This window comes from Rutilus rutilus, assembly GCF_951802725.1.
Source record: "Rutilus rutilus genome assembly, chromosome: 13".
NCBI lineage: Eukaryota > Metazoa > Chordata > Actinopteri > Cypriniformes > Leuciscidae > Rutilus > Rutilus rutilus.
In genome coordinates, this window is record NC_140218.1 from 24663093 (window position 1) to 24735181 (window position 72089).

Sequence of the window (72089 nt, forward strand, 5' to 3'; positions counted from 1 at the left end):
CAAATAAATGCTTTACGGTTGAACTTTTTATTAAGCAAAAATGTATCATTCCACAAAAACTGTTTTCAACATTGATAATAAGAAATGTTTCTTGAGCAACAAAGCAGCTGTTTATAATAATTTCTTTAGAGTGACACTGAAAACTGGAGCAATTGCTGCTGAAAATAGAACATTTCACAATAATACCGGTTTTGATTTTTTACAGTATTTTTGGTCATATTATATATTGAACATGCCATAGGCATACTATAAAACCAGATTAATTGTTTATTTTAGGTCAATGCTGCCAGATGTAGTGGATGACTTCAAAGTCAAGAACCCATCTTGCCAGGATCTAGAACCACTATTCTACTCCTGTTATGTTTTCTTTAACAAATTTGGTGGAGGCATGTCTGTTGGAATCTCAACTTTGGTACTACAGTAAGAGCTTCCTTCAATCAGATTGTGTTTTGTTTGCCAACAATGCTAACAAATGTTATTTTTAAACATCTCATGTGCACAAAGTTTTTATTTGAACCCCCAAAAACCCTCTGTGACCGATTTCACAATACTTCGTTAACATTCATCCTTAACTCTGCAGCTTCGCAGGATACAAGCCTGGTGCTTGTAAACATAATCCAGAGGTGGTATACTCGCTGCGGATACTCTTCGCACCTGTGCCCATCTGCCTGTTGCTCATCAGCTTGGTGATTTTTTTCTTCTATCCCATCAATGAAAAGCGACGGCAGGAAATCCAGATAGCTTTAAAGAAAGCAGGGTATGTGTTTCTGTTTGTATAACATTGAGAGGTTTATTTTTCGAGAATAACTGGCTGGGTTGAGGGGTTGAAGTGTAACATTAATTCTTTCTACGTACTAATAAAATAATGACAGATAAGCAGTGTTCTTAGTGAACTATTGACATTTTTTTGTTGCCACATCTTTCTGCTATACGGAAGCAACTTCTTTCGAACTTACAAAAGGTTCATTTTATTTTAGTCTTTGCATTCATTTCAACACCACTATGTTAAGTAACATATTCAGTGATGTCTTCATGTTCTCACACTGTGTTCCAGTTTTGCATTAGGTTGTAATAACTGTTTTCTTGACATGTACAGGACAGAGACCAGCATGACAGGAGAAGAAGAACTGAGCCTATGAAGTAATCACTGATGTCACAGAAGGATTCCACTACTTTTGTAACATTTAGAGGTTGTGGAACTGTTAATAATGAACATGTTTTGTTTTCCATCTCAGTGGAAAGGCTTTGTATTGTGCATGGTGAATATTTCTCAATCCTGTTCTGGAGGGACTGTACTGTTTAGGAATCTCACAAATCTTACACACTCGAGATGAATAAAGGAGACATTTAAAGTGTGTAGTGAGTGTGGTTTCAAGACCAGTTGCATAAACAGTCACTGTTAAGACTGTGTCTTAAGAACAAGTCAGGCCAACTAGTAGGCTACACTCTAAAAAACACTGGATCAAAATAACACAACTACTGGTTTGCATGATAATTCCTTTATTTTTGATCATATTTTACAGTATAGCATATTTTATATAGTTTTGAATACACATTGCATACATTTAAGCTCGTTTAACAAATATTAGAAGTAAAACCGACCAGTCTCTGTTGTCCCGTTTCCACCGTAATGGCGCTGGATCTTGCGCCGGAGCCTGTATCATGTTTAGCGGGGGAACTTCTAACTTCAGACCGCTTCAATCGTTGCCGAAATATGCTATGACTGACTCCATAACCTGTCCATAAACAATCAGTGCACAGTTCTGAGAACATATTTTTACTTTCTAAGTATTTATATTCTGGATCCTGTATGTTGCTTTGCATAACATGAAACGATATACAGAACAACAATGAATGTATAAATAAAAAAAATGTACACAAACCTGTATTTCACCGAAGACATGCATCAATTTGGCTGAGCTGCATTGCTCTCTCCTGAAGACAGTCCCAAAAAGCCAGCGATAAATAACTCAACCCCTGGGTTGTTATGTCTGACCCAGGATCTGGGTTAAACAAAACTACCCAAACATTGGGTTGTTATGTCTGACCCAGGAGCTGGGTAACACAAAACTACTCAAACACTGAAAAAATAACCCAAAAAATAGATCCGATCAAGGGGTAACCAGTCTTTCTTTTTGGATTCAAATTAGACCAATTTACTGTTTTATGTTACTGACATAAAAAAAACCCTATGACCAGTGTTAAAGTAAAAAATTACGTGAGTAACTTGCACACTTCAAAAAATGCTGGGTTGTTTCTGTAAACAACTTGTTGGGTTGATTATGCCGGGTCAAAATTCTGGGTTGTTTGGGGTACTATAAACACATTCTTGGGTTGCTCATGCTTGGTCAAATGAGTTGTTAGGGGGTCATTCACAAATAAACAGCTGGTTGGGTAATTTTGACCCAGCAACTGGTCTATTAGTTTTTCCTTCTTTGCGGAACTTTCTGGATTCTTCACTTCTGACTCGAGGAGCACGCCACTTTAATATGAAATATTTACCTATATTTTTAATAAGTTGTGATAGCAGCAAGCTCATTTTAGAGTTAAAATGAATAACTTGTTTGTTTGTTTGTTTTTTTTTTTTTTTTTTTTTTTTACTATTAAATATAATTTTTATTTTTTTCACAGTGGCCTCTTTGGTTTATTGTATTACAGAGACAATAATTATTTTACATTTGTTTTATTTTATAACAAATATTTATTACTGTAGAGGCAAAAACAAATAACTAACAAAACAGCATCAGGTATAAGAGACATCAATGATTCAAATTGTCCTTAAAATATATTTATTCTTGCAAGAATGTTCCCAGTCCATCCACAGTCCAGCTGCAGGCGGAGTGAGACCCAGAGCAGAGGTTGGCCAGCATTTTTATAGTGTTATCTCTTGTCACCCACCACAACACAAGGAACAAAAGGGACCCCCCTTGACCCCCCTCTCCAGCACGGGAATTCTCTCACCTCTGAAGTCACACACACACACCCTGCAGCTGTACTAACATCATAAAAGAAACTCAAAATACAGACAAATGAATGTATGGCATTCATTTGTTAAATCATTGAAAATAAAATATAGAGAAAAGATCAATTTTTCCATAACAATATTCCACCTCTTTATCATTCTCTGATAAACCTAACCATACATAAAAATTCAGCCTTGTTTTCTAATTTTAATTAAACCCATTACGCTATTAAATCTTCAGAATAGAATCAATTCAAGTCTTTACATAAGACTAGAATTAATTCAAGTTTCTTACATCACAGTTATACCCTTCATGTCTGATTTTCGTATATCTGATATCTCTTAAGCAACTGTCATCATACGAACATGGTCATCAATTGGTCAGGTCAGGTCGTGGTGTGCACACTTCGTCAACATCAGTCGAATAACAATCTCCCCTTTTTACAATACATAACTGTTAAGGGCTCTCTGGATAATCTGATATTTACTTAGCCTACGTGTTTGTTGCTGTCAAATCTATAACTTTTTCTCAACACATGACTGACGGCTATCTACGACTTCACAATTCTAATTTACACATCAATACTTAAACCTGTCCAGAAAGTAATTCAAATCTACTGCACATCATAAATGACCAAAATAATAATTAACAGACAGAGCTCGATGATCAATCAACTTAAAGCTCGTCCTGTGTTCTGTGTTGTCTTCTCATCAGATTGACTCACAAACCTCAGCTTACTTTCAAATTTGTCATTTGCCCTAACCCATCTATAATGCTAAAACACTCTTTCCAGAGGTTAATGACTCATTTATACACACTATTCAGACAGAACAGTTGTCCTAAACTAACACATACAAAACATGAATTAACACTCACACTCATCCCTGACTATGAGCTGCTCATATTTCTTATTCATATCTTTTCTCTAAAAATATTTAAATTTTAAATTACATTTTAACCTTACAATTTCCTGTATCTTTTATCTAATGTTTTTATGGCCACTTAACCAGTTTCAAAGCATGTCTGGTCATTATTCATCTGATTTTAGAAAAGTCAGCTGGATTGTTTTGCTGCATAATTATTACTTTGCTTCAGCTTTCTTTGGCTGACTGATAACAGAAAGACAGGCAGAGTACCATCCCTTCCTCCACTCAGGCAGTCTCTTTCTCCTTCACTGTAAGCAAATAATCTTTTCAACAGCCTCCTAGGACTGTAACTAAAATAATCATAGTCATAGTCAACCCTTAATAGTTCACAAATGTCAAAATACAAATGTTTAACTCAAATTAGAACCATTACAACAATCTAAAATACATTATGCTATGATCTTTTCTAAGGTTATCTTTAGTTTAAATACTCAATTTACCTAACCTTTGTTTTCCAGAAAATTCTCTTGACTCATCACAAGTTGTTCTCATCTTTAGCCACCACCATTTCTAACGACCTTCAGGAGTTAAAACTAGTTCAATATCAAATATTTTTCCTTGCCCATAAGGCAAACCAACATCATGTTCCTTGTATAAATTAATACGTTTTGTTACTGTCTCCATAACAAATAATGACAATCACCTCACGGTCTCAGCTGGCTCTTGAAAGCTCATTTCCATTAGCTCTTTATCTGTAAACTCCATCAGGGTGTTGTCCCCTGGCAGATACTTGTCACAATGGAAGACAAGCCATACAATTAAATGCGGTTTTCTGTCGAGTGGTATAGAGGAACTTACATTTCTGGGTCAGACGGCCGTAACTTCTTACTGTAACGACGCTGGCAGGAATGAAGCTGAGAGTGAATCCAATTGCAAGCACTTTAATAAATAAACAAACAGGTAATCCAGGGTACACAACAGAACACTCAGAACAGGAATCAGGAACTCAGGACGGGAACAAAGAGACAACAGCAACCATTACAAGATGAAGAACTCACAAGGACTGAACTAAAACACAGGGCTTAAATACAAGGGAACACAAGCTAACAAGATAACAAGGGGGCGTGGTTAAACTGAAACACCTGGGAAGACTAATCAACATAACGGGGAACAGCTGAACGTGGGACAAAACACATGGCAGGATCACATGACAAGCAGGGAATACATGACAGACAAGAACAAGGAACCAGACACAACCCCACACCGTGACATTACCCCCTCCCTACGGAGCGGCTACCAGACGCTCCATAAAACCAGGGCGGGACGGGAGGGACAGACCAGGGCGGGACAGACCAGGGCGGGACGGGAGGGACAGACCAGGGCGGGAATGTCAGTCCATCTAACAGCCAGGGTGGAGACTTTCCCTCGGACAGCCAGGGCGGAACGGACAGTCCATCGGGCGGCCAGGGCGGAGCGGACAGTCCATCGGGCGGCCAGGGCGGAGCGGACAGTCCATCGGGCGGCCAGGGCGGAGCGGACGACCCCTCGGGAGGCCACGGCGGAGACGACCCCTCGGGAGGCCACGGCGGAGACGTCCCCGCGGGAGGCCACGGCGGAGACGACCCCGCGGGAGGCCACGGCGGAGACGACCCCTCGGGCGGCCACGGCGGAGACGACCCCTCGGGCGGCCACAGCTCAGGAACAGGAACCGACTCTGGAACAGACACCACCGGCTCAGGCACTGGAACTGGCACCACCGGCTCAGGAACAGACGCCACCGGTTCAGACACTGGAACTGGTACCACTGGAACTGGCACTGGAACAGACGCCACCGGCTCAGGAACAGACGCCACCGGCTCAGGCTCAGGAACAGACACAGGCTCGACGGCGGCCAGCTTGTCAGGGGACACAGGCTCGGCAGGCGTGACGTGAACAGGCTCGGCGGCGGCCTTCTTGTCCGAAGACACAGGCTCGGCAGGCGTGATGTGAACAGGCTCGGCGGAGGCCATCTTGTCCGAAGACACAGGCTCGGCAGGCGTGACCTGAACAGGCTCGGCGGCGGCCATCTTGTCCGAAGACCCAGGCTCGGCAGGCGTGACGTGAACAGGCTCGGCGGCAGCGGCCATCTTGTCCGAAGACATAGGCTCGTGAACAGTCTCTGGCTGGGCAGACGTGACGTGAACATGCTCGGCGTCGGCCATCTTGTCTGAAGACACAGGCTCGGCAAACGTGACGTGAACAGTCTCTGTGGCGGCCATCTTGTCCGAAGACACAGGCTCGGCAGACGTGACGTGAACAGGCTCGGCGTCGGCCATCTTGTCTGAAGACACAGGCTCGGCAGACGTGACGGATTGCTGGGGTGGTGCAGGCAGTGCGAGCAGCTCAGGCGGGGCCAGTAGAGCATGACACCTGGGCGGCGCAGGCAGAGCAAGACGTCTGGGCGGTGCAGGCAGAGCAAGACGCCTGGGCGGCGCGGGCAGAGCAAACCGCCTGGGCGGCGCGGGCAGAGCAAGACGCCTGGGCAGTGCGTCAGGAACGGCAGTCACCTCCGGGATGGTCTCCGTGTTAGGAGCCACCGGACTCGGGACCACCGGAACAGTTACGGAGGGAGCCTTTCTCCTCCTCCTGTGTTTCGGGACCACCGGAACTGGGACCACCAGAACTGGGACCACCGGACTCGGGACCACCGGAACTGGGACCACTGGAAACGGGTCCACCGGAAACGAGACCACCGGACTCGGGACCACCGAAACAGGAGCCACCGGAACTGGCATGGAGGAAGTCTTCCTTCTCCTCCTCCGTTTCGGGGCCACCGGAACTGGCTCTGTGCTGGATGGAACCCGTGGCGAATAGGGCGCTGGGCTGGACGTCACCAACCCAGGGTCAAAGAGGGGCCAGAGTGGAGAGTAGTGTCGGGACTCCTCTCGACCACCTCCTCTACTGCGGCCTCCACGGGTCCCGCGAAATATGACCAGCCGGGTCCCCTCAAAAGATTGTCCTCTCTCCCGCTCGGAAGAGACACTGGCAAACATGCTGCTGGATTCAGTGATGGTGAGTTCTTCTGTAACGACGCTGGCAGGAATGAAGCTGAGAGTGAATCCAATTGCAAGCACTTTAATAAATAAACAAACAGGTAATCCAGGGTACACAACAGAACACTCAGAACAGGAATCAGGAACTCAGGACGGGAACAAAGAGACAACAGCAACCATTACAAGATGAAGAACTCACAAGGACTGAACTAAAACACAGGGCTTAAATACAAGGGAACACAAGCTAACAAGATAACAAGGGGGCGTGGTTAAACTGAAACACCTGGGAAGACTAATCAACATAATGGGGAACAGCTGAACGTGGGACAAAACACATGGCAGGATCACATGACAAGCAGGGAATACATGACAGACAAGAACAAGGAACCAGACACAACCCCACACCGTGACACTTACAGCTCTCCCCTCTCAATGATTTGTTGATGCTGCTGGCCTCACAGTCACCGCTCAACTCTAATACCTTTCTCACATAAAAAAAAAAAACACCACACTGTGCTTTACACAGGCTCAGACAACAGCTTTCAGCTGACATTGAATGAGAGAGAGACTCTTAAGGCATTCAGGACTGGTACACTGCATTTCTCATAAACTTTTAACTTCAGACTTTATCTACCATCTTTTTTAACTGTAGCCAAATCTTAAGGCATCTTTTCCATAAATTACATGTATTGTAATTTAGACATTACAAATATCCACTCAGAATGAGTTTCTGTTGCACTGAAACTGTGGCAGTTTCAGTCACAGCACATGCCAGATTCAGATAAGCAAACCTGTTTTGGCCAAATCACATTCTTATCTTTTAAAATCAACATTAACAAGCCTTTGTTTAAATCAAATGCCTTTTACACATTTTACATTTAGCAACCGTTAATCCTGTAACACTGCTTCTGTTTATTTTATCTTAAAGAAATAATAAGAATTATTCTAGTTCTTAATAACGTTTAAAATTTCATTTCAATTTTAGTTGTCAGGTTTTCAATTGCCATAATTTAATACCTGACTTCAATGGTTTCTCTAGGAGTTTATCAATCTGCTTCTATGATTCAACTTTTGAGGCTGCGCTCCCTGCTTGTGATACATTTTTTGATTATCATTATAAATCATTCATTAGATTTGTCTCTCTATATCATCTAAAACCTTATCAAAGCGTTTCATTCAAAACACAATCATCCTTTTAGTGACCGGTACTTTTAAAATATTTTGCAACTCATTTAGTCTTATCCGTAATTTTTTATAGTTCTTTTCTTTCAAAAGGAATTCATTACACTCAATCTTCTTACAACTTTCAAAAGTTCCATTTATCAACTTTATTTCTCCCTCATTTACTTTTACAGTCATGGCATTTACAGTCACTGAATGACCCCGCTGACCGCAATAAACACTCTCTGTTATTCTGCCTACAGTCTTATCACTCTGATCTTTCTAACATCTCCACCCTACTTTACACCCCTGAAACAGTGTTTTCTATTTAGGAAATGCAAACAGAGCCATTGATAAGCAGTTCTCTGTATTTTCTTTTACAGTCCCAGTTGCAAATTCAATTACTATAGCCAAATCATAATCTTCATCATATTAACATTAATCTACTTTCTAACCCATATTAACACAGACTTTTCTTTAAATTTGTGTCATTTTGGCACTTTCTTTGTTTGGAGCCAGTTAAGTTATTGTTTATCTTTCCAATCACAATCAAACTTTTACAAAACATCATCTGCAAATCTCTTCAGAGCATGAGCAGAACTGCTTACAGCATTTGCTCTCTTTTATCTCGGGACTGTTCAGTTACTCTTCATACAGTATTAAAACTTTACCGTGTCATTCATTTCATCAACACTGGTTTTAAAGCTTATTCTTCTATCAAATGGTTAGTTTGCAGATTCAACTTAAATCACAAGATTGTATTATGATTATTCAGTCCCACTTATTCTACTGTTTCACAGAAACCACAAGATTCCCTAAATCTTGTTCTCAGTCTCTAAATTACACACAGCTATCCTAGATGCTTGCACCTTCAACTCTTGTTACAAAAATATGGCAATCTATTCTTAAATACCCTTGTTTTCATAACATTAATACAATAAAGCACATTCACATCATTATTATTGGCAGAACATTAATTTTCATAAGCGACACGGAAAATCTAAATATTCTAAACGGGTTTCACAAAGTTTCTGATTAACTTTAGTCACACGTGTCTAGGGAAATTATCTCCAACCCATAATTTCCTTTATAAAACAATATATTTCCTTAAATGGCTTAATATCAACAAAATATCCAATCTTTGGACATTTTCTAATTTGATATTATCATCAACAACACTGATTACAAAACAAGTATACATTTAACATCCAGAAGCTGGTTTGAACAAGCAAGCGCTGTTGCTGTACTCCCAGCATAGCTGGACCCTTTAGGTTCAAAAGACAATCGTTTTACTTAATGAAACATTCCTTATCTTTATATCATGTTAATCCCTGTTAATCATAGGGGAGCGCGGGGCACAAAGTAACGCTTTTTGACTTTCTCAGTTTGTGTAAATCTACTTATGGTTCAGAGTATTTTTTTTCCCCCACATTAATTTCCCACATGTCTAGTACAATTATGTGTTTTTGTTTTATTAATACAGTATATACTTTTTTCTTGATATACCCCGAAAGAATGGAAGTGAAATGTGACAACATGCCCCATAGGTGGGGTACATTGTAACATGTGAGGGGCACATTGTAACACAACATATGACAGCTTAAAATGTTATCTGATCTAATAAAAAAAATATACAAAACAAACTAAAATATTTTCTAAATAAAATACAATTAAAAAACTTTTTCATACAAAATAATGGCAATTTTTAATAATTAAATATAAACTAATTTTTGAGTTTTGACTACGAACGCATGAAAACACAGCTATACAACATAGTTCAAAACAAATAAATAATTAGTAATTTCTGAACATTGACTCTCAGTCTTTATTCACCCTTTTCTCACGTTTTCTCAAAAAAAAAAAAAAAGTATAGAATATAATGGCATATTTCTAATAGGGGCACATTGTAACGCAGTGTTACAACATGCCCCGCCTGCACAACTGGGATTCAAACCCTGCTAGTGTCTTCTGCTCGTTAGTGAAGCATTAAATAACTGTCTCAACTGTTAAATAACATCTTGGAGATTAAAATAATATCATTTTTGTCTTATTTTAAATAAACACAAAAAATAGAGATGAAAAATTAACTTAAGTAAGAAATTTACTTTTGCTATGGTTTAATAAATGTCTATGGATATCTTCAAAAAAAAAAATAATTTTGGCGGAATTTTTTTTTCTATATAGTGTTGATATGGCAACTAGTAAATACACAAAATTTCGTCAACCTAGCATGTGCGGAAGTATTTAAAACAAGCGTGTTACAACTAACCCCGTGTTACGTTGTGCCCCGCGCTCCCCTACTCAATGCCTTATTTTATCTAAAACTCACTTCATACCATTTCAACTTAATTTGACTTAACAGGCGTTCATAAATAGTTCCATGAACTCTATCGTTTTACACTCATGAACAAAACTACAACAACCCTTTGTTTAACAATTTTCCGTTTCCCAATTTCTTGCATGCATTTCTGGCTGTAATTTTTCCCCATTTTACAGAAAAACTGGTGTAGCCTATAAAATTTTGTTCAAGCTTGCTTTGAGATGACCCCATATTGGCTGAATCTCCTTTCTGGATTTAACTCTTTCGACACGTGTCTTGCTGATCTGTCAAACGTCTTCGACAGGTCCGATTTTCTTTTACCCAAAATCGGGCGGGTTTTAGCAAATATGCTGTGCTTCCTGTAATTACGTTCTACTCAAAAATCTTCCTATGAGCACTCCCTAGCGCTAGATTAGATTTTGAGCAAAACTAATTAATCAGCAACTGTGATTATCTGAATCACCAGTGGCACTCTCATCTACCAACGAGCTGGGTTTGGTGGAAACCGGTCTGAATCTGTCAGATCAGTTTTTCCCTCAAAAAACTTCCTCTGCTCGTATACCAAAAGCAAACTCAGCCAACATGGTTCACGTTCACTCACAATTATCAAATTTACACCCAACAAAAAATAAAATAATTTAACTGTCTCTTACCCGAGATGCTTTTACTGCCTCCGAGTTCTTTCTGAATCCAGTGGGTTCCTCCTGGCCCTGATAGCAGTTTTGGCTCTTCTCTCTCAATTCGGCGAGGTAAGACTAACGCCTTTTGTGCTTTAGGGTGATCAGTCCGTCAATCCGCTTTCTCAGGGCCAGAAGAAACCTCATGGTTCGCACTTCTGACACCAATTTGTTGAGGCAAAAACAAATAACTAACAAAACAGCATCAGGCATAAGAGACATCAATGATTCAAATTGTCCTTAAAATATATTTATTCTTGCAAGAATGTTCCCAGTCCATCCACAGTCCAGCTGCAGGCGGAGTGAGACTCAGAGCAGGGGTTGGCCAGCTTCTTTATAGTGTTCTTTTCAAAGCTATCTCCTGTCACCCACCCCAAACACAAGGAACAAAAGGGACCCCCTTTGACCCGGGAATCCTCTCACCTCTGAAGTCCCACACACACACACCCTGCAGCTGTATCAACATCACAAAACTCAAAATACAGCAAAAGAACGCATGGCATTCTTTTGTTAAATCATTGAAAATAAAATACAAAGAAAAGATTAATTTTTCCACAACACTGGGTCAAATAAATGTCCCAGAAATCTGGGTTAAATGTTAAAACCCAACACTTGGGTCATTTTTTAACCCTGCAGTACTAGTCTAAGCAGTTTGCATCCGACCACATGATTGAGAAACATTAGTAGGCTAGACTTAAAGCCACAGTGTGTAATTTCTGCTCCGTATCCAGACAAACCATAGACAGTATATAAACGAGACAGACAGATAGTCCCGCCTCAAACCCAGACCACTGGTGAAGCCAATGTTGCTGCAAAGTGTTTACACTCTTCAGAGAATTCAACCAATGAATGGCTTGCTGATAACTGTCTATTCATTTTAAGTTGAGAGAGTATAATAACATTGAAAAGATACACACAGCTTGTCGTGTATGTATGTACTTGTATCAATATTTTTGCTTAGAAATAGTAATGATGATAATGATGTAAAAGTGTATAAGTAAACAGCCATGTGTAAATATGCCCACAGTCATCTTTTTGTCGTCTTGCCTTGCAGAAAACTGTTCAGCGCCCTCTTGTGGCCAATACTTATTAGGCCTTAAAGTCACCATGAAATCAAAGTTGACAGGTCTTGTTTTTATGGAATATTGCAGTATTTAATCAAATGTATTTATCCGTGCACATTATTATTATTTTTAAGTCATGTGCCCTCATAGTGTTTAATTAAAATAATTTCTCCTCCCATTGTCTCTGAAGATGTGTGTTTCTGTTAAGACAGAACAAACTGTCACTCACATAAGATCACACTAATAGCAAACCACAATCACCTAATCAATTCCCCATGGACAAAATCAAGTGTGCCCTACATTTTTTCTTCTCCGAGAAGCTGTTTCACTTGTGCATACATCACAATAGGGAATAAAAGACTATCTCAACTTCCTTTTCTTGCCAACTTTAAAGTAACAGTTCATTAAAAAAATGAAAATTCTGTCATAATTTACTCACTCAAAACCACTATGACTTTCTCTCTTCTATGGACACAAAAGAAGATATTCTGAAGAGTGTTGGTACAGTTTTGGTGCCCATTGAGTTCCATTGTATCCATTCCATTGGCAAAATACGTTCTTCTAAGTTCCACAGAAGAAAAATAAACAATTTTGGAACGACATGGATGTGAATTAATAGTGACAGAATGTTTAGTTGAATTATATCCCATTAAGATCAACATGTGTTGGGTGACTGTCAGGTTGTTCATGCAGGGGACGTGGGAGGTGTATATGTGCTACTCCAGTCACCCACATTACACTGAGTGTTGAGAACATGTTATATAAAAGGTAGCCTACATTACAATGAGCTGGAGGAGGTGAAAATCTGCAATAACTCCCTATGTTTTCATCTGTATGTTTTCTATCTATCTATCTATCTATCTATCTATCTATCTATCTATCTATCTATCTATCTATCTATCTATCTATCTATCTATCTATCTATCTATCTATCTATCTATCTATCTATCTATCTATCTATCTATCTATCTATCTATCTATCTATCGATATTTAGATCTATCTATCTATCTATCTATCTATCTATCTATCTATCTATCTATCTATCTATAATTTAAGAAAAGGTTTAAGTTGAAATGGGATCAGAACAAAATAAAATATTTAGGCATTACAATTCTCAGAGAACTTGATAAATTGTATTCATGTAACTATAAAGTTCTGGAAAACTCCTTAAGGCAGGATCTTACGCATTGGAAAATCCTGCCACTTACAATATTTGAAAAAATAGGAATTATAAAAAGGAATGTATTGCCATGCTTTTTTTTTTTTTTAGAACCTTCCTTTTTTATCTAACAAGCTCATGCTTTAAGGAGTGGGAAAGAATGCTATAAAGTTTATATGGGATGAAAAGAAACCAAGGGTAAAACTCACATTTTTACAACAAAATAGGGAACAGGGTGGGTTGGGTCTACCAAATTTGAGCCTTTATTACCATGCAGCCCAAGTCAAAAGCATTTTAGTTTTGATGAATAATAAAATGAATCCAAAAATGGAAATCTATTGAGAACAAATTGATAGACTCACCCACCTCTCTAATTTTCTCAGGGCAAACTGCAGAAAGGGTCAAACATTTGAATCACTCTATTTACTATACATGGAAGAGCTGGAAAAAATTAAATCAATAAAATCAATTGATACGGTTTGCCTGAGGGAAATTAGTCAGGACCCAGACTTCACTCCAAATCGTATGGATGAGACTTTCAGGATATGGGAAACTAAAGGACTTACAAGATTCCATAAAAGGTTCAAAGACCATGCAGTTGATACATTCGAAAATCTATCTAAGGATTATAACATTTTTTTTAGATACCTCCAAGTAAGGCGCTATATAATAACAAATATGCAGTCTTTTCAAGACCTCAGTCCTATCGTGGAGCATACAGTGCTATGCATAAGTTTAGACACCCATGCTAAAGTTGACTAAAAAGAGGAATAAAAAATCATCTTTTGGAAATTGAACTTAATGCCTTAATTTAAAAAAATTGGAAAAATCCAACCTTTAAGGACACCGATTTTCTTTGTGAATGAATAATGTATCGTAAATAAATAAATGTTCTTCCTAAAAATACAGTGTGCATAAGTCTGGACACCCCTATGTTAAATTCCCATAGAGGCAGGCAGATTTTTATTTTCAAAGGCCAGTTACTTCATGGATCCAGGATACTATGCATCCTGATAAAGTTCCCTTGGCCTTTGGAATTAAAATAGCCCCACATCATCACATAGCCTTCACCATACCTAGAGATTGGGATGGAGTACTTTCCATAAGATCATCTCTCAATGCAAATCAAACCAGCTATTAGGCTAACTGAAATACAACCATGCCAATCTCTAGGTATGGTGAAGGCTATGTGATGATGTGGGGCTATTTTAATTCCAAAGGCCAATGGAACTTTATCAGGATGCATAGTATCCTGGATCCATGAAGTAACTGGCCTTTAAAAATAAAAATCTGCCTGCCTCTATGGGAATTTACAGTTTTTCTCAGTCGCTTTGGTGCATTTCTCACATCACTTTTTACATTTGCACAACATTTAGTGCAGTTCTCAAAACAATTAGTACAAACTACAAAACCTAGTTGATAACCTGCAAAAGCGTGTCACTTGCTCAAAATGGATAGCTCATTCCTCAAAAGCAAGTATTCCTGTCAATGAAAGTGTCAGTGTCATCAAGATGAAAAGTCCTGACACCATTGTTTATGAACAATATAGTAAAATGGCTTTGTCATGTTTTCATTATGACGGTTTACTCTGTAAATGTTTTCCAATGCAAAAAAGTCAGATCTTGGTGACACTACCTGAACATGCTCAAGACAGCACTATATACTATTTGCACAGCCATTTGAAAAATACAGTAAAGTTACACATTACTGTATTTAGTGAGGTAACTAAGTACAAGACACTGAATATGTTTCACATTTTTACTGCATATGCTCTTTGCAATTCTAATTTGTTCACAGCATTGTGCAAAAGAAAAAATACACCCTTATTTACAACAAACATAAACTCCCTTTGGGTAGAGCTGTGCACAACTGTAAACAATATTGCAGTACATACTGGAACTGAACATACAACATACATAGTACTGTAATCATTCATGCACATCCAGACGTTCCTCATCAGTGAAAGCTGAGATTCACCCTGAGAGAAATTGTTCAATTTAGGAGACATTTAAAAAAAAAAAAAAAAAAAGTGTAAAATTTGCTTGACAGATTTTGACAACTAGTTCAACATTGTTGTATGTAATGACTCAAGCAATGAAATGAGGACTATTAGTTTTATATTGAGTGACTATTCAGCATTCACATGTATAGTTCATTTTGACTGACATGACATAAGCAAATGATAATGTTATAAAACAGCAGAGAGTTGTATGAAAGCAATTGTTGCATGTCCAAAAGCATTTGCAATTTGTTGGAAGGAATGAGAAACTGCTACTATGATGTGCACAAATGACTAAATGTTGTGGAGGTTGAACTAACTGTTGTGCAAATGTAAATAGTGATGTGAGAAATGCACCAAAGCGACTGAGAAAAACTGTAACATAGGGGTGTCCAGACTTATGCACCCTGTATTTTAAGGAAGAACATTTATTTATTTACGATACAATATTCATTCACAAAGAAAATTGGTGTCCTTAAAGGTTGGATTTTTCCTAATTTTTTAAATTAAGGTATTAAGTTCAATTTCCAAAAGATGATTTTTTATTCCTCTTTTTAGTCAACTTTAGCATGGGTGTCTAAACTTATGCATAGCACTGTATCTTGAAAGTCTATGAAAAGTCGGGCTTTAAAAATGTAACGGGACAAATTAATAATATTTTAAATAATAACAATGATAACAAAATTAATACTATTTTAAACTCTTGGGAGAAAGACATTGTAACAGTGACTGAAGCGGAGTGGAGTCAGGCATGTAAAACATTTTTCTGTTATGTAAAGTCCCCCTATTGGCAGGAATATGCCTGGAAACTATTGGTTAGATTTTTTAGAACACCACTGAAAATCTATCTATCTATCTATCTATCTATCTATCTATCTATCTATCTATCTATCTATCTATCTATCTATCTATCTATCTATCTATCTATCTAAATTGAACTATCTAGCCTGTGTGTCTTGAATCTATCCATCCTAACAATCTTTGCATGCTAACATCAAAGTTGATAATAAGAATAATATAAATAATAGGCTTTAAAACACCATTATTTGCTTTTGGATATTACTATTTGTCCTCCAATACAATAGTTATATTTTTCACTCGTAGCAAAGGGGACGGACCACATCAGTCATCATGTTGTAGTGCGATGCCATTGGACCCACTCCCCTCTTTTGAGTTTCCAGCAGACTCACAGCACAACGCGTCTTCTCGTAGCAGTCACGTGACCGACAGCATCCCCCAGTCCCAATCTCTCTCTCTCTCTCTCTCTCTCTCTCTCTCTCTCTCTCCCTCCCTCCCTCCCCGCAAACAGCTGTGAGTAGAAACAGTGTGCGGGAGGGCTCTTCAGAAACACACACACACACGACCAGGACAAAATGGGAGTGGAGATCGAGACCATAACCCCCGGCGATGGTAAATTACCCCAGTGCAGCCTCTATCATATAAAGTAGCATACTATTCGTCACGCTGCATGCGTTTAACAGCTTTGTATAATTCATCTGTCTCTTGCTCCCTGTTCCTCCTCGCGCTGCAATCACAGGGAGGACTTTTCCCAAAAAAGGACAGACATGTGTGGTGCATTATGTTGGTGAGTTGAATTTCAGATTTTCTTTTGGTCGGTGTACAGTATGGATGTTGTAATCTTGCCCTGTTTGCACGTTGTGTGTTTATATTGATATTTGTAGCTTTATGGTTAAATTATCAATGGCTTTATTTAAAAAAAGGTATAAACATATGAAAAGTCGAAATGCCTTAAAGATATAGTTAAAATTGAGCAACAAACGAGGAAGAAAATCAAGCCAATATGCATCATTAGTTGTGTATTGTTTTGCACACACTAGCAATTGTCCACATGATCCTCATTTGAGACTGAACAGATTTAGTCTTTGTTGGACCGCGTCGGATCAGATTAGCACTGTCTGGAGTGAGTCGACCCCTGGGGATGTTGTGATTGTCTTTTAATTGTTTATACTAATTTAAGAAATCGCTGTCTGTCAAGTAGATTATTTGATGATTAGGCTATATGATCATGACCCTTACTTGATTTTTAATTATTGTGGTGCATTTTCTCCATAAATTATTATTTTTTTTAAATAAAACTGTTTTATTTTTACTTAGAGTAGGCTATTTACTTATATTTACTTAGTAAAAAACAAAACAAAAAATAGTCTATGATTTCTCAGTTTTTTATTTTTTGTTAAAGGTATAGCGGAGGATTTTTTACTTCCGAGTGGATCACCTATACTATTGGTCCTCCTAATTGTCAATCATTCTGGTGAATCAATCAAACTTATTCAAAAAGTGGAGAGGGCGGGTCTAATCTAAAATTCGGAAAGATCCTCCTCTATACCTTTAATTTACACGAGTAAAAAATGGTAAAATAAAAATGGAGGGAAATTGTCAAAAATAATAAAAAATATGTAGAACTAAAAATATTAATAATAATAATGAGGAAATTAGGCTCATGAATGCACTAAAGCACTTAAAACAAATTTCCATCTTGTGGTTCATCTTCCATCTCATTATTTATTTATTACATGGGAAGAAGAATAGATAGTCACAGATATTTTGTCTGTGAGCTTGATTTATGCTTATTAGACATAGCAACAGGTCATTAGGCCAAGAACCATTGTTGTTAAAGAGCATTATAACAGTTGCTGTGTACAGTATCTTGTGGTATATATATACACAGCAGTCTTATGTCTGTGGATATGTCACTCCACTCCATGTTATTGTTTCATATCCTGATCATTTACTGCTATTAGATATGGGTTAGAGGGACGGAAAATCCCCCTGACAGAACAGAACAATAATAAAGTCGCCCATTTATCTGGTGCTCTAACCTCATTTCCTGTTTTTCATGGCCTCGTCCTTTTCCTCTCAAATCTTCAGGCTCTCTTACAGATGGACGAAAGTTTGACTCTTCCCGTGACCGTGAAAAGCCATTTAAGTTCAAGATTGGTAAACAGGAAGTGATTCGTGGCTGGGAGGAAGGTATTGTGCAGGTGTGTGATGGTGTTTTACTCGCTCAGAAAAATCATAGGTAACACTTTTTGATTTAAAGAAGTTTAAATTATATCTTAATAAAGAACTACCAAATCCAGTCTGTCTATGATTGATATAAAAAAAAAGAAAAAAAAAAAGGATAATTCATGCCTATATTTTTGTGACTTTTAGATGAGTGTGGGCCAACGCGCAAAGCTGACCTGTTCACCTGATTTTGCCTACGGTAATAAAGGCCATCCTGGGATTATTCCCCCAAATGCCACCCTCATCTTCGATGTTGAGCTTCTCAGTTTGGAGTGATTTAATGCTATTCACTGCCTTTTGTTAATTTTTCATTACTTTATAAATGTTTCAAGTGTCAAAAGTTTAGGGTTACACTTTATATTGTTACACTGTAATTATACATTTAAGTACTGTGTAATATTAAGAAACTACATAGGGTTAGGATTAGGGTTTGGTTTAGGGGTAGTTGCATGTAATTATGCATCATTTAGTTATTACTAACTACATATAACATATGTAACAATTACACTGTAAAATAAAGTGTTACCAAGTTTAGTCTTAACATTACTTAATTAAATCAGTTTTATCCATTCTTCTCAGAACCATCTTATCTTATTCAGCATCCCACTCTTACAGTTTTAGGCATATTATATAAAGATCTGTGCTTAATTTGATCTAAATCCACATTTCACCTTTTGCTTTGGTCACATTACATCAGAACTAATTCTTAAACTCTTTTAATTTCAGTCCAGAATTCTTCCTGTGTAACTGATATATAACCTAATCACCATAAACCTTGCAATGTCCTTAATCTTGAACTTGAATGTTAAATTGGCGACCAACGCAAACAGATGTTGACGGGGTAACACACACTGATCCGACAAAACCCAAAAGCATCTATTGCAGTTGGTCGCCGTCTGCCGATGCAGTGTGAATTGGCCTTTAGACTTGGTTTCTCTTGTGACTTTTTCTCACACTGTGATTGTTGTTGGCTTGAGACCAAGTACAAATGTGACTGTAGAAAAATTTGTAACCAGAATCTGCAACTTTTCTCTGAATCGTAATCCCCCCTCCCCCAAGAAAACCATAAATTTGCCTTAAAGATGTTATGTTTGAGATAAAAAAAAATCTGAATATTTGTTGCATTGTTACTTTTTACATTGAATAAATTAATAAATTACAATTAATATTTTTTTACATTTAAAAAATACAGAAAGTAATTTAAATTATTTAAAATATTTAAACACTTTATTTCGATAGTCCACTTTAGACATGCACTAACTATATGTAACTTTGCAACTACATGTCAACTAACTCTCATTAGAGTATTAGTAGACTGTAATAGACTGTTAGGGTTAGGGTTGCAAAGTTACTCATAATTAGTCGAATGTCTGTTGGGGAGCATCAAAATAATGTGTTAGCAGATATTAAAGGGAGAGTTCACCCCAAAATGAAAATTTTGTCATTACTTACCCTCAAGCTGTTTCAAACCTGTATGAATTTCTTTCTTCTGCTGGACACAAAAGAAGATATTTTAAAGAATGTTGGTAACCAGACAGTTGTCGGCACCCATTGACTTCCATAGTATGGAAAAAAACTAATACTATGTAAGTCAATGGGTGCCGTCGTACAGAAAACGTACAAAACTCGTACAGATTTGTAACAAAATTTTCATTTTGGGGTGAACTATCCCTTTAAACAGACAGTCTGCTAATAGTCTAATGACTTGACATGCAGATGCAAAGATACTTATAGTTAGTAGAATGTCTAAATTGGACTATCAAAATAAAATGTTACCTAATTTTCAGTCAGTTTTGAATTGTTAGCTTTGAACAGGTGGACTTTACACAGGCTCACTGGTTTTGATTAGTACAAAGAATCAAATTCTTGAACAATCCTTGTGCCTCCTTGTGTGTTTCACACCTTCCAGAATTTCACTGGTTTTGTATAGTGATCAGAAGTGTTCACAGTGATCAACTGATCAAGTGCTGTCATATCTTGTAATCACACTTTACAGTAGACCAGGCTGATTAATATAAAATCACGAAGTATGATAGTACTGCTATGTCTGTCAGTTTGGTGCGCAACATTTTTTTTTCATAGCCTAGTTGTTTTTTTCCCCTTTGCTGTATGTTATTAACATGCAGCTATCTGGAAATGTTTTTGATGTGTTTACTTTGTTCTGTGTATGATGAGGTTGTGTAGTTGAGTAGCTGGCACATTTTGCAGCGTTGCAATGGATGCATGCCATATTTAGTGCTTAAAGATTTTGTGATCATGTTTCACAGCTTGCTAACACATTTAAAAGATGGGCACTTTGTGTTCCCATTGAGCTGGAACAATATTTGTTCTCAAAGATGGACAATGTCTGAAAAGCACATTGCGACCTACTCTACCATATTTTCATCACACTACTTGCCATTACATTTTGATGCTAAATTATTTGCAGCCATCTTTTGTTGTTAATGTAGACCGTGATGCCTTTAGACAATTGATATTGGATGCAGATACGGTGACAGTACTTTTTGTATAGACATGAAAATAATTTTTAATTCAAATGAAATCTGCAGACGCATAAATACTTGAGTCGATGCTGTTTATTTCTGTGATTGCAAGTCAAGCGTCAGATATATGGCTTTAATATTTCTGTAATGCTCTGTATATTTATGTATTGTCATACAGACAAAAAACCCCAATAAAATAATTAAAATGTGCCAAGTGCTTTTACATGTTTTGGAAAATGTTGCTTGCTTCTGTTATTTCACATTAGCACATTCACTGTTTTTATGACTATGTATGCAAATCCTATTTGTGTTCAGAAGACTGGCACTCATAATAAATGTAAGATGAAGAGCAGGAGACTTTTACCTTAAACATTCTTACAGAGGTACTATGACTGCATTGCTTTACAACAATGAGATTCAACGGGTCAATGAATTGACAGCACTTTGAATTGTTCAGCACTTTATTCTTTATACATAATGAACCAAGATAGACAGAATCAGCCAAAACATATTTGAATGATTATATTCTATATAGTTAATGAACTATGTGGTAGAACTGTTCATTTTTGTATTCCACCACTACCATCAAGAATATCGATATCTCTGATCAGTACAATCATTTTACAGTGTTAACAATAACTGGAGTAACTGTTACCATGCTAGTTTTTGGCAGTCAGAGTGTGGCTGAGCTAAAGTTAATAAGTAATAAAAGAATAAATAGAAGTTGTAGCCCAGCCTCTCAAGATCAATGAGAAGCGAACAACGTCATGAAACAAAATGAAGTCTACAGCAGGAAGTAAACTGAGCTACAAAGCCTAAACTGTACGCACACACATATCACCTCCCGTCTAATGTTGTTCACTTCTGCTCCAACCTAAAGAGGAAAAGGGTCCCATCTACTGTGCTCAGCTTGTTTACATTCCTTCTCATTACATTTACCCCATTTCTTCAGAAGTCACTCTTTTGAAAGCCGAAAGGTAAGACGCGACACTCTCTAATCTGAATATTGTTGTTCAAATTATTTTTAGAGTGATTTATTCAGTCAGTCAGTCAGGTACGTGGTAACGTTACTCACTGGCTAACCGAAGCTAAACTTAACCAGGCTGCCGCTAACATACACGAAGAACAAAGACGTGCTAGTGTTCACTTTACCGTGTTCGTCATTCCGTTTATGTTTTTGTTTTTAAGGTTATTTTTTGTGTAACACATTACCTAGCCATTATTTTAAAGAGAAAGAAATCGAACTTTATTCGTGTAATTAGCATGATTGTGTGAGTTGCTAACGGAGACTAGCTCGAGAGCTAAACAACAAAAACAGTCTATCAGTTCGACTGCTTATATTTTGAGTTAATTGTGCTTACTTTATGGTGACAGGGAGTATAAAACCTTAGTTTATATTAAAAAAACAGTTGACAGGTGCTTTTATCGCCTTTGTTTACAGTTTTTGGGTAATTTAGAGGAGAAAATATGTATAAAGTCTTTATCAGATAAACTGTTAGATTTTATATAGTTAAGAGAGAGAGAGAGAGGGGGGAAGAAAAAGCAAATGTATAACTGAACTCTCTTTAAATGCACGTTTAGCCAGTTAATTAGGCTATACATTGATATGACGATGTCGATTTGATCTGATGTTTGCCACGTAACATTAAAGCAAAATTTCCAGGTGACGCATGTTGCGTATTAGCTAACGTTAAATGTTAATAACTTAAGCATGTGCCGCTGACATATGAAACCTAGTCATTTCTTGAGAAACAAGTTTTACTTTCGATTATACCATGGGTTCAGTCAATAATGGAAATAACTGAATTATTGATGACTGAATAGGGAAAACAAACAGAGTGATGCTGACAGACAAGCCTTTAAAGGCTTGTAACCTAGTTTTCCTTTTCTTTTTTTTCTTTTTTTTTTTGGATGAAGGGACTTTCCCACATAATGACATCAGTTCACTGGAATTATTTAATCATTGTCGTTTATGACGCTAGGTTATTAGGCTGTAGTAGTCATAATAAAATATCATATTTAGTTAATGACAGCGGCGTTATATTTCCCCATATTCTGTGGATTGGATATTGTAACATGAATCCTTTGCTGGTCTCAGTCAATAGAGTTGCAGACTGTTGCCATGGGAGATCCGTTTATTATGCTCAGCACTCATTCAGTCTGCCTGAAAATGAGCTTTGCCCATTTCTCCCCCATACCAAAGGCCCCTCATCCACTCAACCGGACAGTTATCTACTGGCTTTGCCCCTAACTTAAGTTTGCTCTGGTGATTTTTCTGTAATAAATTGCGTGGAAAGTAGTCCACGTTTAGTCAAAGATGTCATCTAAACCAGATTCAAGCAGTGTGAAATCATTCTATTGCTTCTGCATTATCTTGCATTAGTGACGCTTTCCACAATAAGATACATGGTTATTAATATATATTTAAATTTAGTTGTATATTTATTTGCATTTTATTTGTGTATTGTTTTTTGTAGCTGAAACTTAAAAGTAATTTGTGCTCATTTGAATTTTATTTGAATTTTGGAATCATAGTTTCTGTTTCCCTGTTGTTTTATATTTATGTGTATATTATTTTAACTGTTAACAAATGTTTGAGTTTTTGTTAAAGACGGAATGAAATGATAATTCATCTAGGCCTATTTTCTAACCTATTTTATTGTGAATGATTCATCTGTGCACGTTTAATTATTATAAGTATTTTTAATTAAACTATCATTGATCTTCCAGTGACATATCCCAGAGACCTCCATTCATTTTCTCCACATAAAACTCACCCGTTTCTTACAATCGACTGCAAGCTCACATTCAGATTCTACTCTATCCATTCACTTTCCTCTCTTTTTGATAAATCCTTTCGCTAGGGTACACTGTAATATGGAAGAAAAGATCTGCCGCTACTTCCGTTTCTTTGTGACCTGAATGAAAATACTGATAACAGGTGTTGACCTCAGATGACTTAAAGCCTCAATGATGAGATTCCCAGCTGTCCTTTATGCCTGCTTGATTTATGACACACTTTGTGCTCTCAGTTGATTCACTTGATTTCTGGCGAGAAGCTGATCTAGATCGAGCTTCAAACAATAGAGGCACACATGTCTGCGAGAAGACTGCTCACTGTCTCCATGAGTCCACTTTTTAGAGACATCTCTACTTTAGTGGAGTGCTCTTGACAGGAAATAATGGCCCTTTAGTACCACAGAGACATTTTTATGCGATGAGAGACTGTGTTTGTGTGGTAGGAGCCTGTCTGATATATTTTAGTGCCTGTTTCTGACATGTTGGTTGCTGTTGAATCGTCAGAGCAGATATTTCAGTGCATGTTTGCTTTCACATATCACGGTCTGTGTATGGTGGGAAGAGGGCGTATGTGTTGGTTTGCATGAGCTGTTCTGTGTGGACTTGTGTGGGAGTTTATTCATGAGTGTGTGGGTGAGTTTTTTTTTTTTTTTTTGTTACTTTTTTGTGGTCATGTCTGTCTGTGAACGTTTCTCAGATTTGTACAAAATGTCAGCGTGTAGGAGCATGTGCTTTAGCTTTAGTCTTGAATCTGACATTACGGGATAAGCAACTCCAGTCTCTTTAATCTGGTTGTAAACCTGTAAGTTCCTACAGGCAGTGCTCCAGTCGGACTGTTTATAACTAAATACCTCCCGTTTCCTATTTCAGTTTGTTCATATAATGAGCTATTTATTAGCTAACTATTTCCATTAGTATGTGGGATGTCTCTTTAGGGAAGTGAGGCAATGGGCAATTTCTCCCATTTCCCAACATGTAACCATGCCTACCTTCTTTTTGCTGTTACTTAATGTTTCTTGCTAGAAATTACTATTTTAGATTAGCTTTGTTTGTCCAATGCCTATATAACCATATGATCCACAGTAGGGTGTTGCTGTAGGCTCTTGTTGAGCATTTTGCTTCCTGCTGTCGTGACGTGTACAGTAACCTGATGATCTACAGACAGTTGTATTGTTGACTGAAATACACAATACGTCATGTGATCACTGTCATATGATTATGACTAATGTCAGCGCCAATCAATCACATGCTTCTTGGCCTTTCCTCCAGTAACTTGTAAATCACTCCCTCATATCTTCAATTCATGGTCTTCCTTTCTTTCTTATTGTAGTTTTATTTCTTTCCCTTCTTTCTCTTTTTTTTCCTCCCCCTTCCCCTTCCCAGTAATGGATTTGTTCCCAGTAAAGCACTTAACTTCTCATTGATCTTCCACTATAAGATGAAGAGCGCAGTCAGGCAGTGTTTAATTCTGTTAGTGCTTTGGCTCTGTAGTGATGATTTCTGGTGGGATGTTCAGGTCCTTCATTTTTTTTAATCATGAACTTTAGTCCTCATTAAACTGCTTTTTATTCTATCTTGCAATTAAATTTTGTAAGTCAACCATTTGATACAAAGTCACATTGTAAAGTTCCAGAGTGTTCAGTTTATAATGAATAGTTCTGAAATGTATGTTTGTGTTATGCGTGTATGGTAGTGATGTGTTATTGGATGTTTGTAGTTACAATTGTTGAAATTGTTGCTACTGTCCTCAACCAAAAAATCTCAAGGATTGAAGTATGCCCACATTTCTGTAATGGCTTGAGTCTGTCTACTCTGGAAGTGTCAAAGCTGCATGTCACCTCAGAATGTTCACTAACAGTTTTAGAATCTTTAGTAGACTTCAGCAATGCTAAAATGGGCGAATAACTATTTATCCAATTTTATTTTTGACTGAAATCTATTTTATAATTTACATAATATTATTTTTCCATCATCATTATCAAATATATAAAATATAATAAAAATGTAACATATTACAATTATTAATAATATATAAAAATAAAACATAAAATAAAAATGAGTATTATAAAGTTATAAAGTACAAATTTAAATTATTATAATATTAATAGCCTAATTAATTATAGTTAATAAACCCGAGACAAAAATGTCAAAAACTAGGTTTGATGTAACAGTCTGACTTTGAAGTTATTTAAATGTGTAATTTTATTGCTATTTTATCTGTTATTCATGGCATTTGTATTATATTGTAATATGTAAGCATTCATCCAATTAAATAACTCGTGATTATTGATGTTGCTAGCATCATACTCTTCTGTTTGAGTTATTGGAGCAAGACTGTCTAAGTCAAATCAAATCGTTTTATTTGTGCATATGGACTGAGTGTTGTGCTTATGGACTTGTGCCTCTTCCTCTTGTGAAGTGAAATTTGCTCCTATGTCTGAAAGTACAGCTAGAGTTATTGTAGGAGTTATTATAATTTCTGGTGGTTTATCGACATGGTTTATCGGATGACTGTGCAGAAGACACAGATGGTCTCAGAGGTGGATCATTTCACAACGTGTAAGCAACACCACCACTGAGCTAATGCCTGGAGAGCTGTGACACATGTGTGTGTGTGGTGGGGGGGTGTTTGATTTTTTTAGAGAATGTGAAGGTGTCAGTCAGGATGGAGAATCCTGATGAATTCACTGTGTTTTTGTTCCTGATTAAAGCAGCAGTCGTTGTCTGTATGCTCCTAATACACTCCCTGATCTATCCCATCTAATTAGTATAGGTTTCAATTCCCGCTGGAGTCATGTGGTGTCTAGTCAGCTGAAAAATGAACTCAGGCAATATGGCTCTATATGAGCTCACTGAAAGCATTGTTTCTTGTGTTTCATATGCACGCTGTCTTATTTCCCCCATTTTCATGCTGGTACAATTGTGTTTTTTTCTAGGATGTCATTGTACCCATCCCTAGAGGACCTTAAAGTGGACAAGGTCATTAGGGTAAGCAGTGTTATTTTAGTATTATTTAAATACTATTATATTATCTATTAATATTTTTTTTGAATGACCTTTTATTTTCAATTTCTATCAAATGTTTTTCAAAATTGAACTTATTTCAGTTGGTTTGCCAACCCAATATATCTCATCTATTTTATTTTATTTTATTTCAGCTTTATAATTTAAAAACAAATGCTTTTTAAAGGGTTGGTAGCTGTCCCCATGATTAAGGCACTTTAAAAGATCTAGGATTGAAGTATAATTAAATGTTCACATGTGGTCTGCTCCTCTAGGCCCAATCCCAGTTTGCTGATGCCACTTCCAGTACCCCAGCCATCACTCAGGGGGTCTACCAGCCACAGCCTGCCATTCAGGGGATGCCAAGCTCCAGTGAGTCCGGGCTCTGTCTGTCTGTCTTCTTATGCTGTCTATCTTGCTTCCCTCTCCCTTATCATACCATTCTCTCTTTCATTTCTGGAGTGCTGAGTGAGAGCTGTTTTTATGGAGATGAAAGGCATGCTAATGTTTTGGGCGATTGTCAAGCAGGAAATGAAGACATGCCTTAGGGGATCTGGGAGCAATTCAACAATAGTGATAGCCTTTCCTATTTCCTTTTTTTTTTTAAATCTCAGTGTAAAACAAGTGCTCAAGTTGAACCCCTTTTATCCAGGCAGCGCTGCCTTCCACCTATATGTTCTCATTAGCCGTGTTTCCACTGTCGGGCCAAAAGCGAGCATGTTATTGCATGCCAGTCACTTCCGGGGCTTGATCGGGCCTCGTCGGGGCTTCATCAGTGCCAACGGCCAGGGTTTTTTTTGCCCGCCGAATACCTTGCTCCAAAGCGGGCCAACTGGGGCTTGAGGAGTGTTCATGAACAAAGGCAGAAAGGGTCAACACCACGGCTCATTTCCCATGTTATTATATCAGGCTGCCTAACTTAAACATTTAAGACATTTTTAACAATTTTCAGCTCATAACTCACTTTCAGACACCAGCGAGTGTTTCAAATAACTTCCTTGCTATCCGGTGGCGATTCTGATCACCATATGAGGCAGAAATATACAGTATTTCTATGGGATGCTAAAGGCTTCTTATGCTAACCATTGCAATAATAAATACATAAATATGTTTATGGAAAATACCAGAGACTGCTTGAAGAACGTAGACAAATCATATATGATTATAATCGTGTATTTGTTTGGTTTCATGGTTTCATGGTATGTTCTCTTTTTATGTGAAATGGTAAATACCAGATTGATTCAGCATGATTGATGTGCACTCCTGACATAAAGAAATAATTACATAACTTAAATATCTGTCACTGTAAAAATTTTTTTATTGTAAAACATTGTTAAATATCAATGCTGGCATCTTAAGTCTTTAAGTAAAGACCAAACATTCGCTTCTGTCATGCTCATATTGCGATCTAGCTAGTTTTCAGTCAGCTGGTGGGTTGTGTGATGTTGTTCTATGGAGGTTTTAGAGTAGCGGTGCGGGGCTACTGGTCCGACCGTGGAAACACAACTTGATTTTGGCCTCGGTGCTTGAGGTCCGAGGCTACTGGCCCCACCCTGCATGTTGTTAGCCCTGGTGGCTATTGCGTCCCTGTTTGAGGCCTCTCGGGACACTGCCAGGATATTACACAACAAGAATGTTAAAGAAGAGTTTTTAAGGTGGCCATATTTTTTTTTAGAATGTGCTTGACGACCTCCTGTTCTGTAGTTGTAGATTTTTATTTTATATGTAAAAATATATCCAAGTTATGCATATATAATGTGATATATGTATATTGATAGAATCCTGAAAAAGTAACACTGTATCTATTAAAGGAACACTCCACCGTTTTTTCATATTAAAGGGATAGTTCACAAATGAAAAAAAAAGTTCATAAATTCTGTCATCATTTACTCACCCTCAAGTTGTTCCAAACCTGTATGAGTTTCTTTGTTCTGCTGAACACAAAGGAAGATATTTGGAAGAATGTTTGTAATCAACAGATCTCGGTCCCCATTGACTACCATAGTATATTTTTTTCCTACTATGGAAGTCAATGGGGACCGAGATCTGTTGATTACAAACATTCTTCCAAATATCTTCCTTTGTGTTCAGCTGAACAAAGAAACTCATACAGGTTTGGAACAACTTGAGGGTGAGTAAATGATGACAGAATTTTCATTTTTGGGTGAACTATCCCTTTAAACTATGTTATTCCCTTAACTAAGACGAGTTGATACATACCTCTCTCGTCTCAGTGCGTGCACTCAATCGCTCTGGCGCGCGGCGACACTTTGATAGCACTTAGCTTAGCCCAGTTCATTCATTAGGGACCAAACAGAGATGAAGTTAGAAGCGACCAAACACCTCCACGTTTTCCCTATTTAAATACAGTTACACGAGTAGTTACACGACCAAGTATGGTGACACAAAATAAAACGTGGCGCTTATCTAAGCGGGTAAAAAGGAGAACTATAATGTATGGCGGAATAGCACTTTGGGAGCACTTCGACTCGGCGCAGTAAAAAGTCACGCCTGAAAAATCCTCTCCCCCTCTCCCTCTCACTTCTGTCATTAGAACCAACGTGACTTTTTACTGCGCTGAGTCGAAGTGCTCCCGACTGCCTATCTATCTATGCTGTTCATTTGAACTTTCTAAACATGTTTATTTTTAAAGTGTAGATGTTTTGTGTATATCTGGACCTGATCACACAGTGTAGAAATCTAGAGTCTGACTGGTGTGCTAGTGTGTGTTTGTGTAAACCTCACAGGCAGACATTTTCCTATCTGAGCGCTGGGGAAAGTAGGAGAAAGAGAAACAAGCATTGTAGCCATGATTCAACTCAGGAAATAATTACTGGTTGGAAACATTCATGGCCAGAATCTGAAACCAGCGACTGTAGGATGACTGACACTTGAACTCTGTTTTTCACAATTCTCTGTTATTCTATGTTCTGCTTTTTTCACTTGCTTTATGCTGCAATATATAAAGCAATCTCAGAATTTTTAAAACTACAGAAAAAAATCTACAGGTTCATGGCTAATCATCACTACGCTACTATGTTAGCTATTAGCTCTGTATCATATAGAGAGAATTCAAAACTTCAATATGAAATGCTTTCTTTCTCTCCATCCAGCTCTGTATCCAAATCTAGAGGAGCTGGGAGATTATATGGGCCTCAGTCTGAACAGTGATGAGGTCCAGAGAAACCTCGCGCTGGTCCCGGTGGCTGACAGTGTAAGTATGTGCATGTTTCTGTTGCTTTAACATGGCATAAATGTGTTAAGCACAAATGACAAAACAGTAGCACAAAAGTTGATTGTCTCTGAGACGAGTACACATTTGCTTTTAGAGTTCAGTGTGGGTTTCTCTTCCCTGTTCTGAGGATTGCCACTCAACAAGAAATATTTGTTGTATGCAAACAATGACATTTCAGAGTCTCAAATGCTTTCCTAGCAGTGCAAGCTAAACCACTCTTTCCTGTACTTTCATCCCTGCCACTGTTGCCTTGTACAATATTTTCTCTGTTAAAGCAGCCAAGGTAATTGTGTAAGCTTTGAAAAAGGCGGCAGTTATGTATGCGTGTTAGCTTTTGTGCTTTTTTCCTTTCTTTTTCTGTGAATAGCGCAAACTGGCCACAGGGTGTCTTAGCATAACCCATAATTCTTTTCAGCATCATTCCTGGAAGCAGAGCTCAGGAATGACTCATGCACCATAAGGCCTGTGTTGGAGTGTTGCTAATGTAGGCTGCTTTCTAAAGGCATCTTAATTATACTCACTGTTCTGTTCAAGTACTAAACATTAGACCAGCATCTCCCAATCTTTTTTTGTACCATCACAACCCCATCAATAAGGCTCAAGTACCCATTTATCAACACCAAACCAGAAATGCATTTCTCTTCACTAATACTGCTGGATATCATACATTCATCATTATTGTTAATATTGTTAAAGCTGCTTAAAAAACATTACTGTGGGTGAAAAACAGACTCACAAACTAGAACATTCTAATATGAATATCTTGTTTTCATTCCTTAAAAAGAAGCCAAAAAATTACAAGATTTAATCACAATAATTTAATTGGTAACTAATTTGTTCACATTAGTAAATGCATTAGATAGCAATAACAATAAACTACAGTTCGTATTGATCTAGGTTTAGGTTAATATATTATATGAATATAATGTTCATTGTTAATTCTTGTTCATTTATAATACATTGTAACTAATTCTTGTTTATGCAACTTTACACACACACACACAAAAGTATTAGTTGGAGCCATAGTCTTGTGGGCAGCGATTCCGAATTCAAGTCCCGGTGTTGTGAAGAGATGAGTCCCAGCGAACTGCTAGCTCTAATAGTAACTCAAATCCAGCTTTAATAAGGCAGAATCTGTATTAGTACTACATTAGACCATTTGCATGGACAGCAGCTGCTATCCACTTGTTAAGTCGTGTGTATGGAATACTGTTTCCAGATCCAAGCCTCCAGTTGTTTCAATTGAGAATACTAGCTCAACAGCAGTTTATGAACATTATTTATTCATATTACACAATACACATTAAAGGTAAGCTTTTATAAACTCGCGTGTCATGTTTCATATACTACATTCTCTGGGCTCACGGATTCCCGGACACCAATTAAATGATTATTTAAAAAAATAAAACCCTGTCTGGCCATGTGGGATTATTATAATTGTTTTCCCTGTAGTTTAACAGCACGCTATGAGTGTATATTAGTAGCATTTGTTGTTCGCTCTTGGTATCTGACAAGGGTTTGAACCCGTATAAGGTGATACGTGATGTCAGACTTCACAAGCAGATTCTACAGAAATAAATATTAGTGTTGTATGTGACCAATACACTCACACATATGAGAATGAATTAAAATAGTTTTCTCTCTCCTGGCAGCAAGTGGCAGTGCCGAGTTGTCTGGGTGGCATGGTGCGGCCCGTGACTGGTGCAGATGTGGGTATTCGGAGGGCAGAGATTCGCCCAGGTCTTCGGGAGATCATCATCTGCAAAGACCAGGAAGGAAAGGTCGGCCTCCGACTCAAAGATATCGATAATGTGAGTAAAGCTCTTTGCATTAAACACTTTCTCAGAGTCATGACTGGTGTTGTGATTTATTGTTTTGAGTGAGTAACTGGTATGTAGGTTAACAGGTAATAAGGCATTACGCCCTCATTGTCAGCATATGTGTCATTGTTATCATCAACAGCAGCCAGATGTCATTATATTCATTCATGTAATTTCCATGTCATTGTCTTTAGGGAGTGTTTGTCCAGCTAGTGCAGGCAAACTCTCCAGCGGCTTTGGGTGGTCTGCGTTTTGGAGATCAGGTTCTGCAGATCAACGGGCAGAATGTTGCTGGCTGGAACTCAGATAAAGCCCACAAAGCTCTGAAGGCAGCAGCTGAACAACGCATCGAGCTCATCGTCCGTGACAGGTCAGTTATTTTCATCTATACAGTATATGTATCTGTACAATACATGTTTGGGTCAGCAAGATGCATTTTTTAAAGTAGTCTTTAATGTTCACACAGGCTGATCAAAAATACAAAAAAGTGTAAAATTGTATTGTAATTTAAAATGTGTTTTTTATATATATATATATATATACATTTTAAATATGTATGTATGTGTATATATATAAATAAACAGTAACAAAATATTCATAGAAATTGGACAGAATCAGCATGACAGGTGTATTACTATATTTGTAGTTCTTTGCTGCCTCCTGGTGGTTGAATTTTTTTTATATTCAATATGAAAAGAAGGAAAGTTCCTAATTGATCCAAGTTGAGCTCTGTAACATCTGTGACATAGTGGCGATTACCACAAAGTAATTTAGCAAAAACATTCAACTAAATTCAGTTACAGTAAGGCACCTACAAGCAGTAAACATTTGAATACACCGTTTTTGAAATATAGCCACAGGACAAACTGCATGTCGACATGAGACATCAATTACTTAATGACTTTACTGTTTGCATTAAAGGCACATGCAATATCATAATCACATAAAAAGGGGTTGAATCAAAATAATTTTCAACATCATGCCACAGATTATGCAAATAGAGATCAACTTTTTATTACATTTATATATTTTGTGTTCCAGACCATTCCAGCGCACAGTCACCATGCATAAGGACAGCTCCGGCCACGTGGGCTTCATCTTCAAATCCGGGCGCATCACGTCTCTAGTGAAGGATGGTTCTGCTGCTCGCAATGGCCTGCTCACAGATCACTACATCTGCGAGATCAACGGCCAGAACGTCATTGGACTCAAGGTGAGTTTTTTCAGGATATGCCTTTAAATGTGGTCTCTCTGTCATGTCCCAGTACCAACTGTTTTTATGATAAAATCACTTACTGTAAGAAATCAAATTAGTTGATCAATTTGAGATTTGTGGAGTAAAGTATTTTGTTTTCTGTCTCCAGGACACTCAGATCAAGGACATCCTGACCACATCTCCTACTGCCATGACCATCACCATCATGCCTAAGTTCATCTACGACCACATGATTAAGAAGTGAGACCCAGCTTTTTTATCCTAAAATATCTAATAATTGTAGTAGAGCAGTTACAAAAAATAAAAATAAATTGTACTTGTATTTTTAAAAACCTGCATGTAATTACAGCTGTAAATAATTTCTGTATTTACATCTATAATTTCACTGTTGAGCCTTCCCGTAAACCTTAACCCACCATCAAATCTACCCAGTATACAGCTGCACGATTCAGGATAAATTGAGAATCATGATTTTTTTTGTTTGTTTAAAATATGGATCACGGTTTTCCCATTATTCTGAATAGACAACTGAACAATATAACATTTTACTCGAGGTTTTGACAAAATGTTAATTGCTGCAGTCTATTTAAAAAAAATTTTTTTAGTTAATGAATTATTTAAAACAAATCGGTTTAAATGATTGATTCAATGACTCACTCGTAAAGACTTTCATTACCCCATGAATCAGCGTTTTTAACAAATCTCTTGAATGAATGAATGATTCAATTGCAAATGCATTTTTTTAACAGTCGCTTGTTGACATCTACTGGTGCAACAGCATAACTGATACAATAGTTATTTGAAGCATCAAGTTACTTGTTGGTGATTTTCTCTATTTTGATCGCTACTGTAGTCATCAGTGTTTATACCCGAACTATAAACTTTTAGCCCAGTGCTTTTGTGCTCATTTGAGTTTGTAACAGAAATAATGATACCTTCTGGTTGAAATGACAGTTTGTAAAGCTGTTTCATATCTATACATGGCAACTGCTCTCTCTGGGTCAGCAGTAGCGCCAACGCAGATTTGAATGTTCCCTGTGATCATACTTGTAAATAAATGACTTCTTAATGTGTATTAAGCTTACAGTGTGACATGAACAAAAACAGACATCAATAATCCGAAGAATTTGTATCAAAAATAATTGTCAGGCAAAATGTTCTGATGACAGCTCTAATCTGTGTATTGCAGGATGTCAAGCGGCCTGCTGAAGTCCTCAATGGATCACTCTGTGCCTGAGGTCTGAACACAGGACAACACGCACACCCCCTTCCACAATGCCTACAATCTCTAGCCTTCCCATTGGAGCCTTCCACCACATAGGTCGTCTATCACTGATGGGATAAACCTCCTCAATCACTTTCATTTATAACATGTACAAATGGCCTTTTTTATTTTACATGTTGGCTGTTATTGTTTTGCCTTCTAGTTCTTGATTCTGTCCTTCATGTCATTGTTGCCATTCTTTAATTGTTGTCATATTACATGTTATATAATAATCCATTATCATAATTGAATATTATTATTATCCGATTATTTTAATTTGGCTGGGAGGCAAGGGGTTAAAAACTGAATCTGAGCTTCCTTTTTGAAAAGCGTTAGCTTCAACACTCCTATCTTTTGCATTTATCCCACTATGCACAAACACTTTGTTTTTTTTGAACATCTATATGCCAAGACAGCTGTACTCTGCCAGAATGAATCATTGGCCAGAATTTGTAATTTCACAACTCATTTCTTATTGATTTTGAACATGTTTTTTTAGGTGTTTAATCTTTGATTATATTCTGTCATTATCCTGTAAATGTTTTAGTGTCTCTAAAAATTTATATACGAATGTAACCTGAAGACTGAAATTATTACAAAAATAAATAATCATCCTGGTGATACCATTGGAATATATTGCTGAAATGTATAAATGGTTTAAGATGATCTACACATTTGCTCTTTTTCAGATGATTAGGAACTTGAAACAACGGATGTAAAAACGTCAAAAGTAGCAAGAAGTCTTTGTTCACCATGCTGTTTAATATAGATCCTTTTACAGAGCGATGTTGGTCAAGAGCAATGTGCTGCAGTGATGTCTGTTCACACGAATATTACCATTAAAATATTATTCTACACAAAAATATCAATAGACAATATGAAACATTGCCAGACTTACAAGACTGGTTCCACTTGGGGTGCTGATACTGTTAGACAATACAGAGCCAAAACTGAAGTGCCAGATGAAAAATGTAAACATCATTGGAATTACTATGTATGAAAAAGTCTCTATAACAAATGTACCTCTCTGAGATCTAATATTCTAGGCACAGTCGTATAATCCTTCTTAACAGACACTAAACTACTGATGTAATTGTGTCAGTTTGCCACCAATTTTACATTTCAATATTCACTTACGACTTTTGACTTGGCGGCTAAACCACTTTCAATCTTTTCATTTAACCAAATAATTTGCAGAATATATGTGGTCCTAAGTCTTCTAACCATATTTGAAGGTGATAAAAAGAAACGGACACTTACAATGCTCAGACACAACGCAGTCCTCTATGGAAAGCCTGTTAACCTCGGAAGATAATTAACAAATACTTTATTAGTAAACTAACATGTATTAATATCTGTAGACTTCTTAATGGTGGATCTGAAGCTTTAAAGCAAATCTGTGATTATCAGTTACCATCCAAATGCAGAAAGAAAAATGAACTGATGCTGCAACACAAATCTCCAGCACACACTTAAACAGCTCCGTTTTCTGCCAAAAGAAGAGTGTTGAAGTTTTTTTTTTTTTTTATCAAATAACTATATATGACAGAAATATTATTACTCAAATTTACCAGCATATAGGGCCAACATACACATCTCTGCTTGCAATATGGCTTCAGAAAATTCAAGAAAATCTTATCAAGGCCTTTTGTGTCAATTCAACAGTTATACAAAGCTTTACATCAGCGTAAAACATTTATCTGGTCAAATAACTAATGCAATAGTTATTTACGTACATTTCATTGACAAACAGACAGTAGCAGTTTGGAGGAAACCTCCTGTGTTCTTGGAGTAGCACTTGATTACAATCTCATTTAACCTCCGTTAAGCCAAAAGACAACTATCTGCAAACCACACATTCATAGTTTAAACAAACAAAACAAAAATTCAGGAACATATTCGCCTTCTTTTCTTATAATCTATTGTAAGGTTCTTTAATAAGCGCCTAGTTGGTATGAGGTAAAAAGTGCAGGGACTAGACTAAATTAAAGACATATGTATGCACTTGACACCACATAAAGCACAAATTAAGATTGTCAAGCAGAATAAATATCAAGCGCTGAAAACCTTACAGATGCCGCACAAAATCTGCACAACAGAAAGCAGCATATTATTTGATGAAGAACTTTGCAAACAGACAACAAATAATGACTATATCCAACTACATATACTGTACACAATATCAGAGGGAGGAGGTAGACCGAAAGGCAGCGGCTATTAATGGTTTAGAGGGACAGAAGATAAGATGATATGTGAGATGCAAATAACTACAATTAGTGTTCATCTGGTACACTGTTTTCTGGCTAATCAACCCAGCTGTCACATACACAAAGTATAAATTTGTAAATCAGTGATGATTCTTTGAAATGGTGGTGTTGGTGAAATCTAACTGAACCACAAATCCACATGTATGCATTAGCCTTTGGACAGACAGAAACACACAATCAAGTTTACTTCAAGTAATTGCTTATAAAGTGAATTATAGTGCAATCGACATCACCTTAGTGTCAGTCAAATAAATGGTCAACATGAACATACAGTCATGGCCAAATGTTTGGAAAAAAGCTGTGGGCATGCTATTTTTTTTATTAACTTTCAACAAGTTTTATATTCCTCTTTTCATACCAAGTAACAATACGAAGTAAAAAAATTCTTTATTTGATATTTTTAGTGGAATTATATTACATAGTATTTCTGAAATAACATATTAGCATAGCAACAAAATGTTTATAGGACAGCTGGTATGACCTCTGCAGGTAAACCTCAACAGGTGCACTAGTGCCTGATGCTAGAGGCTACACTCTTTAGTGTTGTTTTTAGCGCTCACAACTCACATGGTGGCTGTAGCCAGATTGAGCTCCGTCCTAGGGTGCGTTTCCCAAAAGCTTGGATAGCCAACTATGGTCGCAAGTTCTGTCGTTATCAGCATAGTAGAGTCAGTGTTTCCCGAAACCATAGTTCCAAGGAACATTTGCAAACAGCGTCACAAAATTGTGTGGTTGGAACGAAAGCTCTCGACCTGTGGTTAGAAGCATAATTCTACCAGAAAGACTCGGGAGGATAAATACCGTAACAAGTATACATTTATTAACAGCTCAGCGAGAAAATTATGATATACAGTTCATTGGCGTAGGCCCCTTCCGTAGCTCGCATTCCGAGGGTACGGAATCTGCATTTCCTGCCTGAAGACAAGGGGCAGCCGACCCCTGGGAGGTATAAGAAGGGACCATCCTGGTGGTGGTGGGGAAGGTGGAGGTGAATGAAGGCGTCAGCATCTGCGATCTCAGACATGTGTAAGTTTCGATCTTTTATACTACAAGTATTTAGAGCACGATTGGATAATGAGAAGGTAATCGGTGACGTAACGATTGAGTCTTCCCGGCAGAACTTACGCTGAAGCTTTCATTTTCTTGTTTGCATGACGTGGACTCAATAAATACTTATCTTGAGCAAAATGAGCAAGCTGACATTCAGTAGCCTACTCTCTGTCTTTTATTTATAATACATACAAATGTCATTTACGTATTTTAGATGTCAAGATATTTAAAGCGAAGAGTGCGCATATACGTGCTCTAGAACGTAAGAATGAGCCTATGATTAAATCAATCTCAAACAGATGAATTAAAAGAAGTTATTACTCCACCACGTGCGTGACATCTTTAACCAACATGGTTGAACGACCACTGACAATATGGTTTCGGGAAACAGTCGTGACTAGCTAGTTGATTTCTTCAACGATGCATCGTAGGCTACTATGGTAGATAAGCAGCGAGTTACCTTGTTGTACGGGAAACGCACCCCAGAGCTGGCAGAGCAAAATCGCTAATTAGCCTATATAACTTGGACCAACAGTGAACATTAAAATTACACCTATTATTAAAGCTTAGTCTTTTATCCAAAAACATTTGGCTATGACAGTATTTTGATGGTCACACAGTGAAAAAATCACACAGTGAAAGACAATCATAAAATTCATATCTGGTGAAAAAGCTCCCATGACCCGATTAGAGTAATTTAACCCTGATCATTGTCTAAACGCTGAATCTTTTTACTGTTAATATTATTACTTAAAATGTGTTGCCCATTCAACCATACAGAGCATTTCTAAAACAACAAACTTTCCCACTTATTTGAGCCCAGAATAAAGAATACATTTTCTAAAAGACTCCAGATGGACTAAGTATCATTTTGTGACAGCATTTATCTAGGACACTAGTTGTATATGCAAAGCATATAAATAGATGAGAAGGCGCTTGCCTGGCTCCTTAAGGGGAAAAGATGACTGCTCTGAGCCACACAGACAAAAGTAGTGGGACAGCTAACTACTGCACTCACGGCTACAACAATGATGGCCATTAGTAATCCAGATACTTTGGCTGCACTGTACATTAACACAACAAAAACACTCGCTCAGATAAATCAACTCACATTTACAGCACACACACCCTCCGCAGTGACAGTGAGAGTGACGCACAAAAGGTCAGTTCCTTCCCATCACTTATTGCGTCTCTTCACTCGAAATAAGGGTAACACAATCATATTAAAGGGGATCTTTTAGTGTCACTCACAAAGCTTCAAAACACATACTCTTGCCTCTTTGTAGTGTAGCAGTTGTGGAGAAAGGTGAAAGATTGCAAGTCTTCATGAGTATCTTATTTGTAGGTGTAAATACATGCTAGTGATTCTTCTTCCTTATTCTTATCTCCTCTTGAATATAGACCATAGAGAACCACAGCATTAAGGTGCTGTGCTCAGACACTATGCTTCCAGTGGTCGCCTCAATTAATTTTTAAGTTTTAACCACTCTCTTATTGCACATCTTGTGATATCACTGGCTTCAGGGCTTCCCAAGACAGAAGAGAAGGTCTCATATATTCATTCCTCCTGGACCACCTCCTCCTGCGGGGTAGTGCCGAAGACCACCTCCTCGACGCAGGGAATGGAGGGCCACAGTGCAGCAACCCCGCAACAGAGAACCAATATGGTACATTGGCTGACCATCACGGTGTGGACCCCGACAGAGCCATGCCACTGTGGGGACCACTGGCACGACCACTGCAAGCAAATCCACTAGGAAGTGCCGGCTCCAGTAGTTCTTTACAGGTAAACCGCAGCCAGACGACTTGGAATCTGTGTTCGTAGCACTCTCATCAACCTCATCTTCATCATCTGAACCTATATTGATTACATTATCCCCTGCAACCCCAGCCTCTGTAAGTACACTACGAGGCTGACTGGTCTGTGGAAGGGAGTCCTCTTCTGTCTCGACCAAAGTCTGCACAGAGCAAGGGGAGGTCCCAGGGTTTGGCAAAGGGTCTGTTAGAAGTTGAACAGAGTTGGTTACTGGAGATCCAATGGTCTCTGTGGTCAAAGCTGTTGTTGTGATTGGCAAGTCTGTAAGGGACTCTGAAACAGTAGTCTCCTTGACCGGGGACTCCATGGGGATCAATGCTAAAGATGCAGGTCCTTTTGGAACTGATGCAGTTGGTGCACAAGGCTCCATTGCAACAACCGGTGCAGACTTAGTGGAAAAATCAGTGACAATGGAAGTTGTGGCAACTGTTGCTGTAATGGCTGACTCTGTAGCTACCGACTCCAGATCATCTCCCTCATCAGACATCCAGGTAGAGGTCGGGCTGCAGGCCTGAGAGCGGAAGGTACGCTCAGCAATAGTGTCCAGATCAGAGTTAAAAGATGTACTGGGGCCATGTGCTGGCGCTGAAGCCGGAGAATGGTCGGTCTGAATGCCTTGCTCACGCAGGTGGTGCAGGTATAAATGATGATGTGACAGACATGGATTACTTACACTAACACTGGTCCCCATTCCGATCCCACTGCAGAGGAGTGGTACAACTCCCGTCTCACTGTTGCACAGCGCCTCATAGGTGGAGGAGTGTGGCAGGCGGGAGTACGCATTGAGCAGCGAAGCAGTTTCTTGGGACAGAAATGCAGCCTCCAGGAGCAGGTCTGCCTTGCTGGCTCCTCGTCCACTGTCTCCGCAGCAAACAAACCCGCTGTCCTGCGTGCCCTCGCCTGACAAACATGGAATGTCACACCCGTTTTCATTACCCCCACGTTCCGGGCCGGTCTGGTCACTCAGCCTGGTGTAGGTAGAGCTGCGGGTAAGCGAGCGAGCTGGGGAGCCTTCTGAAGACACCTCCAGGCCCTCGCTGACCTCCAGCCCTGCCCCCACCACCCCTCCACCCACTAGGGCTTCTCCTGCTTTGGTGGTCCCGACCTGAGCCAGCTCCATGCTTTGCAATAAAGACTCCAGCTTGTGGTTCTGGAGGTTTATGTCTTGGAAGCACTTCTGCACCCCAGTGTCGGTGTCTCCCAGACTGGATGAGACAACATCTACAACCTGTTTAAGCTGCTGGATCTCCCTGCGTGCCTCCTTTAGAGCCAGTTGGGCCTCTACACGGTGGCACTCCTCTTCAATCCAGTCTTCTTGCATACGAGACAGCTGAGTACGCAACTCATCAATCTCAGTGTCCCTAAGGAAGGAGGAGGAAAAAGTGAGAAAGAAACAGAGGATGTCAAAAGAGAAGAGGAAGGCACAAATGTACAAAAGTAGAGACCAGCAGGTGGAGAAAAGACCAAAATTAAATCTGTTGTGTGAAATGTTTTCGATTTGAAAATACGGTAGGCTTTTATTTTACAGTCCTGTTTCCCATGTACATACTATGTACTTATTATAGTAATTGCAATAACTAGGTACTAACCCTGAACCTACCCCTAAACCTTACATTAATCCCTGTAGTTACCTTACACTGTAAAAAAATTCTAACCCTCCCAAATCAAAAATTTCAAGTGACCGATAACATCTACATTTTTTCAATTGGCCCAAGTGAAATTCTGTAAATTTCAATTGGCCCAAGTGAAAATCTGTAAATTTAATTTTATAATTTACAGAATTTCACTTGGGCCAATTGAAAAATTTTGATGTTATCGGTCACTTGAAATTTTTGATTTGGGAGGGTTAGAAATTTTTTACAGTGTATATTACCCAGTACTTTCTTAGGTAAGTACACTGTAAGTACACGTAGGTGCACGTACTGTAAAATAAATTGCAACCGAAAATACTTTGTCCTATCCCAACTTGATCTAAATTTGCCAACTATATGTCAGTCACAGATAGTTGGCTTTTCTTGAAAATTGTAAACAACATGGCTCTGTGTCAGTTTCAACACTGGTCTGTTAGAGCGGCCCAACACAGCAACATCCTGGCTTAATCAGTTGTGTGAGTTTGTTTCAAACTATGTTTGTTTGACCAGTGGCAGAAGGGGAGTGTGCCAAGGAAACCTATTTGAAAAGAGCCAGGGGTCAGGGTTTGTCAGGTTAGCATGGTGCAAAACAACAACAACAACTTTCTCCATTGAACGCCATTCACTGTTTGCCACTGCATGTTCTTGTGATGACACCAGCCAATCAGCATTATTGTGAATTTTTCTGTGGCTCGACAGTAATTACTCATGTGGCCTTTATGGCTCAAGTGATTAACTCATTACACACATCAGCTTTGAGAATGCATTACCACTTATATGATCATTGCTATTAGACAAATGGGGGCTGCCATTAAAAAAACAGTTTAGAAGTAATAAATATTTAGTTTAGAGGCCTTGCATTAGAGGGAAATAAATGACAAATTGCACAGTCTAAATGCTAATATACAGTGGTAAGCAACTTGAATAGGTAAATCAGTCTTTGTAATTGTTACATGGTCTGGAAATCATCAACCAAGTGCAAATTTGCATAACAATTTCAAATAAAAGAACCAGTTTAATTAACTGCTGCTCAAAGCAGCTGCTTAAAGATAAAACCTAATTTCATCATAGACTGATGAGATCATTAGTGCATTGGTCCTCATTTGAATGATGCATGCCTTACCTGTCCTGCAGTCTGTCGATGGTCTCTTTAAGTCGTGCTCTCAGGTGTCTGATACACACCTCTTTCTGTTGCAGTGGAGTTAGATATTGCTCAGGTGGAGGGGGCCGGATACCATGGTTATCATTGCAGGCGGTGTATTTCATGTGACGCCTGATATGAATGAGAAAAGTGGTATATAGAAAAACAAATAAGAAGACGTTTGAAAAAGAGGCAATGCATCATTGATCACTGGGTGAGTTGTGGCTCACCTATGGGTTGGGCTTCCATCACTGCCCTTGCATGATCCTGAATTGCTACTGCTGCTAAGAGAGGCATTTCCATAGGGATCGCGGTTACTGACAGGTGCTGGACTTCGTCTGTGCAATAACAGAATCACAAACTCAGTGTCACCTTCAAAGCCACTTAAGAGGACCCAAGACAAGGTATACACAGAGTGCACAAACACACACACTTACATGAACAAACAAAAAATACAATTCCACGAAACTCAAAACAAAACATGCCCACCGATATGAAATGACTAACATGCCTCTAAAGATACAGTCACCTGTAGAAAACACCTTTTATGGATGTAAAAAGAAAAAGACAACCAGCTCACATAAAACTACAAAAAATGGCACAAATTGCAAAGTAAAACAAGCAGTTGTATTATAAGCTGAGGCACAGATCATGATAAATATCAATCATGAATCAATTATGAGAAAGAATCTTGCAGCTGAATTAGCAGAAACTGACAGCAGCTCCATTTTGATGATCTGATGAGAGCAAAGATTTACTTTGCACACCACAAATATGAAATCATCTTTAACTTTGACACACATATGCAATTCAAGCTTTAAACCCCCCAGTAAAATCAAAAGTTGGATATTATAGGGATATTGTGCAGTGGTTGAAGAGTTTGAATCCATGCTGACACAATGCCACAACAAAGAACAAAGAAAAGTGAAGAAATGAAGAGAAAAAAGGAGGAGAAAGAGACAGCACTGATGAAAGAAAGAGGGATAATGGAGCGCTGACCGACAGTGGCGTTCCGGGGACTTTGGTGTCAGAAATCCTCTGCTCTGTCTCATAGAGACCATAATGCCTGACTCCATGGGTGTGTAGTCTAGCTCTATAAACCTGCAATAGTCAAAACTGACCCACAAACAAGATGGAATCATTACACAGGGTAGCACACACCTAAAGTTCACCTCAACAGCTTGACCTGTATTGTAGATATTCAAATGAATGTTTCTGTGGAAATTTTCTTGAAATCTGTGCTTATAAATATGGGATGAATTTGGGTAGAAGTAGAGGTTATGTTACAAAAAGTCATTATGCAGCACTTTTACGCACTGGGTTGTAACAATTATGCTCTATTTCTATCTGGGTTTTTTTTTTCAGTTTCCCACAAAAAAAATACATGCAGATTTGGTCTTTTTTGATACACTCATAATAACACTGTAAATCATTTAAATGTACAAAACATTTGGTTAAAGCAACCTCTGGGTAGGCATCATTCTAAAGTCCATTTAAAACATCCAATTAAAATTAACAATTAGATGAAAGTTGTTTTTTTATGTCCATGAAACATGAGGTTGCAGATCTGACAGATTATTTAACAGATTGTCTGACTAATTAATTGAGTCATAGACAGCGAGATTGATAAAAGGGAGCTTGTTATAATTAATTCTGGTCAGAAACACTAGCAAAGGGCTGGCTAGGATTAGAGCCGCTTTGCCACACTTAAGAGAATAAAATACATACTGGACATATTGTACAAAGATTTACTAGATTATTTTTGACAGAATTACACTGTTTCCTTCATCTTTACTGGCATTATGTAAACAAATTTTTTTTACATTGTTTTTAAGACCTCCTGAACATGCAGTTTCAAGCTTTATGCTGACCTTACATAGCCTACCAAAATCATAAAGCTGAGGCAAAACAGCACACAATCACCTGTCAAATTCTGGAACAATGGATCATGGGGTAGTTTAGAGCATAATTAATCTCCCAGAAACATTCTCTTTTGGGAACAAGCAGGTTAGCAGCACTGAATGAAAGCAATTCTTTTAAGTGGTGCAGAGTGGCGCGTTCATGATGGATAACTAGGAATCTAGTGATAGTCTGGTGTTAATCAGCTGATATTTGGTCAGTTTCATTTCAATTTTGTAAGTGAGTTTTGAGTAAAAATCGTTATCAGCATTAACTGCTGAAAAACTCAGTTGACCACCTTTTAAAGCTACAGTTGCAGCAGAGAATTTAAAAAATACTATCAAACAGAAAAATCAGCAATAATTATGAGACAAAACCAGGTCATAAATGTCCATATGTATTAGTTAAGTTGGTAAAAGTTAATTGAAATAAAGATTAAATAAAAACTTAAAACATAAAAATAAAATTTATATAAAAATATTTTTAAATATAAATAAATACATTAATATTTTAATAATGCTCAAACAACACTGGTCCAAATATAATTTTAAAATAGATTTAAAATGTAAAAATAGACCAATCATAACAGCACATTTACAGTGACAAGTCACTTTATACTGTCCACCAGGACCACCACTGGTGGGCTGTAAGAGGTTAGCTGAACTACCTAACCATGAAAGCAAGCCAAGGTCACGGTTAAGGTGGGAGCAAAGCAGAGGAAATAAAAGTAAAGTGAAACAGCTGATACAAACAAAGCGTGCTTGAGGAAAGAGAGAGTGAGAGAGAGAAAAAAGAGGACTCTGCTATCAATAATGATAGCAAGGAAAGGAAGGGAAACTGAAAAGCAGCTAGGGTAGTTGGACAGACCAGGTACGTCCATCATGTTTCCAGTGATATGGACTTATTGAGGGAAAGTCGGGTAATGTGGTGTAGTGAATATGTGCACTGCATTGCCACACACAATTAGAATCACTGTGAATATATCACATTCATTGTAGGTCTCAGATTTTCAATTCAGTCAGAGCCAAAATGGCTACTCATGGGACAGATTCCCGGATTATTAACTTCCTCTGAGCCTCTGTCAAAGACCCTCTCAGATCCTCAACATCAGCATCAGTGGAATCAGGTAATAAACTGGTGTTAAATTGGCGTGTGAATGCCCAGTGCAGCAGTGTTGTCTACTACAGTCATGCCCTACTGTAGGGTACTGAATCAGAGTCTCACACAGGGGATGCAGTGGGAGACGACAGCATTTGTTGCAAGCGGTGCTTAGGCTGTAGGGCCTTCAGCAGGTTGAATCTGAGGAAAGAGATGAGACAGAGGCACAGAGCTGGGCTCTACTGCATAGTTTCCATGAATACCCACTGCCCATACTGGTACATATTTTGCAGTGACAAAATGATCTGTATTCAGACAGAATTGGCTTTAACCGAAAGTGTGTGGACACTACAACTTTTCCATTTATCCATTGTTGTATAATTCATACAATTGTCATTTATAGTTTTTTATTTCAACCGTTACGTAAAATAACGCTAAAAAAGTTTTAAAAAAAGAAAGAGAGCAAGAGAGACACAGCGGTATGTAGTACTGTAGTTTAAAGTTACTCATGACAACATTTCTGAGACGCACACTATTTTAAAAGGAACCTGATGTAAGTTTATTAAAAATATTGCTTTATCCTTGTGCTTCATGAAAAATCAGATTGACACGTAGTTCTTATATAATTTGGTGGAATTTGTTATTTGTTTTAGTCAGTCTATGCCAGACTTTTTACTCTGTGCAAAGGAATGAAAGGGCTCATATCTGTGGTGCTACAGTATATATGGACTTCAAAAGTATTTGGGAAGAAATTAATACTGTTATTTTTAAGGTTGCATTAGACTAATCAAAAGCAGCAAAATAATAGTAGATAATAGCAGATAATAATAAATGTTTCTTGAGCATCAAATCATCATATTAGAATGATTTCTGAAGGATCATGTGACACTGAAGACTGTGGGCCCTATTTTAACGATCTGAAACGCAAGTGTCAAAGCGCAAAGCGCAAGTAACTTTGTGGGCGGGTCTCGGCGCTGTTGCTATTTTCCCGGCGGGATAAATGACTCTTGCGCCTGGCGCAAATCTAAAAGGGGTTGGTCTGAAGTAGCTTCATTATTCATAGGTGTGGTTTGGGCGTAACGTGAAATAAACCAATCAGAGCGACATCTCACATTCCCTTTAAGAGCAGGCGCGCTTGTTCTAAAGCGAATTCCTATTATAACGGCGGATTTGCCAGGCGCACGCGAGGAGCGGTTCACAGCCGAGGAGACCGACGTTCCCATCAGGGACGTTGGGGATGGAGAAACACACCCAAATTAACTTCGGTTAAACAGGCCTATGATAATTTGGGTAAATGTGTAAGCTAGATGTATGCTTTTATAATAAACTGTCTATCTATCTATCTATTTATCTTTCGTAATAATGTATGATTTGCAAAAATGATAACTGCTGCGTCTGTGTGTAGATGAGAGAATCAAAGTGTATGCGCATTGTGCACACGCTACATTGATTAAGGCCAAGCATGCGCCCTTAAAATAGCATATTAATAACATGCGCAACGCGCCACTGACTTTAAACTGTTTTTTTTTCGGTTAGTGGCGCAATTGTTTTCTAAACCTGTAAAATAGCACCAGGGAACGTTTGCGCCGGAACACGCCTCCTCTTTGTGCTGAACCGCCCCGGGGAGCGCAAGTGTATTTCTTAGTTAACCGACGTGCTTCTGTGGAGGGAAAAGTCCGCTTTGCGCGGGTGCAAAATAGGAATGATACATGCGTCCGTGTACAAAGTCAATTGCGCTGGGTGCAAGATAGGGCCCTATGTCTGTAAAAGTTTTTTGTTTAAATTGTATTAACATTTCAGAATATTACTGTATATTTGATCAAATAAATGCAGCCTTCTGCAGTGACTTCTTTTAAAAACATTTTTATACAACCTAGTAGTTGAATAGTTAAAAGATCTTGACAGCAGGGAGATGAATTGAAAGAGCTAAACATCTGATGTATTAATGACAGCAGCAGAAGAGAGAGAGGATTATTGAAGCACTTGATGCTCAAAAGGTCATTAAACTACAGCAGAGACATTAGTGTGATTAAGAGCAGACCATGGGTTAGACATTACAGCAAAGCACCAACACAGCTGCGAGTTTGAAAGAATGTTGGTCCGAAAGAAGATTAATGACAGACAAAAGATGTGCCTTACTTGCGTGATCCAGAACTAGATCTTTTATTTGAAGGCGAAGACATGGATTCAGCTGTCCTCTCCCTTCTTTCTCCTTCTTCAGCTGGATCTGTCCTCCTCCCTGTCAACACAGGATGAAACGCTCAGCTGCAGCCAGCCTGAATAAAATACAAGAACACAGACAATGAAGTCATTTTGACTAGAGGAAATGATTCTCTATAGCAAACCATAAATTAACCCTCATCTCATTTACATAACAGCAGTGTCACAAGCAGGTACAGTCAAAAAGGAAATCAAAAGTTTATAATACTATTAAAGAAACAGTTCACCCAAAAATGAAAATTATGTTATCATTTACTCACCCTCCATGTTGGTCCAAACCTGTATGACTTTCTTTGGTCTGTGGAGCATAAAAGAAGATACGTTTTTTGAAGAAAAAAATAATAATTTTGTGATCCACAGAGGAAAGAATGAATGAACGATTTCATAAACTTTTCACTTTTAGGTGAACTGTCCCTTTGAGACATGCACTAAATGTTTGCATATATTCTCATTTTTATCTCTGATCAAGTGAGGCAGATCATGCCATCAAAGTCAAAAGGAAACAACAATCGCCCATTTCATTTAATCTCTCCGACCTCTTCACACTCAGCAGACCTGGCAGCAGCATTGCTTGCGGAGCTGTAATAAATTTAACATTGTGCTGACACGGATTTGCTGGACTCTGACTCTGCGCTGATGCTAAGCCAGACAACAGAAATACAGTAACAGAGATTTAACTTTCACATTCGGACTACTCAGAGATATCAAGGTCTGGCTGAAGCTCTAAAAATGTATTCATTACTGATGCAGCAATCATTTTTAAATCGAGAGAAACAGACAAACAAGCAAATGAGAAAAAAGTTCTTGACTCAGTTTTAAAGAACCTTTATGCCAAAAAAGTTATATAAGGAGTCTTAAATGATTGCATAATACTTTGATGTTTAATGTTGTTTAACATGTTTGCTAACTAAATCTATAAAATAATCACATGATGGGAACCCCTTAAAGGGTTTGTTCACCTAAAAAATAAATGATCCCCATAATTTACTCACCCTCAAGCAATCCTAGTTGTAAATGACTTTCTTCTTTCAGCCAAACACAATCAGAGTTATATTAAAAAATATCCTGGCTCTTCCAAGCTTTATAATGGGATTCAATGGTACTTGTATTTTGAAGCCCAACAAGAAGAAAACTTTATAAACTATAATCACTGGCTTTCGGTAACGGCTGGGCAACAAACTCAACATTTCTATTTAAAAATTCTCGTTTTAGATTTCTAATGGTGTTTTGTTTTGCTCAATCCTCTGTGCTTCCGCGTTCGTCAATACGTCATGCGTCGGGTCAGAGGTCACTCTTCCGCTAGACTTGAGTGTGGCCGTTACCGTAAACCAGTGATTATGGTTTATAAAGTTATAAATATGGATATTTTTCTTACAAAAACGCATCTCTTTACTTCAGAAGGCCTTTATTAAAACCCTGGAGCCGTATGGATTACTTTTATGATAGATGGATGCGCTTTTTTGGGCTTCAAAATCTAGGGTACCAGTCCCATTATAAAGCTAGGAAGAGCCAGGATATTTTTTTTATATAACTCCAATTTTGTTTGGCTGAAAGAAGAAGGTACACCTAGGATTGCTTGAGGGTGAGTCAATTATGGGATACTAACCCTTTAAAGGTTTGATATATGAAGCTCCTGACAGAACCCTTTAAGGAGACCTATTATGGCCTAATTTTGTCTTAAAGTATACTAGAACAGACTTTCATGCTTGAATGTTCAAAAACCACATAATTTTTTACATTATTTTCCACTATTACAGCATCTCTCTTCCCAGTCAGTCAGTAACACAATGGGCCCTATTTTAACGGTCTGAAACGCAAGTATCAAGCGCGAAGCGCAAGTAACTTTGTGGGCGGGTCTTGGGCGCTGTTGCTATTATACCGGCGGGATAAATGACTCTTGGCCCGACACAAATCTAAAATGGGTTGGTCTGAAATAGCTTCATTATTCATAGGTGTGGTTTGGGCGTAACGTGAAATAAACCAATCAGAGCGTCATCTCACCTTTAAGAGAAGGCGCGTTTGTTCTATAGCGGATTCCTATTATAACGGCAGATTTGCACAGTTCACAGCCGAGGAGACCGACGTTCTCGTCAGGGCCGTAAAACACAGAGAAGTGATGTTGGGGATGGAGAAACACCCAAATTAACTTCGGTTAAACAGGCGTATGATAAAGCTAGATGTATGCTTTTATAATAAACTATCTATCTATCTATCTATCTATCTATCTATCTATCTATCTATCTATCTATCTATCTATCTATCTATCTATCTATCTATCTATCTATCTATCTATCTATCTATCTATCTATCTATCTAAATAATGTATGATTTGCAAAAATGAAAACTGCTGCTTCTGTGTAGATGAGAGAATCAAAGTGTATGCGCGTTGTGCACACGCTACATTATGGCCAAGCATGCGCCCTTAAAATAGCATATGAATAACATGCGCAACGCGCCACTGACTTTAAACTAGGTTTTTTCGGTCAGTGGCGGAATTGTTTTCTAAACCTGCAAAATAGCACCAGGGAACGTTTGCGCCGGAACACGCCTCCTCTTTGCGCTGAACCGCCCCCGGAAGCGCAAGTGTATTTCTTAGTTAACCGACGTGCGTCTGTGGAGGGAAAAGTCCGCTGTGCGCGGGTGCAAAATAGGAATGATACATGCGTCGGTGTACAAAGTCAATTGTGCTGGGTGCAAGATAGGGCCCAATGTTTCGTTCCTCCTTCCAATGTGATTGGTCGTCTGGACCAATGTGTTGTGATTGGTCCGCTTCCAGCGTGTTTCGGAAGTGTCACGCCTCTTGACATAACCACGAGTTTCAATATACTACTAACACAACTCAATTTGGCCTTGTCTCTGTTTTGCACATGCCTTGAGCAGGAATTATTTAAAAATACTATTATCAAAAGTGAAATAAGCTTTCTGGACAAAAGATAACTAAGCATAATTTTAGAGCTTCGGGTCATTTTGACCCACGAGGGAAGGATTTGTTCCTAAGTGTGAGGGAAGGATGAGGAGAGAACAACTCCCTTTGGACTGAACTTAGTGCTTTGTCACTTTACAGACCTTTTTCATGCTCAAACAGCAACATTACACATTAAAGAAAGTTGAACGTGTAAAAAAGTAAAACAGGGCCTCTATATAGAAGAGCTTCTGCTACAGTGTGCATCCAGAGACACATGGTGAAGAGAAGAGGGATTAATGATCTAAATAATTAAAAAGCCATTGGCACAGCTCAGTATTAGCAGCAGTACACTCACAAAAATAAGCAACTCAATCCTTCACTTTGATGACATGACCTTTCAAACACTTGGGGTTGCTTGGGTGACAAAAATGAACAAAACAACAGAAACCTAACACATTTTGCTGTAAAATGTGCAACCGCTGAGTCAGTATCGGGACAGTGTGGTCTCCCTCTGACGCAGTGTGAGTCATAATGTAGAGCGCAGCTGCTAAATCTATCCTATCTGCTTGAACTTTGCACCAATGCAGAAGACTAGAGTCTCAGTCTCTTACACAGTTTATTCCGTCTGTATAGTTAACTCTTTCTTATCAAATACACAACTGCAAACTAACATAAATATCATAGGTGAGTATTAGCGTAGCTTATACAGATAGTAGCAGCTTAATGCATGAAATACGTAATTACTTTTTGTGGCTATTTTATGCGAGAATTTTTTTTGAAACAATTTTTATTGGGCTTAATAATGGATAATCAGCTCACTGGTGATTCAGTTACATTTTGATGTTGAAATCTGCTGCGTCATGCTCCTGCTAGTGTCATCAGCACTGGACGACCTCTGTCTGCTGTCGAATGAAATGTGCAGAAAGCTGCAGAAGAGCGATTATTATGACCCAGCACTTCTTTTCTCTATCACAGCCAACATTCAAGCCTTTTATCCCCGGTTTCACAGACAAGGCTTAAGCTAGTCCCAGACTAAAATGCATGTTTGATCTGTTTTAACTGAAAGCAACTTGCACTTGCAAAATATGTCAGTGCCATTGTTTTGTCTCAAGATGCACACCAGTAATGTTTTTTTTCTGGCACGTTTATAAAAGCTACTTGAATGCCCTAATTGAACTAAGGCCTAATCCTGGCTTAATCTAAGCCCTGTCTGTGAAACTGGGCCAGGGTATCACTGCAGAAAGAATGTTTACCTCTCAAAAAACTAGTTAAAAACCCAAATAATCCAATAACCAAAATTATAAAAGCAGCAATATTAAAGCAATCTATAAATGCTCTATAAGACTTCTGGAGTCACATGTGAGGAACAGACAGAAAGTCATTATTTCAGTGATGTTATTGATAACTAAAACTATAAAGAATATTTAAATTAATTGAAATAAAGCTGAAAAAATTATAAATATTGGATGGAAAATCTTGAACTTTAAATATTAGATGGACAACTTCAGAAATGTAAACAAACACAAACTAAAATAAATATACACTAATTAGAAATATAGGCTTTATCTAAAATGAAAACGTAAAATCTTTAAATAAAAGCTAATTCAAAATATTAGTATATAATAGTATATAAATAATTCTAAAACAACATGCATTTATATTATTTAAATTGAGAATACAGTCAGAATACAATCGTAAACAAATCATTGAGTAAACAGTCATGATTACTATGATTGTTGTATTTTTGTTACAGAAGAAAATGCAATTTGGAAAATAAACAACAGATAAATACTTGTTTTTAGGTGAACTATCCCTTTAATAAATCTGGTAACACTCACAATGAATGAGTAGGCTGCTGCCTATCTTATGTTTTCTTAAATCTAATGGCAGCTAGACTAATATTTGTAAATTTTTGTATTTGTATTTTTTTTCTAATTTTTGTTTAGTTAAAGGGGTCATGACATGAATTTCTTTTAAAAATTATTTTAATATGTTCCATGAGGTTCACTTATAATGTTAATAAAACTGTTGGAGCTTGATTAAATAAATACTTTGTTTATAATGAGGAAGACATTTTAAGCTCTGAAACTTGCAGGATATTTGAACAAAAACCTCTTTTAGATTTGGTTTAATTAAGAAAAATAGTAATATTTGCATATTAATTCGAATTTTTTTAAGTAAAATGTTAAATTAAATATATATATATATATATTTAATATGTGACTTGTTTTCACTGGCTTACAGAGTGAAATATATTGATTGCTTTCTTAAGGAAATGTTTTGGAAGATTGGCTTGAAAGCTGAGAGGATGTAGAGCAGTCACCATGGAGACAGCCACTATTCTAGAACGTGAGCTCCACAAGTGGTGTGATTGGCTTTCCTTGCTGGTGTGTATGTGGTGAGACAGACAGACGGGATGCTGACATTACACAACCGCAAGGCAAGCAGGCTCAATGGCAAGTCAATGAGCAACAAATAGCATTCTGCAAAGAAGAGGGTGATACTTATTGTGATACCAGAGAGAGAGAGAGAGAGATTAATAGTGATGCACCTTGAGACATTCTGTAGTTTGACCGGTTTTAATATGTTGTAAATTATGTAAACTTTCTTGGATGTGATAAAGACTAAATATGATGATCTTTCTAGATCCTCCCAAATCCACTTTTAGGCACACTTTCTCTGCAATTTGGCAAGTCCTTACAGGGATGCAAGGTCATACTGCACCCTAGGCCGTACAAACTACACTGTCCCTGTCACGACTCACAGCGCACGAGAGGTGCTCAAACCAAATCAGAAATTAAACCAATTTCCAGGGCTAGGAAACGACAAATTTCAAGTTATGAAACACAGTTCTAGGATTAGCACAGTACGAAAGCGCAATAGAGGCAAAACCATAACAAACGCAAGACACACACGCATGCTCGCTGCAGGGAATCATCTGTTGTGCGCGCGCACATCTAAACACCGAAAAAAAAAAAACCAGAAGATGTGTGCACACACGGTGCAAATAAACATAATTTAGCGTGCGAATGTAAGATATCGTTTTTCTCGGTACATCCAGATATCACAAAAACCGTGCACCTGGCGCGTCACAGTCCTTGGTGTGTCCTACACACGGGAAATGCATAAGAAGTCATTCGCTACAAAGATGCAGCACGATTTGCATGACATACTGCAATACAAAAACGTTTTACATTTACCTTGTAGCAGCCTTCCGGCGAGAATCAGCTTGCCTTCATATAAACAGCAGTGTTTAGCCGTGTTTACCCGTGCTCGTCCCCGTCAAGGACTCCGCCACAGCGGTGCTCCGCTGCTCGGGAGGGCGAGTCGAGGCGACGGGGCGGGTGCTGGTGCTGGTGCTGCTCGCTGATAGTGAGAGGGATTCTGGTGCGTGAGCAGAGCCTCGTGAGGGAGGACGAGCGTTGATATGAAAGCAGATGCGTAATATTACGGAGATCTAAAAGGGACCACACCACTTGAAGTTCGGAGGACATGTGGCGTTTCGTTTTTCTGTTTCCGTTTAATTATTTCCGAGGGTGGACTTTTCAAATAATTTTTTAGATATTTATTATTTATTATTTATACTATAAATAAACAGCATGTTAGTGCTGTTTTGTGCTCATTACGCTATATAAATAGGCCTATGGAGGCAATTAAATACCTCCCCCTCCCCTCAAACACACTTTATGGTCTGTCTACACATTTTAAAAGTAAAATCTGCAGTAGTTTACAACCTGCAGATAAGTTTATTGGACATCACATCACTGTGCAAATTACTAAAGAGGAAATCTGCCCAAACTGCCAAAACCCATAAAAAAAAAAAGAAATTATTGAGACAAATTAAATGGATGGAAACAAATATGTTAAATAGAACGATTCAAGGTAACCCTCAAAATAATAACCCATTCTAAATTAACAAGCACACCAGGGACTCTAGTTTGCTTCATGTATGCTACGCCTAATAAGATATCATATATCTGACAGTCTTCGAGCAGTAGAGATAGAGAAACAAGAGAAATTGATATTCCATAAGAGAGTCGCCCCTTCAGCACCGCGGACAGCGCTCCTCTCTCTTCTCATTGATTGGATACTCCCAGTATGATAGGTGGCGATAAAGCTTGTTTGATATTATTTTATGTTATGTCATGTCCATGTCATGTTATGTTATGTTATGAAATAGCCACAATTTAATCTGTCGCTCTTAAAACACATATTTGCTCGATTTGGCCAAAAGTTAAAATTGCGATTGCGATTATTAGTCAAATTGCAAATTGAACTGCCATATGATCAACATTATAACATACTTCTTATGCTAAAAGGCCAAAAACACCTTGTATTACAACTGTCTCAAATTGAATGTTTTGTTCACGCTCTATATTCTTGAGAATATTACTTAATTCACTTTGCTCAGGTCAGTTATTATTATTATTATTATTATTTTTATCATCATCATCTTTATCTTAAAATACACTAATAATAATATAGCAATATATCTATTTTATACCTTTATTTCTACCTTTCTACCTCAAATGAGCTTCTCGACTCTCGATTTACTCTTATAATAATAATAATAATAATAATAATAATAATAATAATTTGTTACATTTATATAGCGCTTTTTCTGAGACCTCAAAGCGCATTACATAGAAGGGGGGAATCTCCTCAACCACCACCAATGTGCAGCATCCACTTGGATGATGCGACGGCAGCCATATTGCGCCAGAACGCCCACCACACATCAGCTTACTGGTGGAGAGGAGACAGAGTGATGAAGCCAATCAGTATACATAGGGATGATTAGGAGGCCATGATAGACAGAGGCCAAGGGGCAAATTTGGCCAGGATGCCGGGGTTCTTTTTCGAAGGACATCTTGGGATTTTTAATGACCACAGAGAGTCAGGACCTCGGTTTAACGTCTCATCCGAAGGACGGTGCTCTTTTGGCAGTATAGTGTCCCCATCACTACACTGGGGTGTTAGGACCCACACAGACCACAGGGTGAGCACCCCCTGCTGGCCTCACTTAACACCTCTTCCAGCAGCAACCTGGTTTTTCCCAGGAGGTCTCCCATTCAGGTACTGACCAGGTTCAGCCCTGCTTAACTTCAGTGGGCAACCAGTCTTGGGCTACAGGGTGATATAGCTGCTGGCTTATCTGATTGGTTCAATAAACACGCCAGTTACCAGAACACATCTTTATCTTCATTTGGCTCAGCATAGTGCTGGGTTCGGTGTGGGTCACCGGAAGACGCTGGTGAAGGTGTGGGTCACCGAAAGATGCTGGGTACGGTGTGGGTCACCGGAAGACGCTGGTGAAGGTGTGGGTCACCGAAAGATGCTGGGTACGGTGTGGGTCACCGGAAGACGCTGCGGAAGGTGTGGGTCACCGGAAGATGCTGGGTACGGTGTGGGTCACCGGAAGACGCTGCGGAAGGTGTGGGTCACCGGAAGACGCTGGTGAAGGTGTGGGTCACCGGAAGACGCTGGTGAAGGTGTGGGTCACCGGAAGATGCTGGGTATGGTGTGGGTCACCGGAAGACGCTGCGGAAGGTGTGGGTTACAGGAAGACGCTGCGGAAGGTGTGAGTCACCGGAAGACGCCAGGGACGATGAGGGTCACCGGAAGAGGTTGGGTATGGTGTGGGTCACCGGAAGACGCCAGGGGCGGTGAGGGTCACCGGAAGAGGTTGGGTATGGTGTGGGTCACCGGAAGATGCTGGGGACGGTGTGGGTCACCGGAAGACGCTAGGGCATATGAGGGTCACTGGAAATTAGTTGGGACGGTGAGGGACACCAAAAGACAGTGGGACTGGTAAGGCTCACCACAAGAGCTTGTGAGAGTCACCTGAAGACACCTAAAGACAGATGCTGATGTTGACTCAGTAGACTCAATTAAAGCTTGTCATCATCAATGAATTTCTGACTCTCTTTTGTGATTATTTACACATTCTTTATTTTGCGTTTTCATATTGAATTTACAAAATGTCCAAATTCTGCACTCAAAAATGTAGCTGTTGGGTTTATTCTCAAATTTTCTGTAACAAACGGGTTATGTTGCAATTTTGATGTGTTGTATCTGTATTTGTAACCATAAACTAGCCCATTAGTTTTATTTTTTTATTAGCAGATTTATTACATAGTCTATTCATACTCTTTTAAGGCTCTGTCAGGTAAATTAATGCCATAGATATGGATATTACTGATGTTTCCAACATCACCAGACAGTTTGTCTTTAGGTAAGTATTTGTGCAATTTTAAACAGAGATTGAAATTTTTCCATCATTTTTAAAGGTCCAAAGATGACCATCTTTGGACGTTCGATGCATCAGAGTTTATTTACCAGATTATTCCTGGATGTATTGTTGTATCCAAAATTTACATCACAGCCTAGTCAACCTTTCTTGTATTTTATGACTTTACACTTAAATACAAAAAAATACAATTTTTTTTTAATATATATATATATATTATATACTGTATTTTTTTTTTTACATTTTATATCTCAGGTGAGCATAGCAGGTAGGTAGTCAGTGCATCGTTGTAATAAGAACGAGACCAGACAATGATGTGAAGGTGATGACGGTATATATAGGGTTCTTTGATGAGGAAGTGCAGGTGCAGGGAATCAACATACAGGTGATGATCTGTAGCAGGTGTGGTGATGGCAGACTGAGTGCAGGTGGGGACCAGGAGGGATGCTGGGAAATGTAGTGCTGAGGTTACTGAGGGTTACTGAGCAGGTAACTGGTGACTGAGCTTGTGACTGTGAAAGTAACAGTAGTAAACTTTGAGTACACATCTAGTTTACAACTAAGTTTTTCGTTAACTTAGATTGTGTTCATTAACTTCATGGGGTCGACATTTCATTTGGCAAAATTTGGCAGTTTTGAACTTATAATGCTGTTTAATGTTTGATGAACAACTTATTTTACATCTGCTTCTTCTTCACATGTGTTTTGATCATGGCTTTGATCCGGAGATTCTAAGATGCGTATTAGCGCCCATGTATAACAGTGATAACATGGATAGCTGGAAAATTCAGTCAGTGGTGGGGAAAGAGTAAAGTAGATTTGAAGTAAATTCCTATGTACACTACCAGTGGACTAGCCTTTTTATTTTTTTATTTTTTTATCTATATTTTCAAACAATGTAAGTTTATAAGACAGTATGTAAAACTATGTGAAAAAAGTATTTATTATGTAGGCTGCTTTATCAAAAGATTAAACAGAACTACAACTACAACCCAAGTATACTTAATACTCAATTATACTTTTAAGTAGACCTCAAAAGATTGAGTACAAGTATATGCCAAAAATATTTAGACTTTTCTGTCAGAAAAAGTCAAGCATTTAACTGCAATTTTAAGTATATTTCTGAAAAGTACATACAAATTGGACTGAAAGTATAATTTCTTATTTTTAGTTTAAAGGGAGTATACTAGTAGCACACTTGAATAAACTTCTTTTCGTAAGGGATAGTATTTTAAGAGTAATTTTAATATTGGATATTATATGAAATGAAACGAAAAGGCCATTGAGAACGCTGCACAGAACATTGAGAATGCTGCATTGGCCCAAAGACAAACCTTTTGGAGGCGAGTAAGCTCTTTTCATCCACTTTTTAATAACCTTGCAAATAATTGGGCACTGATGAAACATCTTCTAGAATAGAATGAAATATTTCTGATGTACTAAAAGTTTAAAAAATATATTTTTAAATGGTTCATTTATCTTTTTCTTAGTGTGCCAGACTGTCATACAGATATCTGATTCTGATAAATCAGAGCAAAAAAGTGGTTTAAACTCAGTAATAACTCATGCAATTAATCAACAGAATAGATTCAAAATCAGCATAAATTTTTATATAATTTAATTATAATGACAATTAAAATATAATATAATTATTGGTCAAATATAATAAAGACATTGATTTTTTTTTTTTTTTTTTTGCAATACCTTAATGACAGAACATAGAGAGTGGACAGTAAAAACTCTGTGCTCACATTATTAAATTGAATTTGACAGGCCAGGCATACAAATACTGCCCTACAAATGGGGTGCCTGAAACCGCAAAACATGCAACATTCAGTTACAATAAGAGTAAATACAATATAAAAGCACGCTGCTTTTTTAAGCAGACAAATATTAAATTGAAATGGCATAATTTCTGTAACAATGTATCCATATTGTATCATTGTTGCATTATTATGCCAACTAAAGATGCATTTCTTTTTATTGTTTTGTTTGTTTGTTCTCACCCCTATTGTTGTGGTCTGGCTTTTGCCAAGAGAGGTTGTCTTGTAATATACTACCATGACCAGCAGATGGTAGGCTAGTCAACATTTGAAGGATTGAGTTCAGTGTTTGTACCAAACACAGGTCTCAAATAACATTCATCACTTAGTTGTCATTCAAGCTGACAGTTTACTTGAAATAGACCTATTACTATTTTATTTGGTGAATAAGATCTATATAATTGATTTATAGAGCCAGGGAAAAGCTATAGAAAAAAACTGAGATATGATTTTCTTAAAAACATGAAATATGATCTTCTAATCTATTTGTTTTTGTCTTTTGTTTTTGAGTTTCCCCCTAGAAGAATAGGTGTCTTATACTGTACATTATTCGTTGTCTTTTCGGACATCAGAGAAACAGCTATGCTCTTTATCTTTCTGACATGTGCATAGTTTACAGGAGTTTACGTCAAGTTAGAAGCCTTGATTGTCTAAAGCCTTGTGTTGAATTTTTTATTTGAATATTTTTAATATAGTATTTAAAAATTACTTTAAAAAAAACTAAAATGGAATCATTTTAAATCAAAAACAAAGTCAGGGGGTCATGGTCTGCTGAAAAGCGGTGGGTGAAATGAACTTCAGATCAAAGAAAGGATGCCAAATAAACAATTTAATTCTTCTGTGAAGTTTGATGTATCCTTCTATTGATTTAGCTCTTGTGAGTTCTGTCACATCTCTGATAGCAGAGCAATGAGTGGGAAAACAAATGGAATATCAAACCAAAATTGATTTCGCTACTTTTCTACAAAGCCTTTCACGCTGGAAATACCACTAAATCAACTTCTGAATGTTATAGCTTTCTCAGGTTGCTTTAAACATTTGAGTCAGAATGAATATATGATTTATAACTATACGACAAGCAGGAAGGAACCACATACCTCGCATGCAACTCCTTAGAATTTGTTGCTCTTCCCAATTTACCCTATTGTATATTCTTCCTGTATTTCTGCTATTTAACGGGCCGTATACAGTACTATATATACAGACTTGTTGAATTTCATACTTGGAGGGAGTTATGTGTTTGAGCTATTTGAATTTTCCACACCAATTCTGTCCTAGCTTTCATATTGAGAGAATCAAGACTCTTGCATGTCCCATAATGCATCTTTCATCATCATTAATGATGAACTGAACCATCATTGCTATGTTTACAGATGAATAATACAGTCATAAGTCCTGTTTGGAGTGTAATGTGCTTATGTCCAGACACAGTTTGGTTAGTTTTGAACGGGAGAATTGAATTATGTAGCGAAGTTGCTGCCTTAATTTAAGTACAATCAACTTGGATCTTTAAGTCATTTAAACTTAAATTACATTTATTTTATTATTATTTTATCTAGGGGTGTGCGATATCACGATATTTGATCGTGGACAATAAAAATGAAGAAATATCGTAGTATCGTGCTCCAGTGCACTCTATCAGTTGCAGTTCTGGCGCCTCTGTCCCAACATTCGCGACGTACATTCACATCACGTTTAAAAATTCTTAAGAGAGTAAATGATCCGTGTCCATGTCGGTGTCCATGCCAGAGTTCGTGCCGGTATTAGATCTACACCACCGTTCAAATTCTCATAGTCATGTTTCCTGTTTGTCATGTGTTTCCCTTGCCATCATGTGATTATGTCCCTATAGTCTTTTGTGTCATATTCTTATTGGTTGACTGTCTTGATTTTTCACAGGTGTTTCTCGTTAGTCATTAGTCTTGGTGTATAAATAGCCCTCATATTTTCATTGTCGGAGTTGTTGCCGGTGTCCGTGCCAGTGTCCGTGCTGGTATGTCCACGTTGATGTCCGTACCAGTGTGTCCGTGTCAGTGTGTCGGAGTTGGTGCCAGTGTCTGTACCAGTGTCAGTGTGCCCATGCCGGTGTCGGTGTGTCTGTGCCGGTGTCCGTGCCATTGTGTCCGTGTCAATGTGTCGGAGTTGGTGCCAGTGTCAGTGTGCCCATACCGGTGTCCGTGCCAGTGTGTCCGTGTCAATGTGTCGGAATTGGTGCCAGTGTCAGTATGCCCATGCCGGTGCCAGTGTCCGTGCCAGTGTCCGTACCAGTGTGTCCGTGTCAATGTGTCGGAGTTGGTGCCAGTGTCAGTGTGCCCATGCCGTTGTCGGTGTCCGTGCCAGTGTCCGTACCAGTGTGTCCGTGTCAATGTGTCGGAGTTGGTGCCAGTGTCTGTACCGGTGTCGGTGTGCCCATGTCGGTGTCCGTGCCGATGTGTCGGAGTTGTTGCCGGTGTCTGTGCCAGTGTCTGTGCCGATGTCCGTGCCCGTACCGGTGTGTCTGTGTCAATACCGGTGTCGGTGTGCCCATGCCGGTGTCTGTGTCCGTGCCAGTGTCCGTGCCGGTGTGTCCGTGTCAATGTGTCGGAGTTGGTGTATGGTGTCCATGTCAGTGTCCTTGTCTGTCCCCGTGCCGGTGTCCAGGCCAGTGTTAGTGCCGGTGTCCGTGCCAGTGTCCGTGTCCATGCCGGTGTCTGTACCGTTGTCCGTGCCAGTGTGTCCGTGTCGATGTGTCTGTGCTGGTGTCCTTGTCCGTGCCCGTGCCGGTGTCCGTTGTCCGTGTCGGTGCCTGTGTCCGTTTAGATCTACACCAATGTTCAAAAGTTTGGGGTCAATATCCTTTTATTTACCATTACCATTTACCAAGAATGCAATAATTTGATCATTTGCATATTATATGTTGTGTACATGTAATGTGTATCTTTTAATAACAAAGAAAATAATGACACATTTATTTTTATCTTCGCCACTTTGGCCTAAATGTCTGCCATTCTTTTTTTATTTAATATTTTGGTACCATTATATTTTGTACCTTTGTTTTTAAAATAGGGACATTATTTTGGCTGTAATGCTCAGTCACTTGCAAAATATTAAAAACAACATGAAAAAGAATCCTGATAAAATCGTGAATCGTGATTTTCCTGAAAAAAATATATTCTTTTTGCGTATCGCCAACCCCTAAAAATTCTGTCGGAATGGTTACTGGCATTATTGCGAGTTAGATAAGAGGATTGACTTCAGTTAAATTATTTGATCCATTCCTGTCTGCTGTTGTATGCACAGGACAAGTAAAGTGTCACATATATAGTTGTCATTTCTAAACAATGATTATGTGAACATAGCCATGGTTTGCTTTTTACAAAAAGTGTTTTGTCTATTTGATGTCAGTTTTCTCAGTTATTGCAATTTTTTTGTGAATGTCATTTACTGTGAAATCCATATTTAATACTGCGAAAATTTTATTTACTGTGAAAATGATAGCTATGAAAAAGGCAGCACAGTTCATTAAAGCTGTGAAATACATGCCATAAATAAAATTACATTTTAAACAAGGCAAAGTATGAATTGAGTCTGCAGCTGTGGTGAGAGTTGGGAGGTCAGAATCTTATTTAATTTAGTATATTAAGATTTATTTAAAATGTTAACTAAACACAATGTTTGTTTACATGTGACTTGGTAATATTATAACCATATTCAAATAGAAATGGAAAAAACACAAAAGAGATCTTTATGTCTTTTTATTTATTTATTGAATATTTTAACCCTTTATTCTCAAGGTTATTCTCTAATATTTTCCTAGACAGCAGTGAGACAAAAATGAAAGCAAATTGAAATGGTCTTTTCTCCCCTCAGATTTGGGGACATCTCAACCATTTGTTTGAGAGGGTTTTCCAAAGATTATTACCCATTATTTAATCTGTTCTGTAAGCCATTTAAAACTACAATATAAAATATTTGCCTTTGAAAGATTCATGATGCATACATTCTGAAATGATTCTAGTAAAATGGTCTGTTCTTGAAAACAATTTTAGTACAAAAACAAATAAACAACAACATATTAAATTTACATTTATACATTCGGCAGACACTCCAAAGTGACTTATGTTGCATTCTAGGTACACATTTGATCAGTTCTTGCTATCCCTGGGATTTAAACCCATGACCTTGCCGTTGCTAGCGCCATGCTCCTAAAAAAACTGGAAATTGTACAATAACTAAATTGTTAAGATGCCCGTTAAAGGGTTAAATATGGATTTAAGTTAAAGGGATACTCCACTTTTTTTGGAAATAGGCTCATTTTACAACTCCCCCAGAGTTAAACAGTTGAGTTTTACCGTTTTCGAATCCATTCAGCCGATCTCCGGGTCTGGCGGTACCACTTTTAGCATAGCTTAGCATAGATCATTGAATCGGACAAGACCATTAGCATCTCTCTCAAAAAAATGACCAAAGAGTTTAGATATTTTTCCTATTTAAAACTTGACTCTTCTGTAGTTACATCGTGTACTAAGACCGACGGAAAATGTAAAGTTGCGATTTTCTAGGCTGAAATGGCTAGGAACTATACTCTCATTCCTGCGTAATAATCAAGAAACTTTGCTGCCGTACCATGAGTCCAGCAGGCGTAATGATATGATGCAGCGCCTGAAAATAGGTCTAATAGGTTAGACAAACTTAGTCCTGGTCACGTTGGAAGTTACAGAGCTGGGGACTTTTTTTCAGGCGCTGCGTCATATCATTACGCCTGCTGGACTCATGGTACGGCAGCAAAGTTTCTTGATTATTACGCAGGAATGAGAGTATAGTTCCTAGCCATATCAGCCTAGAAAATCGCAACTTTTCATTTTCCGTCGGTCTTAGTACACGATGTAACTACAGAAGAGTCAAGTTTTAAATAGGAAAAATATCGAAACTCTTTGGTCATTTTTTTGAGAGAGATGCTAATGGTCCTGTCCGATTCAATGATCTATGCTAAGCTATGCTAAAAGTGGTACCGCCAGACCCGGAGTTCGGCTGAATGGATTCGAAAACGGTGAAACTCAACTGTTTAACTCTGGGGGAGTTGTAAAATGAGCCTATTTCCAAAAAAAGTGGAGTATCCCTTTAAAAAGAACATGACAGAGAATTATAGCAAACTGCTAAGAAATTGCAGAATGAAATCTCTCTGCTGATTCACAGCACAAAGCCTGATCTGCAGACATTCAAACATCTTTTTTGAAATGTTTGCACAAGGTAAGATCTTGAATGCACTGCTGAACACAAAGAAGCCAGCCTTGAAACACTTGACCAGGAATAAAAATGAGCTAAAAATATAAACCATAGCTTTGAGTGGTGGGCTGAAAAGCATTCCCACCGAGTCTCAGACAGAAATGCTGGAAGAAGTGGTGTTAGGAAGGAACAGGGCTATAACATAGTTAGGCAATCACTCAATGACATTCTGAAAGTAGGGTGAATTTATCTGCTTCACTTCAACTTTCAGGTCAAAAAGGGAAGAGCCGGTGACAATGTTCTGAGCTCTTTCATCAGGCTCAAGAGCTGACAGGAGATTGTGAGAATATCCGCTTTGATCACTTGCATTGATCCTCTCTGTGTCTCTGGTTAATTGTGGCTGTCTAATATTGTCGGTCATTGTCTGTCAACGGAAATCTTCAGGAATTAAAATGAGATTAAGACTTGAAAGAAATAAAGGAGAGTGAACGTATGAACGATGACATACAATGGTGTTAAAATGAAGTCAGTAAAAACCCCAGAGAGGCGTAATAATCACTCGCCCTCTCTCAATACCTCATTCTCTTCTCCTTGACTCTTTCTTTTGATGTCAAGTCTTGAAACTCAAACATCTCAGTTTTTTGTAACATCTTTGTTTGCTCTTTTTTCATGCCATCTTCCTCTCGGCATGAAAGGCTCTATTTGGTCCGTGCCTTTGTTAAGCAAATGTTAAGCAATCAAAATCTATAAATGCTTGTATTCTTATCAGCTCAGAGGAAAGAAAGGACGTACATACAGACCTTTGATTAATTCAAATATTGAAATATTTTTGTCATGTGGCGCTTATCTGTGCTGTCACACTGTCACACTGTTGTTAACACTAACACTAATTGTTAAAAACTAAATGAGTTAGGTCTCCCATTCTTCACTGTGTTGTTGTCAGAAGCACTTTTTTTTATAATGAATGTAATATGTGATGTTGAATGTCCTAAAAGAAATTTACTAAAAGAAATTCTCAATTTTTTTTACATTTATTTTAAAGAAAATTCAGTGGCACTTCTGAGTCAGTCCATCATCAAGGTTACAGTATGTATGTTTACCATGGTTAGGAATAACCAATGGCTATTGGAATTTTCAATTAATTCGATCCCCAGCAACAATTCCTAATGTGAAAATGAAAACCAAATAGATTTTCGTTCACAACAGATGTCTTAATATGTTACAAGCAATCACACAGATTTCTGTGGTGGTCTTTTTTTCATAAAGGCTAAATGTCATCATGGTTTACTGGATAGGGAGTGTAAATCCATCAACACTTTTTATTTTATTTTATCCTTTTTCAGTAAAAAAGCCACCCATTCTGCTTTCATCAGAAGTGGTCATTTTTTCTCCTCTTGAAAGTTGCCCCCTTCAAACACAATTTCACATCTTCTAAGTCTCCACCTTTGTTGGTCTAGAAGTGTCTGTTCCTGATTATGAACTGTTTCTCAGGAAACTGATTCAAGGAAAGTGTATTATTGATATAGCCTACTACATTAGAAAAACAAGCAATAATGTTACTAGAATCAGCCAGGTGGAGTTTCAATATCATGACATTATTAAACTAACCTACAAGGTAAAGGAAGATGCAACAATGTGTTACAGCGAATTGAAACTTTCTTATCGCATTAGTCTGGACATGATCTACTTGTTTTTGAGCAAGTAAACCTGTTGATGACAAACCATAAATAATGAATAGCAGTGGTTCTCAAGTGGTGTGGCATGACCCAAAACGAGTAACTGTTTGTACGGACGACGGTGCATGTGTGAATGATTTGAGTGCTTAAAAAATCTCAAAGTTTGGAATCAATTTTTTTCAAGTATATTTTTGTTGACATTTTGTATGCTAAAACAAATTAGATTTTGTTGGGTGGCCACTTGATGTCCATTGTAAAATTTTGGTAATGAGACAAAACCTGTTTACTACTTAAAGGGATAGTTCACTTTGAAATAAAATTTTGGTATGTTTTAGCTTACCTCAAGGGCATCCAAGATGTAGGTGTCTTTGTTTCCGCAGTAGTTTCAATTTTGATATTTTTAGGTCAAACCGTTCTTGTCTGACAGTCATATCATGCAGGTCTATGGTCACCACCTCAAAGAGCATGCACAGAGTCCAAATTAAAACAATTCCCCATCGTAAGTACACATTGATGGCCTAAGACACGAAACGAGCGGTTTGTGCGAGAAAACGAACAGTATTTATATCGTTTTTAACTCTTGTAACACAGCCACGTCCAAGTGATCTGAGGGCGCGGGCGCTTCCTGCTGTGTGACGTGTGCGCACACTAGATGCCGCCTTTAAGACATTCGTTCCAATGAACTGCCGTAGCCAAGGCGACATCTAGTGTATATATCTATGCACCAGAGAGAGAGAGAGAGAGAGAGAGGAGATGGGGTGCAGACGTCCATGATGACTCATATTACTAGTCAATACAAAGCCTCCCCTTCTATTATAACAAATGAAATGACTAAGGTAGAGAAAGTGTGCTGATGTTAATTTCTAGTAGACAAATATTTGTGCTCTGCATTAGACTATTGTGACAGCTAATTGTCTCACTGTCTAGTCATAACTAATGTTTATTCGCTGGAAGATGAAAAAAAAAAATTGCCATTTAGGTTTGACCTTTTGGCAGGGGTATTGTAAAGCAGACAGAGGAGGAATTCATAATTAATTGTGCCTGCTGATTGCACCATTTAGTTGTATATGCTGCCTGTGTTGATTTAGCAACTAATTCACTATATGCTCAATTATGTGAATCATATGCAGTGCGTCTAAATCAGCTCCCTGGGGCACTGATCAGGGAATCTGCCATTTAAAGGGCCGTCTCAATCTGAAAATCCTTCCTATGCACTGAAACGTTTGCTCCCTAAAAAGTCCCACAATGCACCCTTGAAAACCAGGGAGCATCAATGCTCACTATGTTGAAGTGTGAAACATAAATCACGCGAGCAAACTCAACACATATAATGACACGCAACAGATGTTTTGAAAAAAACAAACCGTTATTTATTTATATGTCAATATAAGCATACATTGCTAGCTAGCTTACATTCATGATTAATTTACAGCTAAATGATGAAGGTATACATAAACAAGTGAAGTATTTATCATAATGCCCTTCAAAATAACAAAAAAATTAATGTCAGAAAAATATCAGTTCTGCTGTTGTTTATAAATATTAGTGATGTTGGACTATGCTATACGTAATTCAAATCCAATACGGGAAAATAAAAAATCTTTACAGAATTAATGTTCCACATTGTTAAGCAAGTCACAGTTCTCAGACAATATGGGGAGGAAGAAAGATCTTTCTGAAGATGAAAAGCATGAAATGTCTTGCAAAAGGCATGAAAACAACTAATATTTTGCTCAAACTGAATAGAGGTTATCGAACTGTCAAAAGATTTGTGAGTGATTTAGAGCACAGACGAACCCAGTCAGATAAAGGCTCATTAAAGGGATAGTTCACCCAAAAATGAAAATTCTGTCAGTAATTACTCACCCTCATGTTGTTCCAATCGCGTAAGACCTTCGTTCATCTTCGGAACACAAATTAAGATATTTTTGATGAAATCTGAGCCTTGTCTCACTCCTCCATAGGCTGCTAGGTGGCCCAAACTTGCTGGCCCAGAAAAGTTATTAAAGAGATCGATAATATAGTCCAAGTGGCTACAGTGGCTCAATCTTAAGTATATCAAGCGACGAGAATACTTTTTGTGCGCAAAAACAAACAAAAATAACGACTTTATTCCACTATTCATTTCCTTCTCTCTGGGCCTCGTAGTGTTTTTGCGCTGCGCGTCTGTGTTGCACGTCATCACGCATCACACACATGACCGGCGTCGGCCAATAGTGAGCCTACGTGGTGATGTGTAACACAGACGCGCTGCGCAAAAACACTACGCGAACCAACTAGAGGTCCAGAGAGAAGGAAATGAATAGTAGAATAAAGTCGTTATTTTTGTTTGTTTTTGCGCACAAAAAGTATTCTCGTCGCTTGATATACTTAAGATTGAGCCACTGTAGCCACTTGGACTATATTAACGATCTCTTTAATAACTTTTCTGGGCCAGCAAGTTTGGGCCACCTAGCAGCCTATGGAGGAGTGAGACAAGGCTCAGATTTCATCAAAAATATCTTAATTTGTGTTCCGAAGATGAACGAAGGTCTTACGCGATTGGAACAACATGAGGGTGAGTAATTACTGACAGAATTTTCATTTTTGGGTGAACTATCCCTTTAAGGGCTTCTGTCAAACAAATTAATTGTATTAAAAAGGCAGCTATAAAAAAGCCACCGTTGAGCAGCAAACAGGTATTTGAAGCCGCTGAGTCGAACAGAACCAAGACAGTTGTGCATTGTAATGGAAAAAATAGATTTTCATTGATTTTCAGTAGACATTGCAAAGGAATGCCATATGTTTTTTTATCATATCATTTAGTCAGAAGTCATTTAGTCTGGGGGGTCTTAGGGGTCTACTAGCGACAGATCAAGGCTAGTAGCCAGGGACCCTTTTGTCTGTGGAATGTGGAACGAAGCTCTAGGGAAGAAGACCTTGAAGTGGGTACGATAAAACAGTATAAAAGCTGCCCGGCTCCCTATGTCTGTGTCTCGCTCACTCCACAGCATAACTTCTGTGTGGTAGACTGAACCTTCTTGCAAGAATAAATACTTTTAAAAGACCATTTGATTCAGAGTGTCTCTTACGCAGTGATGATTGTTTAATGAGAATTTTTGCCACAACAGCATAAAGCTGCATTTCAGCCCCCCTATCCAAAGCTTAAGAGAAACATTTACAGTGGAACACAGAAAGTACCACAAATGGACAACAGCAACGCACAATTTCCTATACCTTCAATTTACATTTCCATAAATTCTCTTCTTTTTTTCCCACTTTAATTGTGACTATAGAATGTCAACAGTATGTTTCATTTATAATCACCGCACAGAGGTTAAACTTATAGCACTGTAATGAATTATCAGGCATTTCGTGTGAAATTGCCACTGTTTTATGCTAATCATAAATTGAACCAAGACCCTTCCTGCCCACTGCCAGCAACCAAAAAAGCCTCATCCTCAGAAAATAGCCCTCTTTCATTTCTCTCCCCTTTGTTTCTAGTGGCAGTGAAAGAGCCTATTTTCAAATCTATAATTTCTCAGGGCAATTTGCAGTGTGCATTAATGCAGCACGTCATGTCGATGCACTTTGATTAGCGTTGGGTTTTTCATAGCTCCTTTCACAGTGCTGTGGTTAGACACAAGAGATGAAGTACTTCTGTTCTTTCTGCTCTAATTCCCTCCCTCCCCCATGCACGCTTTTGAAGAATCCTTTGAGACCCCGGGGCCACAATAGCATCATAAACATGGCACCTTTGGCTTATGTGTGTGCTTGTGTAGCCCAGGGTATAATGGAAAATGGAGTTAACATTCTGATGTCATGAGGCTTAGGCTGTTGACGGCGCTGTGATATGGACGGTGATATGGTCGGTAATTGGTATTTCTCTCAGAGGTGTATAAAGCAGCAGGAGGTCAGCTGTCTTTGCTTTCAGAGAAAGTGGCCCTCAGATGACCCAGAGGCTAAATGAGCTTTTGCGCATTCTGTACATGCATGCCAGTAATGAGGTGGGAATCTGTGTCCAAGTTTGTGCATGTATTTTTTTCTGTTAAAAAAGTTTTTATTTCCCAGATTCAGTGTTAATTTTTTTATTTTTTTGTTATATATTTTTTCATTTAGATAAAAATATATTTAGTCAATATTGTATTATTTTCAGGCAATTTTACTCAGTGCAAAATTCAATATTCTATATATACATTTTATAATCTAAATGTATCAACTTTTAACAAAAACAACATGAAAGTTGTGACAGTGTGAGAAAGCCGGAAAAAAAGGTTAGTGCAGTGTTATTTGTTCCCATCATATTTTTTGAAATTATATAAAAAAAATATTGAAATCATTTAATTATGCTCATGAAGTACATTTCTTGTCCGGTCTATGTTATTGTCGTATATGTCGGGTGACTCTGGAGGAAAATGACAGGATGACAATGATTGGCTTACCCATGGAGCATTTACACTGCTAAAACATGACAATCTGTTTGTTAAACAATGGAAGAAGAGGGAGTGTTCGGAAAACCTGTTTGAAAATAATCACTATTTTGGCAACTTCGCTTGGCGAAATTAACTCACACTATAGTTCTCCCTCTCTCTCACTTTTTTTCTGTCTGTCCTTTTTCCAAGTTTGTTCTTAGGTGTTCTTCTCGACAGTGCAATAATAAGTGATACCTCTGGAGAATAAGCTGGACTTCTTGGAATCCTATTTTAACACTCATCTTTAAATCATGGAGCCCAACTCCTCCTGTCGCCTCCAATCTCGTATGTCCACCTGACTGGACACTAGCTCATCCATCTGCCACCACTGCATCCCACTGATCATATTTCACTGTTGTACTTTCATGCCTCTAAGCCTCATAGAGATAAAGACCTGAGAAGATTGAGAGATAGGCGGCAAGAAAACTTGTTTTGGAAGTGAGCTAAGCTGGTAACGCCAGTACAAAACAACATCATCTGTACAGGGGCTCAGATTTTTTCTGCTGGTGGGGTTTATTGGGTTTCCCTCATCACAGGGTCTCAAACAATATTGTAAAACATATATTTTTATTTTTGGGTCAGATAAATCTGTTCTTCATGTGGTAACATATAATTGAACTGATTTTATTCAGTTAAGTAGCCTATTATTTTATTATAATTATTAAATATTATTAAATAACATTAAATCAACCTAAAAAAAAAGAATCACATGTATTCCTCATAAGTCACTTTGAACAGTAATGATAAATGGTTTCTTAGCTTTTCAAATTGAAATTATGCCAACTGTTTTTTAAGGCCACGTAGATTTGCCGTGGTGTTGAGAACTGCATACAGCTTTAATAAATAGTGCGGTTCTTGTCTGGTGGGAGGGAGATGAAAAGGATATATGGTATTTGCTATTCAGCAGTGTAAACAGGAAAACAAATGAAGTGTAGCTAAGAAAATATTACTTACAAGTGTCAAAACACCAATGTGAACAAAGCCAAGGCTGAGTGAGACTCATGTCTGCTCATATTTTTCCACTCAGCATTGGTAAGATTTTTTCATTTTAATTTCCTTTTTCAGTTTTATCAGTTAAATACGCAGACTGTTCGTTCTAGTATCAGTTTGAGACGTTATTGGAAACTAGACTAAATATTTGCTTATGTCTGTATCAGATTATGTATAAATTATTGGTTCATTATTCCAGGAACAACAATATAGACATACTTTTTTTTTTTTTTACTTTTTAATAAAGAAATTGTGTTTGGGTAAAAATTAATTATGAAATGTGCAAAAACTGTGAAGATGTTTGATTGTTCTGACCATATTCCAAAGGGGCATGACCCAAACAGCTGAATATAGTACAGAATATAGTCAGATGTCACATGTGGCTCCAACGTTCAGCAACTTCTTTGACTGTAACGTCTGAAAGTAAAATGTCTGTTTTTAGGGAGTTTGTCAATGTGTACAGTATATTCTACTGCAGGAGAAAATGTTGAGGACACTGGGTGAATTACATGGGGCAAATGTAATTTGTAAATTACTATCTAATGATCTGCTATTTACAGTATGTTCTTATAACACTCATCTGAAGGCATGTGCCAATCAGCTGCCAGTTGTCTTCATTGACACTTTATATTCCTGTTGTTCAGTCAACACACTGCAATAAAAAAAAAAATAATAAAAAAAAATCTAAAATTCCTTAAAACATGATAAATTCAGCAAAACTGCATGCGTTTTTTATATTTTCAACAGATCCTATCCTAAATATAACTAAATGGTCTCTTATTCTACACTGACATATTTTGTTCACTTGCAGTAAGAAAAAAATATACTGACATTAAAGATACGTTCTCTGAAAAGTCTCAAGTAAACTTGCTTCTCAAGTAAATGATCTGGATTCAATTATTGTTAAATAACCAGAAAACAATTCACCTATAGCTTCATACTCGAAAAAGAATGGCAGTGCCTCTTCTTTCTCCACAAAAGGCTTGGCAAGCTAACAAATATCCTGGCCAACTTCAACAACTGGTTTTATCACAGCTTCTAAAGGCAGATGTTTCATTCTGAAATGCAAATTGTAGCAGATTCTGCCAAACACCCTGGACATCTACTCGAAGACTGGATCATTCCTTAAGGACCACATTCACCCATCACAGACTCTTTTCACTCTAACCATCTGGCAAATGATATCAGAGCATCCAATCAAGAACCATCAGACTGTAAAACAGCTGCTAGAGGCAGTTCATTCTACTGTAAACCATCACTGATTAATGCAAAAAATAAAGTGATATGGCTATTCAAGACTGTTCATGTTGAGTTTTATCTTTGAACTCTTTGTTTAAGTGTTTTAAGGTTGGGTCCCATTCAGTAATTTTCCGATTTTAAAATGCCTCCATTATTACTACATGTTGCTAACAGTAGATGTCTCAATAGCATATTTAAAGGTGCTCTAAGCGATATCACACGTTTCTTAGGCCAAACATTTTTTTGTCACATCCAGCAAACATCTCCTCACCATCCGCTAGCTGCCTGTCCCCTGAACACACTGTAAAAAAACGCAATCTCTGTAGACACCACAGGCTC

The 72089-nt window shown here is 38.1% G+C and overlaps 4 protein-coding genes across 13 annotated transcripts in view; 3 read left to right on the forward strand and 1 right to left on the reverse strand.

The window, feature by feature from the left end:
* LOC311302047 (sodium-dependent lysophosphatidylcholine symporter 1-like) overlaps nucleotides 1–1355 on the forward strand; it is an 8649-nt gene extending 7294 nt beyond the window's left edge. Inside the window, exons 12-14 of the mRNA XM_084427596.1 lie at nucleotides 277–420; nucleotides 581–757; nucleotides 1097–1355. Of these exons, the coding sequence (XP_084283722.1) occupies nucleotides 277–420; nucleotides 581–757; nucleotides 1097–1139 (364 nt within the window). The 3' untranslated portion in view covers nucleotides 1140–1355. The remainder of the gene's footprint in view (nucleotides 1–276; nucleotides 421–580; nucleotides 758–1096) is intronic.
* Nucleotides 1356–16537: 15182 nt separating this feature from the next.
* fkbp1ab (FKBP prolyl isomerase 1Ab) lies at nucleotides 16538–19429 on the forward strand. The gene is made up of 4 exons (XM_084428777.1): nucleotides 16538–16652; nucleotides 16780–16827; nucleotides 18132–18244; nucleotides 18417–19429. Exons 1-4 carry the CDS (start codon nucleotides 16616–16618, stop codon nucleotides 18543–18545), a joined length of 327 nt encoding a protein of 108 aa, XP_084284903.1. The 5' UTR covers nucleotides 16538–16615; the 3' UTR covers nucleotides 18546–19429.
* Nucleotides 19430–21494: 2065 nt separating this feature from the next.
* sdcbp2 (syndecan binding protein (syntenin) 2) lies at nucleotides 21495–34710 on the forward strand. The gene is made up of 9 exons (XM_084427690.1): nucleotides 21495–21729; nucleotides 26488–26539; nucleotides 26830–26926; nucleotides 29668–29768; nucleotides 31442–31600; nucleotides 31804–31979; nucleotides 32651–32822; nucleotides 32974–33065; nucleotides 34015–34710. The coding sequence occupies exons 2-9, from the start codon at nucleotides 26489–26491 to the stop codon at nucleotides 34067–34069; spliced, it is 903 nt and encodes a 300-aa protein (XP_084283816.1). The 5' UTR covers nucleotides 21495–21729; nucleotide 26488; the 3' UTR covers nucleotides 34070–34710.
* An 866-nt stretch (nucleotides 34711–35576) lies between these two features.
* Nucleotides 35577–53520, reverse strand: snphb (syntaphilin b). 10 transcript variants are annotated; one of them, XM_084427680.1, is made up of 8 exons: nucleotides 53317–53520; nucleotides 47472–47509; nucleotides 47131–47230; nucleotides 45118–45192; nucleotides 42994–43110; nucleotides 42225–42332; nucleotides 41977–42126; nucleotides 35577–40583 (listed from the first exon to the last, which is right to left on the reverse strand). In XM_084427680.1, exons 2-8 carry the CDS (start codon nucleotides 47476–47478, stop codon nucleotides 38957–38959), a joined length of 2184 nt encoding a protein of 727 aa, XP_084283806.1. In that variant the 5' UTR covers nucleotides 47479–47509; nucleotides 53317–53520; the 3' UTR covers nucleotides 35577–38956. The 10 variants fall into 10 exon arrangements, with proteins under 10 accessions (XP_084283806.1, XP_084283808.1, XP_084283811.1 ...); XM_084427682.1 differs by having other exon boundaries at nucleotides 47131–47267; XM_084427685.1 differs by lacking the exon at nucleotides 47472–47509 and having other exon boundaries at nucleotides 53384–53520.
* Between the last annotated feature and the right edge of the window lie 18569 nt (nucleotides 53521–72089).

Excerpts from the sequence above, each read along its gene's own strand:
- fkbp1ab (XM_084428777.1), top strand. The coding sequence starts at position 16,616 with ATGGGAGTGGAGATCGAGACCATAACCCCCGGCGATG. Across the intron at positions 16,653-16,779 it reads GACCATAACCCCCGGCGATG|GGAGGACTTTTCCCAAAAAA; the intron begins GTAAATTACCCC and ends CTGCAATCACAG. Across the intron at positions 16,828-18,131 it reads ATGTGTGGTGCATTATGTTG|GCTCTCTTACAGATGGACGA; the intron begins GTGAGTTGAATT and ends TCAAATCTTCAG.
- sdcbp2 (XM_084427690.1), top strand. The coding sequence starts at position 26,489 with ATGTCATTGTACCCATCCCTAGAGGACCTTAAAGTGGACAAGGTCATT. Across the intron at positions 26,540-26,829 it reads AAGTGGACAAGGTCATTAGG|GCCCAATCCCAGTTTGCTGA; the intron begins GTAAGCAGTGTT and ends CTGCTCCTCTAG. Across the intron at positions 26,927-29,667 it reads TCAGGGGATGCCAAGCTCCA|CTCTGTATCCAAATCTAGAG; the intron begins GTGAGTCCGGGC and ends CTCTCCATCCAG.
- snphb (XM_084427680.1), bottom strand. Across the intron at positions 43,111-45,117 it reads TCTCCCACTGCATCCCCTGT|TTTTGACTATTGCAGGTTTA; the intron begins GTGAGACTCTGA and ends TTTGTGGGTCAG. Across the intron at positions 42,127-42,224 it reads GATGGAAGCCCAACCCATAG|GCGTCACATGAAATACACCG; the intron begins GTGAGCCACAAC and ends CATTCATATCAG.